The sequence below is a fragment of the Prionailurus viverrinus genome, chromosome A3 (genome assembly GCF_022837055.1).
Source record: "Prionailurus viverrinus isolate Anna chromosome A3, UM_Priviv_1.0, whole genome shotgun sequence".
NCBI classification, from domain to species: domain Eukaryota; kingdom Metazoa; phylum Chordata; class Mammalia; order Carnivora; family Felidae; genus Prionailurus; species Prionailurus viverrinus.
Window position 1 is genome coordinate 13,319,498 of NC_062563.1, and position 71,475 is coordinate 13,390,972.

Sequence of the window (71,475 nt, forward strand, 5' to 3'; positions counted from 1 at the left end):
AGGAGAGATTTTGGTTGCAAGTGACAGAAAACCCACGTCTATCTGGTTTGTCCAAAGTAAAGGAATTTGTGGCTCACGCCAAAGGCCAGCGATGGGCTGTGGGCATATCTAAAACCAGGGACTTTGACTCTCTTTTTCTCTCCATTCCAGCGTGTTTTTCTTTGACCGCACCCTTAGGGAGATGACCTCCCCGTGGGGACATTGCAGTCTGAGTTTCACAGCCTTCCAACCTCAGGTCCCTCAGCAAATGAACCTGTTCCTCCTACGAAGGCCCAGGGTTAGTTCTGATTGGCTCTGATTGCAGTCACATGCTATTCTTGAGCCAATCACCGTGGTGAGAAGGTCTGATTGGCCAAACTTGGGTCACATGGCCTGACACTAGCAAAGTCGCCGTCCCTAGAGCGAGCTCAGGCTCAAGGACCTGGTTCACATCCGTCTAGGCGATTGGCCTCCAGAGTCGGCCCAGAGCCCTTGCGCTCCTTGGCTCCTCGCGGCCTTTGGACCCCGGACGTCAATTCTCAGGATTTCTGCCCCCGCCCCCCCGCCACCGGCACGGCCACCTGCCCCCTCCCTGAGCCTCTGCATCCGGGACGCGGCTTCCGCCGAGACGCCTCCCTTTCTCCGCCTTTCCTCGGCCCCCAGTCCCTGGGAATGGCCTGCGCGCCCTCTTTTCCACCCCAACTCACTCTCCTTTGTTCGTCACGGCTCCGACTCCGGGTCTCCAGCTGTAGTGTGTGTGTGTGTGTGTGTGTGTGTGTGTGTGTGCGCGCGCGCGCGCGCACGCGCGCACACACAACTATGGAATGAATGGAAGGTTTGCAGTTAATGGACGCAACACACACAAATAACATCTTCTATGTTCTCAGCGTAGATGACATCAACCGTCTAACATTTTTTGTTGTTCATTGTCACATTTAATCCTCTTAACAACGCCACGAACAAAGTCATGGGTCTGTCTTCATACAAACAAAGAAGGAAACTGAGACACAGTGAAAAGTAAGCGACTTGGCCACAGTCACGCGGAAGTGGGGAAGTCAGGCGTTTGGGAGAATTGAACTGCTTCCTCCTGGTGAAGTCGGGGGTGGCCACGTGGCGGACTCTGGCCTGTGACGTATGTGTCACTTTGTCTTTAAGATCCAGTGTTTGTTTCTCAGGCTTCCTTCCCTCTTCTGAATTCTAGTCGGGAGAGAAACTGCCATCACACCTATCAGGGAGAATATTGTGAAACGGGCTTGCCCACTGCCCTGGATTTGAGCAAAAGGTGTTGCTTTAAGCCACAGAGATTGGGGCTAATAAATTGCGACATTAACCCACACGAACTAAGGCATTCTAGAGTTCTGGGTGTTCTTAGCGGTTAATGGCTAAGGGTTAAAACTCGATTTTACATTTACAGAAATTTGGTTGCAAATCTTTCTAAAAGGTTATACTGATGCTCATTGTTCTATTCTTTTAACTCCTCCAATTTTCTTTTCTTTTTTTTTTAAGATACAATAGGCAGCTGTGACTCCTTAGATAGAAATACTTACTGTAAGCCAATTTCCTCGTTGTTCATTTCAAAAGTATTTTGTTGTTGTTGTTGTTGTTATCAAAGGCTCTTACAGTAGTTACTCTGGGCCAGGCCCCTATCCTAAATGCTTTACAAATATCAACTCACTTAAACTTGACAATAGTCCTTTGAGTAAGGTAATATTATTATCACTTAACTTTCCCATAGTTAGGAGGTAGGTGACAGAGCCAGGGTTGACCCCAGGCAGTCTGGTTCCAGCCATGTACCTTTAACCTCTATATGTCTTATTACTGTCTATACCTCAGGGACGTTCAGCAGGGTTTGGCACAGTAAGCCTTCAGTAAACCCATTGAGGATATGGGTGAATGAATGAATGAGTGAATGAATGAATGAATGAATTCCACCTCACAAAGTCCCCTTATTTACATTATTTCATTTGAAAGCCCCAACAATCCATTGCCAAATGAGTATCCCCGTGTCAGAGAAAAGAAACAGCCTGGCAGAGTAAAGGGCTGGGTCTCCCAGCCAGGAGATGGATTGTTGCTATTCCAAGCCTCAAAACAAAGAAAGCAGAGCAAAGATATACCCTTCTTTCCTTCCAAGGGACACGCGATTCTGTCTCCTTCGTCTAAGGGGACATCAACTTGGAGTCTTGCATTTTTAATGTGCGTCCCCCTCGCTCCTATCATTGAGAAGTGTTCTGTGCTCTCTCTGCCACGTGATAGACCTCAGGGAGGCCTTGAACTGCTCTTTCCAGGGCCCCTGCCTGCCGCAGACATGGGACGTTCCTTCCAGAAGAGCGTCCTTGTCTTCGTCTGCTTGGACTACCATAACAGACTAGGAGTTTAAACAAAGGAACTTTTGTTTTCTCTCAGTTCTAGAGGCTGAAGTCCAAGATCAAGGTGCCAGCAGGGTTGGTTTACTGGTGAGACCTCCCTTCCTGGCTTGTAGATGGCCGCCTCCTCTCTGTGCCCTCACGTGGCCTCTCCTCTGTGTGTGCACCTTCCTGGTGTCTCCTCCTCTTCTTACAAGGACACGAGCCCCATCGGATTGTGGCCCCACCCTTATGGCCTCATTGAACCTTAATTATCTCCTAAAAGCCCCGTCTCAAACACAGTCTTAGAGGTTAGGATCTCAAACACAGTCTTAGAGGTTAGGAGGTGGGGGTGGGGGGAGGGTGTGGACACAGTCCAGTCCCCTACACTCCTCTTGAGCAGAGCTGCTAGGAGCCAGGGTTCAGCAGAGCCCTCAGGCCTTGACCGAGGGAGACCTTGACCCTTATGACACAGAGAGACCAGAGAGGGCATGACTTTGCGGCCTGCTTCCTGAACAGGATTTGCATCTGTCTGTGCACATGGTCTACAGTGTAGGGCAGCACAGGGAGCAGCAGGTGTAGGGGGTCTCCCTTCCTTCCTTTGTTATTCATCCCTCCCTCCCTCCTTCCATTCCTACTGCTTTTCTTTTTCCCTTCCTCCAGACTTCAGGTTCCTTCCAGCCACCGAGTTTCTATGACAAGCACCGTTTTAAGCACAAGGGTTACAATCCTAGGCAAACGGAGGCGGCCGGCTATCATCCATCAAGCCCATGTACACATGAGGGAGACAGAACATGGAAAGTAAACAAATAAATAAGATGTCAGATGGTATTACGTGCTGTGCAAGACACAACAGTGAGTGTGACTGGGCAGAGCGGGAGCCACTTTAGGAAGCATTCTGGAGTATGTGTGAGAGACCCGGGTGATGAGAAAGAGAGCCGGGCCAGAGAGAAGAGCATGCCGGGGGGAGGGAACTGCTGTGCAAAGGCCCTGAGGTAGGAGTGACTGTGGATGTGCAGCCACCGGCAAGGTGACACGTGGCCTGCACAGAGTGGGGGAGGGGACACAGGCAGGAAGGGGTGGGGCAGCACCTTGCTGGGGGTGCCCCTGCCTTGGGGGCTCAAATTGTTTTGGGGGCTCCTCCTCTGTCCTTCCTCTCTCCCTTTACGCCCTCTTTTGGGGTTTCTTTGTGCCTCTCCCATCTCTATGGTCTCCCCATCTCTCCCTGCACCTCTCCATGACTTTCTTCCTCTGTCTGCGTCTGTCCACCTCCCTCTGGGTCTCTCAGAGGCGCATATGAACACGCACAGTGGCTAGCCCCCAGGAAGTGCCTGAGACCCTCACAGAAGTGCCCCCAGCCAGGCGCTCCGTCCACCGGGCCATCCCCTCGAGCGCAGACATCAGGGAAGTTCTGAGCACAGCCAGTCTCTCTTCTCAGGGGCCCCCAGTCTACTGGGGAGATAAATGTGCAAACAAAAATTACAGAACCGTTTGACCGGAATGAGGGATTCCCAGGGGTCCCTGAGGAAGCCATGAACTCTGTTAGAGATGTCCGCACGCAGGTCGTGACATCTGACCCGGAGCGGAGTATGGTGGTAAGAGTGAGGGCTCTGGAGTGAGGTGGCCTCATCCAAAAGGGGCCCCAGAGGTGTCCCCAGTGAGTTCGCCTCTCTGTGCCTCAGTTTCCTCTGTGCACCACCTATAAAATGGGAAGATTCTAACCCTGGTCCTCACCGAGCAGGAAGAGTTGCTATGAAAGTTGTCCTGTGAACTAAATGCTTGCACCCTCCTGAAATTCCTGTGTTGAAGCCTAAGCCCTAACGTGATGGCAGTAGGAAGGGGGGCCTTTTGGGACATGACTAGGTCTTGAAGGAGGAGCCCTTGAATGGGATTAGCACCCTTATAAAGAGACCCCAGGGATGGGGCGCCTGGGTGGCTCAGTCAATTAAGCGTCCGACTTCGGCTAAGGTCATAATCTCATAGTTTGTGAGTTCGAGCCCCGTGTTGGGCTCTGTGCTGACAGCTCGGAGCCTGGAGCCCACTTCAGATTTTGTGTGTGTGTCTCTCTCTCGGCCCCTCCCCTGCTCATGCTCTGTGTCTCTGTCTCTCAATAATAAACAAATGTTTAAAAAAATGTTTTTAAAGCTTTGAACATCCCCTGGCACATAGTAAATGCTCAATAAATTTTGTTCATGGGAGAATAAATAAGTAAAAGAATAAAAATATGGTACAAAATGTCTTCATGCTACGGGATGAGATCAGACCAAGACAAAACTCAGGTATTTTCCCCTCCACAACCTCCAAAGACAGAGCCTTCCCTCTGAGAAATTCCAACCCTACCGTCCTGGGTAAACGATGAATCCCAGCCCCTGGCATCGCCGGAAGAGTTTTCTTTCATTTTCTTCAGGTTTCAGGATGCGGAGTTCGGTGTGTGGCCTCCAGAGCCTTATACCTGGGTGCGAAATACAGATGCGAGTTCTGCCACTAACTGTATAAGCTTGAGCAAAATACTTCATTTCCCTGCCTCAGTTTCCTCACTGTCAAAAGAGGATAGTCTTGCAGCGAGGATTAAAGTAAATAGCTGTAAGGTATTCAGACTGTGCCTGGAACTTTGTCCGGTGGAATGTTAATAGAATGGATTCCATATTTTTTTAATAATTTTTTTAAAATGTTTATTTTTCAGAGAGAAAAAAATACACATGTATGTGTGTGTGTGTATATATATATTTATATATACACATGTATACATGTATATTAATATACATGTATATTAAAGTGCTTTGCAGGGCACCTCAGTGGCTCAGTCAGTTCAGTGTCCAACTTGGCTCAGGTCACGATCTCACAGTTTGTGGGTTCAAGCCCCGGGCGGGGCTCTCTGCTGTCAGCCTTCGGATCCTCTGTCCCCTTTCTCTCTGCCCCTCCCCCCGCTTACTCTCTCAAAAAATAAATAATATATTAAAACTGCCATAAAACCTACCATAGGTTTTAAAAAATAAAAACAAACAAACAACAGCAACAACAAAAATAAAGTGCTTTGCCAACTGTAGAATCCTGTGCATGGTTGTGTTGTTCGTATTATTCTTGTCTGCACGAGCTGATGCAGAAGTTACGATCGTTAATTAGTGACAAAGCCAACTCGCTTTCCTCGCTGGTTTCCAGATCTCTCATATTTTGCACACAGTTACATTTGTGTGATCGGCTTTCCGCAACAGATAGCCAGCCAGACCCTTCCTTCTTTCTACCTCCCTAATAGGAAGTTCAACCTTTTCCTGGGTTCCTAACTCCCGATGGTTTCTTGGTGCTTCTCTCTGCTCCGCCCTCCCCCGCCTGCAGGTGTCCGCACAGCACGCATGCGCCTTCACGCACCAGCGCCGCCGGCAGAGACGCGGCCGGACAGTCTCGTCCTTCTTCCCCTGATGGCGCTTTGCAGAGCTCTGTGTCCACGAGGAGTGCGGCTGCAGCGCGAGAGGCGTTACCAAGCCCTCCTCCCCTCGCTCGGCCTGTCATGTATTCATTAATTCCCACAGTAGGTATTTATATACGCCAGTTAATTGCCAGGCACTGTTCCAAGTCCAAGGGCACGGGACCTGCCCTACGTAAAGGAAAAAAGAAAAAAAAAATTGTTTCTTTGCAAAACGTTTGGTCCGTATTGTGAGAAGCGTTTGTGGCTCCGAAATTTTGTTCCCAGAAGGGTCTTGGAGGCAGCAGATTTTTGTGGAAGGGGGAACGACAGAGACCTGGAGTGTTTCTACATACCTGGAGCCCCCATCCTTGGGGAAATGTAGAGAAAAGCCTCTTCCCGTCCCTTTGAAGCTCAGTGGGGCCCTAGGACCTGCCCTAGACAATTGCTGTGAATGGAAGAGACGTCATGTCGTCGCTTCACTGAAGCATTTCTGGCAGGTGCAGGAGCCCCGGGGCTCTGCCCTGAGCTGAGATGGTGACATTCGATGCTGCAAGGCCCACCCTGCGAGACGGAAGGCCCCTGGATGGCTGAGACCAGGACTGTGGACAGGCAGTTGATATTACATGAGAAAGAAAAACAAATCCGGATATTTTAAAACAACATTTTGGGGGTTATTTGTTACTGAAGCAGAACCCAGACGGTCCTGACCGATGTGCAGCTAGGGGCGAGGGGCGGGAGCTTGGGATACGGCTGGAGGCTGTTTGCGGCGTCACGCCGGCCACGTGGAGTGTGTGTCCGCGTAAATCCTGGGAAAATGTTTCCTAACCATGACCTTGCTTGACTTCGTATATATACGCTTGGCATTATATTACGTGGGACGGCATTGAGGGCACTTTGACGGATGTTATTGAGGGCTCTAAAGGGTTCCTTTCCAAGCCATTCCTGGGAACCACTATTAATTTAAAAATAATAAATAACAATAAGATAATTAAGCATTTTTCATTTTAAATGAAAGAATATTAAATATTAATAAATAAACTCAAGGATCCAAGCTTGTAAGGATTTCTTAAGGGCAAACTCTTATTGCGACTTAATTAAGAAGCTCGGCGGAGAAGCGTCGGGCTATTTAACAGAGGTTGACGAAGCCTGGTTGACTGGGGCTGCATAGAGACGCGGCTTTATTAGTCTTCCTCGCTCCTCTGAAAGCAAAGTAGCTTGTGTTCCACTTGGGGACTAATCCATTTGTCACTGCGAAATCTCTGAGGACAGGGATGTCCATTTCAAACCTAATTTGCAGTCGCCTTTTCATTGTAGTGTTTTGGGAACGGAATTCATCCGCCTCGACCCTGCTCTGTTTGGCTCCTCTATGCAAATATGAGGTGCCCGCAGTGAAATTTCCAGATCACGTTAACAATTTGTTTTCCCTGAGATCACCTCTGTTTGTCACAGGCTTGGACCCAAGCCCGTAAAGAAATGTCACTCTCGCCCTCTTCGTAATGGTTTTATGCAAACAATATCCAAGCCTTGGTCCTGTGATGATGATTTCCAGGAGACAGAAGGCTGGAGGAGAGAACAGAACAGAGGAGAGAGACGGGAGCTGGGGGAAGGGAGAGTAGGGGACCAGGGGAGGAAGAGGGAAGTGACAGGGAGGCGGGGTCTTGGAGGGAAAGGATGGGGAACCGAAGGAAGGTGTGGGGCGCCCACGAGCCAACAAAACTATATCTCATCCTCCATTCTATGGCGGCATGGTGGTAGAGATGTTTCTGCTCTGGGAACCTCCTCGCGTGGTCGTGAGGGACGAATGGCAGTGTGAGAAATACTGCAGAAGGAGTCCGGTGCTCTCCCCCCAATTTTTGCTATTCCTGTGTGAGCAGAGAGAGGGAAGCCAGGCCAGCAAGTCAGGGAACAGACCATTTTTTTAATCAAAGCCAGCTTTCTCCCGGGGGCACATTGCCCAAAAGTACACGGACACAGACTCTCAAACTACACAGGTTAGTGTTCCCTCTGTTGACCTACCTGAGAACACTCCCATTGGTCTCCTTTCCCGTCTCTCCTTCACAGTTGCCCTTTTCCCAGCTTAGAAGACAAGGTAGGGGCGCCTGGGTGGCTCAGTCGGTTGAGGGTCCGACTTCGGCTCAGGTCATGGTCTCATGGTGTATGGGTTCGAGCCCCGTGTCGGGCTCTGTGTTGACAGCTCAGAGCCTGGAGCTTGCTTTGGATTCTGTGTCTCCCTCTCTCTCTGCCCCTCCCCCTCTCACTCTCTCTCTCTCTCTCTCTCTGTCTCTCAAATATAAATGTAAAAAAAAATTTTTTTTAAAAGAAGAGGGAGGATCTTCACCCATCCCAATCCTTCCACAGTGCCTTGCCTGGAGATGTGCAAACCTCCCCCACATGTAACAAGGGGGCAGCTTGCAATACCGGGGTCTGGGTGCCCTTTAATTAAGACCCCCGATTCCCTTTTAATTAAAGTGCCCTTTAATTAAGACCCCCTGATTCCCTCCATCCACCTCACAGGCCGTGCAGTGCCAATAAAGTGGTGTTTGATGTTTAATAATTATTTACCCAAATTTACTATACATTTATGTTGCTTGGATCAGTTGGGCATTACAAATAATTCCGACAATAACTCAACCCAGGGGACATTTTAAACATGCTTAATTTAGAAGTAAACTAAGTGACAGGATAAAAATACACTGAAATAGGAGAGAAGCATCAGGGAGAAGTGGAAGAGGTCTTTCAAGGAGAAAAGGGAATGAGACATATTGCTAATGGTTCAGAAAACTCAGCACGTTTTTGGAAAGGATTTAAAAGGACACTTAAAAGGAGAATGTAACCGTTTTATTGCAAAATATCAACATTTACACTACTCTGTCGTTTACACAACTTTGTCATGTCTGTCCTTTGCATTTGGCTCTCTAATTTTTTCCCAGAAGAGCGGCTTGCTGAGAACAGAACTCCTTTAACCTCTCTTCGCAAGTTTTCCTTCCTCCCGTGATGAGGCACTGCCTTCTCCTAGGGCTAACCTTTCACAAAGAATCTACATTTGGGTTAATTCGTGAAAATGTTACAGAGCGGACGAGAGGGCAGCCGGGGTCTGTGTGGCATCGAGGACCCAAGCGGTGGGCGGGCTGGCCTCGCGCAGCGGCTGAGAGGCCTGGATCCACCTGCCTGCTCGGGCAGCAGCACGAGAGAGGGATTCAGGCCTCACCGGCTACACATCGGCGCCCGTCATAAGGTGTGGTGGTTTTGAGGGCCAGTCAGGGTCGCGGTGTGCGGACCAGCTGACCCCGAGGTGGGAATGCGCCCTTGGCGCGAAGGAACCGTTCCCTCTTGTCAGCCGCTGCCCTGTGGGTCTTGTTTGCCACTGTAGCGGAACCTCACCCGTCCTGGTATCGCCCAGAGTCACCCGCAAAGAGCTGGAGCTTCCCGTGTTAACTCTGGGAGGCAGTTACTCTGTATCCAGCTAATCCTTGCAACTGCGTCTTCCTCTCCAAAACCTGCAGGCTTCTAGCAAGTCAGACTTGCGCTGCTGCCTTTGGGGAATAAATTTTACAAACGCAAAACGTGAAAACATTCTCTCCCCTGCTTTGCCTTCAGGAAGGACCCAGGAATCCGCTGCCGTGATGGTTGATTTTAGGTGTCAACTTGACTGGGTCACGGAGTGTCCTGATATCTAATTAAATGTTATTTCTGGGTGTGTCTCTGGAGGGAGTTTCTACATGAGATTAGCATTTGAATTGGTGGACCCAGGAAGACAGATTGTTTCCTAACGTGGGTGGGCATCACCTGGCCTGATTGGAACCAAAAAGGTAGGAAGCAGGGAGAATCTGCTTTGTCTGATGATGGTCTGAGTGGGAACATGGGTTTTCTCCTGCCCTTGTGCTGGAACTTGCCCCATGAGCTCCCCTGGTTCTTTTGGCTTTCGGACTCAGACTGGACCTACACCTCTGGCTTTCCTGGGTCTCCAGCTTGGAGATCATGGGACTTCTCAGCCTCCATAACCATGTGAGTCAATACCTTACAATAAACTACACACACACACACACACACACACACAATCTCCCATCAGTTCTATTTGTCTGGAGAGCTCTGACTGATACAACACCCCCCTTGTGTCCCCCCCCCCCACACACACACACCCGGGTTTTGCTACTTCTCATAGATCTTTCAGCGCTGTGTCTGGGATCACTTCTTTATTCCTGCCTTCTATGACCTTTGTGACATTTCTTGAAAATCCCATTTCCTGCTCTGACCCAGGGTCGGAGGCTCTCATCAATAAGCAGGCCTGGTGTCCATCAAAGCTCTCTATTAAATAAGAATGTAAACATGAAGGTCTTTCCAACAGAAACACCATGTGCAGCTAATGGAAACCAGAGAAAGTGATTCATTAGCCCAGAAAACTCGGGGAAACTGATTAGTGAGTCAAAAGGACATGACCTGCTATTCCACGAGAGCGCACACAGACACAGACACCATCCCGTGTCAGCCAGTTCACTTGACGAATGGCCAGCCCCGAAGGCCGGGGGGAACCTTTGCCCCTTGAAGTCAACCATGCAGCTCATTTGCACATAAAAAAAAAAAAAAATCTCTATTTTAGACCATGATTTTCTGGCTCAATGGTGGTAAAATAACTAAAATTCTCACTTTGTGCCTAGAAAGGTTATCTTCCCACCAGCATATAAATGTTTCCCCATCTATCTGGGGTCTTGGCCGATCGGGGATCCACCATTTTGAAGAAGTTGAGGGAAACCAGACCACCCCATCCCAGCATCAAAGACCTGAATGATGTCGGTGCCACCTGGGTGACGCTTTAACTATGCATCATCATCCTCCAAAGGTTCTGGCTTTGAGCGCTTCTCGTTTTCTCCACTGTTGGACTAATCAAAGCCATCCCAAGCTATTTGCATGCTGTCTTAAAGGGCACCTTCTGGAGGAATGAAGGGGGACAACTGATAACTTGATGACTCTTCTCGCAGAACCAGCTGAATCTAGACACTGAGAGTCACCAGCTTTCCTGCATAATATCCGAGACCCTCCACAAACCATCCCCTTCCTCCCTGGACTGCCATGTGTCTGCGATCCTATCTGATTCTTCTAGACTGAGACACTAAATGCTCCTTTTTAAATGCAAATGTCGTAAAGCTCAACGATTTTATAAGGACTCTTGGTTGCATACGAAACCTGGGTTCAATAGCTTTGAATTAAAGGAATTTATGACATCAGATACCTACGAAGGGCAAGGAGTCGTTAGTCTCGGGCACAGTTGGATCCAGAGGTTCAGATGACGTCACCAGGTCCTGCCTAGTGTCTCCTGATCTCTGAGCTCCTCCCTCCTCTCTCAGGTCCACTTTTAGACTCTCCTGTCATTGCCGCAAGAGGGACAAAAGTGTACAGCATTCCCAGAAGCCACTGCAGCAGTCTCGTTGCATCTCATTGGCCCTGACGGTGTCACATGCCCGTCCCTGAGCCAATCACAGTTGCCGGGAAAGGAAAGCCACGATGATCTCACGCCACCGGACCCGGAAGGCTGGTTAAGCCATTTAGGTGAGAGTAAGGTGGTGGGAGAGCGGTTCCCAGGGAGCTGGTCACCAAGGGGTAGGGCAGTGGATTCTGAGTAGCCAAAAAAAATTAATATACATTCCAAAAAAAAAATCTTACTCGTTAAAGAGATTTATAAACTGAACTGGGATGGACAGAAACTTTTACTCACCTCCTGTCCAAAGGGGAACCCCATGAACGTATTTGCTGAGTTGACTTCTCGCGTTAGATACCTGTGAGCTTGGAAAGAGAAATCCCCTAGTGCTGAGACACAGAGCAGCAAAGACTGTGAAAAGGAATAAAAGGTGGAGCCCTAACCAAGGCAGCAAGGCGCCTGGGAATGGTGACAACCACCGAGAAGGAGGGAGATGTCTGGACAGGCATCGTCACCATAAATTACGGCATAAACAGTAAGGACAGTCGCCGCTGGGAAGGCGCTTTCTCTGTGCCACTATTCTGATCACGCTGCAGATTTTAGCACCTTCACATCTCCCAACAGTTTTATGAGGGTCTACTGTCTTCATTTCCATGTCACAGGTAAGAAAACTGAGACACAGAGGGCTTACGTCACTTGCCCATAGTCACAGCTACTGGTGGTGACACGGAGGTTTGAAACCGGGCAGTCCGCACCAAACTCACACACTCAGCAACACAGGCAGTGAAGAATCACCCAGAACCAGAGAACCAGGACGGGGCTGCTGGAAGACGGCGCTGAAGCTCATTAGATCCAATGGGGAAACTGAGGCCTCCATACGTTGGCGCTCTGCCACCCTCGGGTGTTAGTGAGAACTCCTCTCTTCAGTAGTGAGTGACAGACGATGCAAACTGAGCTTGTTTCAGCAAGAAGAGAGTTTTGTTGGCTCCCCAAACAAAACATCTAAGGGCCGTGCTGGCTTCAGGCATGACTAGATTCTGGACTCAATACGAGGCTCAGTTTCTCCCGGGCCGTGGTGCCGTCATCGGCCGTGTTTGCCTCCTTCCGGGGCTCTGGGTGGCAAGGGCCCTGCGGTCCCTCCAGCCTCTTCCTCCAGGTTCAACCCAGAAGAAAAGAGCCAGGAGCTTCCAGGTTAAGTCCTGAGAATCATTCTGGTTGGTCATATGCTCACCCTTGATGAACCACTGTTGCCAGGGGACCCGACACAGTGACTGGCTTAGCTCTGGGTGGTGGGTCTCTTCCCTGACTCCCAGATCAGATAGATCGAAGGCTCCAGGGGAGGACTTCCAAAGGCAAGTGGGGGGGGGTGCGCGGGGGGGGGAGGGGAGGCGTAAGAAAGTTCTGTTTCCAAAATAAAGAAATAGAGATGCCGGAGTTTAAAAACAACTACTCACAAAGCCCAGGTTCCTATGTGTGAAAAGTTCGGTTTTTTTTTTTCCCTGATATTACTTGGCAGCAATAAAAATATATATAACCCCCAGTGACCTCTTCCGGAGTGTCGTCTACGTCGTTCAGACTCATCTGTTTGTGTTTGGAAAATGGATTTGAAATCACTGACCTATTGTTGATGGGGTCTCTTGATTCAGCAGTGACTGGTGAGTTCGCGGATTGGCACGCGTTTATGAGATACTTTGTCTGCCTTAAAAGATGAAACTATTCCTTCTCCCCAATTCCTGGGGCATGCCGGAGCACGGAACCATCCTTCAGTGGAAACCGAGTGCTGTACAAGCCCTCTGCAGAGGAAGGAATTGAGACCTACCTTAGATGGACATTTCTTTCCCGGGTAGAATACACACCTAAGGGAGCTTTCACAGCGAGCTCATTTTGATGAACTGTGGTCCCTGGTGAGAATTCAATTCACCCTCCAAGGGTGAAGAGTACGTCTTCCCTGCCAACACAGCGCCCAGCCCAGCACTGGCGCTGGCTGAATGTGAGTTGGTGGCTGGGAATGAATTTTCCTACTTCGGATTGGCTGCTTCACAAAGGGCCCGTGCGCCAAACCCTCTTCAAGGTCGAAGGGTTCAAGGCAGGGGCTGTGAACAAGGTGGGAGTCTTCCATTCACGGAAGACTTGCCCACTTGCCACTCTTGGCATATTTCCTGGGTGGCTGTATTAGTCAGGGAACTTTGGTTGAAGCCCACAGACACTGGGTCCAGTGAGCTTAAGCACACACACACAAAAAAAGAAGTTCCTGGAAGGATATGGGTTACCTCAAAAAAGGAAGAGGCAGCCTTAGAAAGGGCAAGAACTGGGGTGCCTGGGTGGCTGTGTCGGGTAAGCGTCCCACTCTTGATTTCGGCTCAGGTCACGATCTCACGGTTTTTGAGCCTGAGCCCCGCGGTGGGCTCCTCACTGACAGTGCAGAGCCCGCTTGGATCGTCTCTCTCCCTCCCTGCCCCTCCCCTGCTCATGCTTGCTCTCTCAAAATAAATAAATAAACAGGCAAAGACAAACTGAATCATCTCTGAAGTGCCACAAAGAGGAGGGAGGCCATCTTGATCAGAGTCCCACCGAGGCTGCACCTGATGGGGAAGGGTAATTCTCCAAAAGGAAATCCAGATGCTTTTCACAAGCGGGGGTGGCTCGAGAGGGCAAACAGTCGTGCCTCCCTTTGCTCTGGATCCCCTCTGTTCTACATCTTCCCTCGACTTGCCCGGAAACGCAAGCCCCTCCCTCTCCCAGGTAAATACCCGAGCGACGGTCTGGGGAAAAGGCCCAGGGACGAGTAGCCCAGAATGTTCATTGCAGCTCTGTGCTCGCGAAACACATAGAGTCCACTTGAATATCCATTGACCAAAGCCAACAGCATGGGGACGGGGGTCCAAATAAACTAGGAAAGTAGATATCGACAAGAATCAAGCTCGAAGACATTATATGAAATAAAACCAAGCAGACTGTAGAAGAATACATACAATAATACCATTTGGGCCAAGTAGTATGTGTAACATTTGGGGGTATAAATGGATTCATTAGAAGTATAATATGCACGAGCACGATAAGAAAACAACGTTAGGGAAGTGGCTACTTCTTGGGGAGAGGGAGGGAAATCCACGGGAAGGGACGCGCAGGAAGTTTCAAATGAACTTCAGAAGTCAGATTTCTGATCACGGAGCGGTGAGTACCCAGATGCTTGTTACCTAACACTTTTCTGTACGTATAAAATGCTTCTTAAAAAAAAAAATTGGGGCGCCTGGGTGGCTCGGTCAGTTAAGCGTCAGACTTTGGCTCAAGTCATGATCTCACGGTTCGTGAGTTCGAGCCCGGCGTCGGGCTCTGTGCTGACAGCTCAGGGCCTGGAGTCTGCTTCAGATTCTGTGTCCCCCTCTCTCTCTGCCCCTTCCCCACTCATGCTCTCTCTCTCTGTCTCTCTCTCTCTCTCTCTCAAAAATAAATAGACATTAAAAAAAAATTTGTCTTAGAAGTCAAGTTGCGAGTGTACAACCCATGGCCAGAGCACATCTGCTTTGCCCCGAAACGATTTCTGTCCCAAGTCTGCACATCTTCCTTAGATAACGTCAGGCTGTGAGCGCCCTCGCTCATTCCACCCGGGAGCCGCCTCCCCCCCTGCTCCCCGCCTCTCAGGATCCCCTGGGTGTTTTTGCCGTGCTGTTGGGCAGAGAGGATGCCCTCCTCCCCGCAGCTCTCCATCCCGTTGTCATGCGTCTGTTGACCATCGGTCAGGAGTCAGGAAGGGGCTGCGGGCACAGCCGTCTCCCCACAGGGACCTGGACTTTGTCCGGCTGCATCCGCGCTGGGATCTTCCAGGGGCCCCCGTGTCTGCGCAGGAGGACGAGGGGGGGCCCTGACGCTCACAGAGACAGGCGCAGCTGGGACCCGGTGTCCCTGCCCTGACTCCACCTCCGAGCCTGGGGTGGCAGAACCTGAGTCCGCCTCACCTCCTGGAGGCTGACGGGCCCACCATCAGCGATTCCTTCCTTTTGGGCTTTCTCCCAGGTGGGATGGCTGAGCCCTATGTGCCTGCACGGTAGCAGGGGCTTCTGGACAGCCACGCGGGGCTATCTCTGGGGGTGCCGCAGGGTGCAGAATCGGGGATCTGGGAGGGAGGAGAAAGGCTTGTACTAGAAACCACAGGAGCTCCCACCCTCCCTGCTTTCCCTGGGGGCATCCCCAGGTCTACACTGGAAGGAGAAGGGAGCAGAGGGAGAATCGCTCTGTCTCAAAGTCAATAGTGAATGTCACCTCCTATCACTGGGCATTCTTGGTTGTGTTGAGGCTGGCCTACCAGATAAAAGATTCTAAAGAATTTAAGTATAGGATGGCTGTTAATAACCAGAAGCTCCTGGACTACTTAACAGAACACAGACAACCACCCTCAGGCAGAAGCAGAAGGATCAATTACAACGTCGGAAAAGGTTTATACAGCCTCTGAGTCAACAAGAAAAACCCCAGTGAAAATCAAAGTGTCGGGGTACGTGCAGAACATTGCCTCGGAGCTCTGCTCTGTATTTCTGGATGAATCTGAAGCAGGAAAATCTATCCACTGAGATGTGCTTGCGTGTCGGTAACCAAATATCTGAGTAACACAAACGTAGAGAATCTTGTTTATTGTCCCCGGTAGCGGAAACGATGATTGATTTAGCTTCACCACATTTGTCTTTCTGCCTTGTCTTCCTCATCTCCTTGGCCTGGTTCGTAAGTGTATCTCCTCATGATCGCAGAATGGCTGCCTGGGTTCTAGCATCTTGTCCTCAACCAGTTCTTTTCAAAGTCAGGAAATAGACTTTCTTTCCCTCAACCAGTTCTTTTCAAAAGCAGGAAATAGAGTTTCTTTCTGTGCATCCATTTTATTAAAGATGCAAATCTTTCTAGAAGATTCTCCAGACCCCAGAATACATTTACTCTCCTGTTGCATTAGTCAGACTTGGGTCCCGTGGCCATTCTTGGTAGCCATGGAGACTGGTCTATCTGTGCTCTACAGTGAGGTGGAGTGGGGTGGTGTGTGTGTGTGGGGGGGGGGGGGGATGGCATCCTCCTCCTGATAGGGAAACTGAGGCTAGAACTGGGCAGGTGACCCTTAGCTCCTGCCCCTGAAAGGCAGCTAAAGCCTGTGTAGTTAGCTGTCTCTTCATGGGGGCTGTGTGGATATTTGGACAGGACGATTCTTTGCTGTGAAGGCTTGTCTCTTCCATTACAAGTAATACAGTTGCATCCTGATCCCACACACGAAATGCCAGAAAGGACATCAGCCATCAGTTATTGTGACACTCCAGAACCCCTCTAGAAACTTCCAAATGCTCTCTAATGCTCTCGACCCTCGGTCTGTCCAAGGATTCTTAAAATGTGTGAACTGTGTCTGCAAGATTCAAAGACAACGGTGGGGGTGGGCAGGGGGGCAGGGCTCACCCCCCAGAGCAGCTCTGCTTCTGGTCTGTTTTGCAAATTGAGTTTCTATGACAGGTTTTCTTTGACGAAAATATTTACACCTAGAAATAGTTGCAAAAGACTACATGAGTGAAGACTGGAGCCACGTGAATTCGAAACTGCCTTTTTCAGGGGTGCCTTGGTGGCTCAGTCGGTTGGACTCAGGTCGTGATCTCACGTTGTGAGTTTGAGCCCCGCGTCGGGCTCTGTGCTGATGGCTCAGAACCCGGAGCCTGATTCGGATTCTGTGTCTCCCTCGCTCTCTGCCCCTTCCCAGCTCACACTCTGTCTCTCTCTCTCTCTCTCTCAAAAATAAAAATAAGACATAAAAAGAAAACAATAATAAAAAATTAAGAAACTGCCTTTTTCAGAATAAGAGTCGGTCAACATGGTTATTTTACTCAGCAAATATTCTGACCAGATTTTTGACGGTTGATGGAATGAATTGTGCCTTTCCTTTTATTTCCACTTTAGGGGGGCTCTGTCTCCTGGATTCATCCCCCATTCACGCCAGAGATGGGACATAGAAACTTGCGTGTGCTGACTTCAAAGTCATAGAAAACTAAAACACTTCAGGCCAAGAAATCCTGGCTGTCTGGCCAAATTGTTCCGTTTTGTTTTGGGTGGTTTTTTTTTTTTTCCACCTTCTAATTCATGAATTTATGGAATGCTGCAGAGAGTCAGAGAGTTTATAGGTTGTACTCTGGTTTTCTTCCTTTAGACAAGGAAAACTAAAACTTCGCTGCAGTTGAGCACCTCCTAATCCCCAACAGAAATCTGACATTTTCATTTTGCTTCTTCACCCTCTCTAATCTTCACGTAGCCTGAGGTGGGGGTGGGGTCCGTGCAGCAGAGCGTGACAATAATCCCACCCGGCAATAACCAAGGCATGCCTGAGGGTTTCGGTGGAGACTGAGATGTCCCAAGCCCTTCCCCTTTCCAAGGTGATGAAAAGTTGGTCTGGGCAGGGCACCAAGTGCTACTTATCAGATTCCAAGTGGCTTTGTCTCTGGCACCTGGCCCTGCCGGTGGCATCTGTCGAGGGTCGGTTCCATCAAGCGGGCGGGAGGGGTGACCGGGCTCCAGGCTTGGGGGATTCAGGGTCCCCGGCACGGTTCCTGACTGGGGCGGCTGTTTGATTCTGACAAAGATGGGGGCACCATGGAGACGAGGAAACAGACAAAATGACTCATCTTGGCTCAGAGCCCAGAATATGTATGCTAATGCCTTCATGCAGACAAAAATAAGATTATGGAGATATTGGGTGCAAAAAATGCCCAACCTCAAATAATCGTTCCCTTTAATCCATCAACACGGAGACCCAATAATTTTGCTGAGATCCAGAGTCAAAGAGAAAATCATCACATGAGTACAGTTTGTTAAGTCAATTTTTCCCTCCGCACACCCCACGCGCCTCTTGACAGACATTGCCAGACCCACCAAAATCCCCAGCTCCCTACTTCATCCAGGCCCCCAGGAGGATCAGTCTCTCGCACCCCTCATAGGCACTCATGGACAGGTGACCACTCCTGGCCAAAGAAACCCGAGAGAAAGTGACAGGTGCTGTGTCCGAACAGAAGCATGTAAGAGCTGGGTTGTGATTTCTCTGCTTCCTTCCCATGCTGCGGTGTCCACGGGGACATGTATTGGATGGTGTAGCCTCCATCCGACTGGGTTACTGAGTGCCCATGATGAGCAGAGCCCCCCCCCCCAATAGCTCACATTAGACACATGGTGTGAGCGAGAAAACTTTCGTTGTGTTAAGCTACGGAGAGTTCAGCACTGTCCCTGCAACATACCCTCACCCATCCTGATTAGTGCATCTAGTATCTTCCCCCACAATATCTTACAGATGGATACATTAAAAGCCCATGAATCCCTCTAAACTTAGGTTCAAACGATGATTGGTGTTCAAGTCTCCTCCAGGCAGGACAAAAAAAAAAAAAAAAAAAAAAAACCACAGAAGTGTTATAGACGAGAGAGCCGCTGACTTCCCCAATATTGAATCTGACGCACAGGAAAGATACATTTAGAAGCGCTGACATCAGGGAAGGACACTTTTAATGGCTGTGTCAAAAGAGATCTAAATTTAGAAACAGAAACGGTCTAGTGACAGGTAGGAACGAACCATCGAGACTTGGATGCTTGGTACCATTTGGGGGTTATTTGAGCTACATGATTGTCACCCACGTTGTGAGTGTACTTCATCTTAAACCCATTAAGAAGTGGGAGGAGAGGGGCGCCTGGGTGGCGCAGTCGGTTAAGCGTCCGACTTCAGCCAGGTCGCGATCTCGCGGTCCGGGAGTTCGAGCCCCGCGTCGGGCTCTGGGCTGATGGCTCAGAGCCTGGAGCCTGTTTCCGATTCTGTGTCTCCCTCTCTCTCTGCCCCTCGCCCGTTCATGCTCTGTCTCTCTCTGTCCCAAAAATAAATAAACGTTGAAAAAAAAACAAAAAGAAGTGGGAGGAGAAAACATAGAGAAAATATGTTCTACATGAAGGCTGGTCCACATGTTTTAAGCACAAGTGTAGAAATAAGAGCCTGCATTACTTTTGTTCTCAAAACAAATGAGCTATAATAAGAGATGCAAGAACGTTGGTAAACTGCAAGGATAAAATACCAAAACTGACTTTATTTTATTAAAAAAAAAAAAAAAACTTGGCTCAGTGCAGAAGACAAGTGTTCATCGCGGCCCCTCCCTCAAACACATTCACTCACGCTATTTTTAGTAACAAAATATTCCCCGTAGATTTTCCAGGAGACCACCCCCTACCCTGCGGTGACAAGCCAAGAAAAAAATGGAAACATATGTCCACACACACACACACATGTGTGCATCGGTGTTCACAGCATCATTCATATTAGCCAAGATGTGGAAACAATCCCAATAACCCCCAGTTGGCGGGCGGATTAAAGAAACAAAACAAAACTGTGGCGTATCTGTAGTGCGGAATACTATTCAGCAACAAAAAAGGAAAAGAAACTGTGGACGCGCACCATCACTTGGGTGAATCTCACAGACGTGACGCTAAAGGAAGAAAAGCCAGCCTTAAAAAGCCGCGTGCTGTAGAATGCCATTTATAGGGCGTTCTTTAATACTTTTTTTTTAAACTTTTTTTTTTCAACGTTTTTTATTTATTTTTGGGACAGAGAGAAACAGAGCATGAACTGGGGAGGGGCAGAGAGAGAGGGAGACACAGCATCTGAAACAGGCTCCAGGCTCCGAGCCATCAGCCCAGAGCCCGACGCGGGGCTCGAACTCACGGACCGCGAGATCGTGACCTGGCTGAAGTCGGACGCCTAACCGACTGCGCCACCCAGGCGCCCCAATACTTTTTTTTTTAATGTTGATTTTTGAGAGAGAGGGAGACAGATCGTGAGCAGGGGAGGGGCAGAGAGAGAGAGAGACCCAGAATGCGAAGCAGGCTCCAGGCTCTGAGCTGTCAGCACAGAGCCCGACTCGGGGCCCGAACCCATGAACTGTGAGATCATGACCTGAGCCGAAGTCGGACGCTTAACCGACGGAGCCACCCAGGGGCCCCTAGGATGTTCTTGGAATGGGAACTGCAGAGTTTGGAGGGCAGATCAGTGGTTGCCAGCACTGGGGAGAAGAGGGGTTGGCTACAAGGGGCCACACCAAGAAGATTTTAAGGGTGACGAATCTGTGTTGTATCCTGATTATCATGGTGGAGGATATGCAAACCTATGCCTCCTGATGGGGCAGCAGGTGTATTTCTTCTTTTGCCAAGTGGGTCCTTCCTTGAACTGAAGTGACAGATAGTCCTGCTGCTTTTCCATTTGCATGCAAAACGTCAAATTATAATGCGTTTTCATTTCGCCATAATAACAAATCCTTCTTTGAAGTCAGTAACAAGAAAGCTCATCTCAGGAGTAATTTCCTGATCATCAAGTTTTTGAATATATATGTATTTTTAATTTGCTAACCCCTGCTGGCATGCCAGGTGGCTGGTGTGCTGATCCCTAGAGATTTCACTGTTATTTTTCCAAGATTGATACGAGTCAAACTCCAGATAACCTTCAATTGTTTGCATTTGTTAAGAAGCGTCAGAGAATCCGGAAATCAAAGAGCTGGATGGAACTTCAAGAATAATTAAAGCTGAGGGGCGCCTGGGTGGTGCAGTCGGTTAAGCGTCCGACTTCAGCCAGGTCACGATCTCGCGGTCCGTGAGTTCGAGCCCCGCGTCGGGCTCTGGGCTGATGGCTCAGAGCCTGGAGCCTGTTTCAGATTCTGTGTCTCCCTCTCTCTCTGCCCCTCCCCTGTTCATGCTCTGTCTCTCTCTCTGTCCCAAAAATAAAAATAAACGTTGAAAAAAAAATTAAAAAAAAAAAAAGAATAATTAAAGCTGAGATAGTACTTACAGAAGAGGGTAAAAGTTTACAGGCGTGGTCAGCAATGTAGTCTGCTGGCACCACAAAGCTTTACTCAGTCCTATGACAAAGTATAGATGTTCTAGAATCATCCAGGAGGGTGAGCCTCCTGTCCCTCCACCCCGCTGTCTCCGATCCGGGCATCTCTGCGCAATTATTCAGAGTTTGGGTCGGGCACGGGTCTGAATTGCAAACAATGGAATCCACTCCGGCTATCGTAGGGGGGGCCAAACTTCCCTCTGCCCTCTTAGATTCTGTGGTTGGACCTAAGAATTAAGCTGACATAAGACAGATCGACAAGAGAAATCCCACACATTTTATTTAATATTTTTATGCACGCATGGGAGTCTTCAAAAGGAAAACTAAAGACCCTAAGACGCCACTAGGCCCTGAAGCTTATACACCTTTTTTAAACAAAGAACAGTAAATTATAGGGATGTGACAAGACAAAGTGGCTTGGACTAGGGGCAATAAACTGGGGGACAGTGACTAGGAAATGTATGGGGAAACTCATGGAAGATAAGGGTTATGTTAGTAGGCTTGTTTGGACAGATCCATTTTGGCCTGGACTCCCAGACTCTGGGATAAGATAAGAATGTTCTCTTCCCCGTGCAGGGAAGACATCTTTCTCATGGGAGATGGCGAGTCAGAGAGCCCTTCCCACGTCTGTGGTTTCTCAAATGCCTTCGGCTCAAAATAATCAGTATGTCAAAGTGGCATATTTAGAGGGCATATTTTGAATTTTTTTTTTACATTTATTTATTGTTGAGAGACAGCATGAGCAGAGGAGGGGCAGAGAGAGAGGGAGACACAGAATCAGAAGCAAGCTCCAGGCTCCGAGCTGTCAGCACAGAACCCAATGCGGGGCTCGAACCCACGAACCGTGAGATCATGACCTGAGCCGAAGTCAGACACTTAACTGACGGAGCCACCCAGGCGCCCCAAGAGGGCATATTTTGAACCCCTTTGCTTGTTCAGGCCAGAAAGGACATTTTATCTAGTGGCCCCCGGGGTCTCCACAAAGCAAAAGGATCAGACTCAGAGGTCGTAACCAGGAACAAGGCAGGTTCGTTGCCCCTGGCACTCACGTCCCTGACACCGAGCACGGGGTACCAGGGGACAACCTTCTGCCTCTCCCGGGTAGCTTCTGAAAGCCCTGTATCTCTTGGCCCGCCTCCCCAGAATGCACTCTGCCCCCTGCCACCCTTCACTCACTTCTCTCCCCAGTCTTCTTTGTCCCCAGCTGATCAGTGGGATCGACATCACATGCCTCTCTCTCCAGCTGCGAGGGAGACTGGGAAGGTGAGATTCTGGCTTCTCTTTTGAGGATGTACAGACACATTAGGGGGAAAACTCCCCTGAATGTAGAAAGGCTTTCCAAAGTTTCTAGACGACCGCAGATCATGACAAATGTCCCCTCCCCAGGTATTCTCTCAATGTAGCTCCCCCAGCGCTGCTCTTGACCACAGTTATATCACTTTCAAAAATTGGCAAAGGGGTTATGACAAATGCAGCGCTAAATTCCCAGCTCCCTGGTGGAGAAATCGGGAGACTGGAGCTAATGTTTGGCAAAGGAAAGCCACGGTATAAATTCCAGATGTGATTCCAGGAAAAGGTGTTTTTGGCATGGACGTGCTATTTTCGTGTAATGAAAGCCATTCAGTTTCAGAAGAGAAAGACTCTAGTTTCCCAGGGGGGAGAGAGAGAGAGAAAGAGAGAGAGAGAGAAATGTGTGTGTGTCAAAGGATAATCCTCAAAATGTTAAAAACATAATTTTGATGAACCCCGCGGTGACCGTTTGCCAAATCTATTTAACTCATGGACGATGCCATTAATAGGGTGGCCCGGCTGACTCGCAACAGGACGTGAGAACGAGGGCTCTGTCTGGTGGGTGAAAAAGGAAGACGGTAGAATACAATGCCAAGTTAGATACAACCATTTCAGCATTTCCCTGGGCAGTAGAACTATGACTTTGGGGTCATCTTTAGTAGCATCAGAAAAGTAAGTATCGCATGTTACCATTTTTCTGTATGTTGACCTCTACCTTTCCAGCGTGGCAAAACGTCCGAGCTGTAGCCAGTAACCACAGGAGGTCAAGGTCTTATCTCGTTTCCTTAGCGTCAGATGTCCCTGACGTGGGCTCGCGACACTGCTCTCCACCCTGACCCTAAAAGATCTCACAGTCATCTTTGGGCCTTATTCCCAAGTGTGGGATATTTATTCTTAACATCCGAAGTCTTCTCCCAGCCCTCAAAGATAAATATGTTGGTCTGACTGGAGCTCTCTCCCCTTGAAGATTTCCATCCCAGTCATTCACCTGCTCAACAAACATGTACTGGGCTCCACTCTGTGTCAAGAACTCAGCTGGCCACTGAGGCAACAGAAGTAAAAGAGACACGATTCCCACTCCAAGAAGTAAAAGCGTGCCATCAGCTCTAACGAGGTAGGTTAATTGAGGCGATGGATATGACCACAAAGTCCTCTGGGATGAAGCGGAGGGGGAAGCGGTTCTGCCTTAAGTGCGGTTAGTGAGTTAGGCACAGTCAACATTTTCTGAAGACCCACTAAGTTCCAGGCACATCCAAGGCTGGAAGAATCCCTAGGTGGGCAACACAGAAATTGGCTGGGGTGAGTTTCTGCTGCTGTGGGTGGGCCAGCCTCAGTTCCCCTCTCTTCTGCCCTGGGACCCCAATTTTCCCTAAAGGATCCCATGCCCACTCTGTTGCCGTCTGGACGGAGCAGACGATCATGTTCCTCTGGCTGGGGGCGTGTGGGGGGGTGCAGTGGACAGGCTCTAACTTCTCTCCTGGGAAACCTTCTCTTAGGATGAGTGACACAAGAAGAAAGGATGATTGGGTCATCACCCCAAAACACAAGCCCGGAAGAGATTGCCCCGGGGTTCCTACTCCCTGGCCCCCAGAACTGACCCAGTTCTTGTCCTTCAGAGCCTGGTCCCCCAGCCCTTCCCGTTGTTTCCAAAGTCACCCCCACATCCTTCCATAGATTCTTGATAAGACTGGCCAAAGCCAGCTTCTGTTGCTTGCAACCAAAAGACCCTGGCCGATGGATGCAATGTTCACGGGATGTGCCAAGGATGATGGGTGGAGGGTTTGCAGCAGATCCAAGGTTGGCAACGTCTCTTCCTGCTCCCTCTCCCCAGTGCGTTCACTATCCTTACCCTGGGATGGGGTCACGGCATGGCTCTTTGAAGAGATGGCTAGGAGAATTCACCTTCTGGGCCACAAAGTCACATTTTCCGACCCCTCCTGGGTGCCGGGCACGATGCTAGGAACAGAGTGATGTAATCCCCACCCTTGAAGAGCTTCTAGTCAGCGATTCTGCTAAACTCCCAGGAGGGAGTTGTTAGCTCAGTTGAGAAAATCCTCCAATGTGTGCATTTCACAGGGGCAGGTCCCTGTGAAGGCGATTGGGAGACCAGCTTCCTGTGAGTTCTTTCATGCCCAGCACACTGATTTCACCGGAAGAGGGAGTGTCCTCTTGTAAACAGGGCTTGTAAACATCATTGGAGTTCCTGTAAACATGGCCTGGCCAAGTCCCAGTGCTTGAGATATTGGGAGGGTCTGTACCACCAGCGTATGAGAGACCCACACGGGCCATGGGGCAGTGGTTTAAAGTATGTCTTTCTAACGTCTTAGGATGATTCTCTTGGGGAAGGTCATTGTGTTTATCTTTATTTCGAGCCTGCTTCACAGAGCATTTGTGGCAATAAAGTATATCATATTTAATACAGGAGGCTGTGTCAAGAAAATTTGCCATTTTCCTTCTCAGTATTTATTCATTCAACAGCTATTTAAGGAGCTTCTCCTATAAGCAAGTACTATTCTAGATGCTCAAAGTATAACATTGAACACAAAGGACAGAAATCCCTGATGGCCTCAAAAGGGCCCAAATTCCGTTGGGGGGAGATGAGAACAACAACTTGATTTTCATTTGGAAGATTCTACCCTCCAGTCAATACCCAGTCGATATGGTATGCAGGGAAAGACACCCCAGACTCGGGAGGTGGGACTTATGATCGGGGTTAAACCTAACAGCTCTAGCGTTGCCTTGGCAACAGGAATTCATTATGGGGTGGGCACGTGACCCAAGCCGATCCAATCAAAGTTCATCTCAGGCTTTGGTGGAAGCTACTAGAAAACGGGTCGACCATAGCCCGTTGTTTGAAAATGGTCCCCAGGGCCACTCTAACCCCATCTGGTCCTGAGAGTTAAGCCAAGGCCCGTACGTCCTGGTAACCAGTGAATCTGAGGTCTGAAGGTAGCTGTGCCCAACAAGTGTTTAAGACGACCATATGACGTACTGTCCACGGGACACACGTGAGGGCAAAAGGGGCACTCTTTGACAACTACTCCAGAACAACAGGTCTAAATGGGGACTATACTGGGCAAACTGGACCTGCGCCCCCACCCCCCAACTTGTGACTGATTTTTTCATCATCCGAGACAAGAAATTACCTCTTGAGAAAGGCACTCCATATCCTCGCAAGGAGTTCCTTCTGCTTTAATTTAGCCAGAGGGCAGTTCTGAGGCATAATGATCAGTGGGATTGGGAGGGGCTGCTGGGAACGGTGAAGGGGGCCGACAGACACACGCCGGATGTCCCCGAACACACCCGGACATCTGCCCGCCCCCAGTACCCAGCGCCTGACACGCAGGGTTCCCGGAGGAGCAAGGCACTGGGACACGCCCTCCTCCGGGCTCTCACTGTCGTAGGAAGAGACACAAATACCTAAAACCACAATTGCGCGCAAGACCGAGGGGAGGGGGGAGGGGGGAGGGGGGAGGGGGCGGGGCAGGGCTGCAGGTAAAGCCCTCCTGCTCCCCTGCCCCTTTGAAGGGTGCTCACATTTTCGGGGCTTGCCTCTGTTCAGTCACACCCAGAGATGATGAATGGCTGAGCCAGCCGACTTGACCTCTTCCCTTCCTCCGGCATTTTCCGGAAAATTCCAGCACTTCAGGTAAAAATGGCAGGCCATCTGTGGCTTCATATTTGAGCTACTTCCTGTCTGTTAGAGTTTCAGCCCCAGAGCCCTAGAGATGGAAACCCCTCATCTTCGGGGCAAGAAGATAATGGGGACTGAACAGAGAGAACTTCAGCCTCCCGCTCCCCCTGCCCCCTGCAGCCTTCTCTGAGGGAGGGGAGGGCCCTGGCAGTGTTCACTCTTTTTTTTTTTTAATTTTTTGTAATGTTTATTTATTTTTGAGAGACAGAGTGAGAGCAGGGGAAGGGCAGAGAGAGAGGGAGACACAGAATCCGAAGCAGGCTCCGGGCTCCGAGCTGTCAGCCCAGAGCCTGACATGAGGCTTGAACTCATGAGCCATGCGATCAAGACCTGGGCCGAAGTCGGACGCTTTAAGCGACTGAGCCACCCAGGTGCCCCGGCAGTGGTCACTCTTGATAGGACATGTTCATGATGTGGAGTGGATCACCAGGGCGCTTCCTTACCAACCTGTATCTGAAATTAACACAGCAGCAGCCTTTTGCAAAGAGAACGACATCAGGTAGCAAAGGCACCCTTTCCTCTGCCAGGAAACGTCTCGTGGTCCTGGGAGGAAGCCCTGGGCGCCAGAGTCCAGAGGGGTGGTGTTGGGCTTAGTAGACTGTCTTTTGGGTTTGGGAAAACAGAGAATACGGTGCCGAAGGTCCTGGCCGTATTGGGTGGCCGCACACCCCGTGGTCAGCACCCCAAGCTGGCCTCTCGTCCTAACAAGCTGCGAGCAACAGCAGAGATATGATTCCCCTTGTCTTGCTGAGCAGCACAAGCCATGTGTCAAGTTCATGAGTGGATCTGATGAAGCGGCAGACAGCTCCCCAGCTAGCGGCCGTGTTTCCTTGCCGTGGGATGATTCTGGATCTCGTAGCGATAACATCAACAAGAGAAAGGCACGTAGCGAACAGCTAATTTCTGGAAGAACATCTGTTTCTGCTCAGCTTTCGCACCTTTATTGTTCCGTGTGACATTGCAGTATTTTCTGCTGCACGACAGGCCTGACTCGGCTCATCCGTCTTCCATACGATTCAAGTTAAAACCGGTGACGCGAGCCAATTCCTGGCCTATCGGTACCTCTTCCACCAATTGTCGTCACCGATTGGCTCCTGTTACAATTTTTTTCGGAAACCGATAGCTGGAAACAAAAAAACACCAAAAAAAACAAAAACCCAACCTGATAAAGTTGGAGGCGATATCACTTGCTTTTTCTGTATTGTTTCCTTAAGAGATGAAAATGGCAGTTTGGGAACCTAATGACACACGCGTCACCTGCATAGATCATATGTTGCTACTTTTATGAAGAAATCACAAAGCCGGAGAAAGCACCTACCTTTACCTCCACAAGCACAAAACGACTCTTTTGGAAACCTGTAGACGTCTTAATAAACTCGATAAGCTGTCGTGGCTCAAAACTCTAGTTTCTCAGACCAAACGAGCTTGGAGTCAACCCAGGAAACGCCCATTTTTTTCATTCCATCTATTGTACAAAAACATCCAATGCGCTCCGCACCCGCGGCAGCCTAGCTTCAACCGCTTCTGTCACCCCCTCGCTACTGCCTTGGTCAAAGCCACCATGGAAACTGTCTCCTCCCTCACTGAGCTCCCAGGGTCTGCCCCTGCCCCCCGACCCAGCCCTCCCCACTGTCTGCTCTTAACACAATGGTTGGGATGATCCTCTTAATTACAAGTCAACTCTGTCAAAGGAAGTCTTCTAAGATGGCCCCCAAATTCCCGCCTCCCTGGTACATAATCCCTTCCCCTAGAGTATGGACAGAAACCGGCAATATGATGGGATATTGCAAAGTCACCCTTATGATAGGTGACGAATCCATTGGCTCTGAATTAATAAAACGGGGGACGATCTGGGTGGGCCTGACCTAATCAGGTGAGCCCCTCAAAGGAGCTAGGATCTTCTGAAGGAGCTGTGAGCTATGATGGAAGCGGGCACGTGACGAGGACCTGAGGAAGTGACAGTGGTGTTCAGCTAACAGCAAGAAAACAGGGATCCCGGTCCCTCAGCCACAAGGAAATTAATTCCATCAACAATCTGAGGGAATTGGGAAGCAGACCTTTCCTAGTGCACACTCTAGATGTGGTTGCAACCGGCCGACACCTCGACGTCATCTTTGTGACACCCTGAGCAGAGGGTCCGGCTAAAACATGTCGGAGTCCCAGCCCACAGAAACTGAGAAAATGAATTTGTGTTGTTTTAAGCCACTAAATTCATGGTCATTTGCTATATGGTACAAATCACACAATACTAGAAAATTAGTATACTCTCCTCTGTTCAAAATCCTCCAAAGTCCTCCTCACTCACATAAAATCCAAATCCTCACAATGGCCTAAGAGGCCCAGTGTGGTCTGCTCTGTCCACTCCTCTGGCCTTTTCTGTACACCTGTCTCCCTCCTTCCCTCTGCTGTGGCCACACTGGTCACGCTCTGCTGCTCAAACTTGCCAGACATGCTCCTGCCCCAGGCCCTTTGCACTTGCTGTTGCCACTGCCTGGAATACACTCTCTCTCCAGATATTGGCCTGTCTCTCTCCCTCTTGGCTTTCAGGTCTCTGTTCCATGTCAGCGTCCTCTGAGGACCCCAAACCCACCATTCCCTGCCACACTTTCTTTCCTAGAACCAGCCTGATTTGTTCCAGATAATGTCATCTTTTTATCGATTGCCCTTGACCAGAAGGGGAGCTCCCTAATGTCAAGACTTCTACCGATCTTCCGCTTTAGACATCGAGCCTAGAACAGTGCCTGGAACATAACAGACACATCACCACTACATCTTGAATGAATGAATGATTCGGGGTTTAATTGGGAAACCCGGCAACACAGAGCATTCACGGGAGCCTCAAATGCCAAGTGAAATGGGCCACATGAACTTGAAATTGTCCATAGAAAGAAAAAGCCGAAACCACACAGTGGCAACCTTTTTCTCTAGTCCCTCCCAACCTTCATGTTTTTTGAAGAAACCAAATAAACACGGTTTCATCGGCCTTGGCATTTTTTGTATAAGTGTTTCTTTACCTGCTCGGCAGCCCCCGGAGCCCCGGGGCCCCCCAGACACCCGTCTGGTCATGGAGTCGTCTGCACTTTGAAGAAAATGGGACCAACGTGACAGGTCGCTGCCTTTGTGGGTCAAGGCCAAGATACACAGCAGCAAATGTCAGCCAGAGACGGGGCCCCTGGAATAGGGGGCCGCTGCGCCTGAACATTCTGCATAATTGGAAGGCGAGGTTAACAGCAATAAGGAAAGTGAACACGGACGTCCAACGGTTTATGAAGCAGATGCTGGAAAGTAAACAGAGCGGAGGGCGTCCAACTAGCTCAGCCGGAGCCTGTTATTTATTTTTTTAGAGTGACGGAATAACACGGGGGCGGGGGAGCGGGAGGGCCGCGTGTTTGGGGAAAGTCACGGCCGTGGAGTCGGGCCCAGGACTCGGGCTGAAGTCCAGCTGCCTCCACCCCAGCTGTGTGGCCCTTGGCGGGGGCCCCAGCTGACCTCTTCCCAGGGTGAAGGAGGGGGACGTCGCTGATGGGAAGCTTTTCTGCTTTAGGGGCCATCGGAGGGTCAACAACACACAGGAGACAAGACGACTTGGGGGTTTTCTTGACAAACCGTACATGGCACGTCCGCTGCTACTAGCCCGCTCCTGGGAAGTATCTCACCGAAGTCACTTATCAACCCCATGGGGTAAGTACTGTTACTCTCCAGCTCTCCGGACAAAGGGACCCAAGCACGCTGAGGGGGCTCTCTTGTCCAAGGTCACACAGTGAAGCAAGCCAAACCAAGATTCAAACCCAAGCTACCTGTCTCCAGAGTTGTGATCTCCGCGGCCCCCATGTCACACTGGGGTGTCTGCTTCTACCCAAGTTTACTCTGTCCCCTGGGCGTTGGCTTATTGTATCAGTGGTGCTCAAATCTGGGACATTAATGATGGCCGCGCCTTGAGCCTGGAATCTCGGGGTCTGAAAGAAAGATCGATGCCATGGCGGCCTGGCAGGGCCCCCGAGACCAGGCCCCACCCCAAGAGCCAGGCGGGAGGGAACCACCTGCAAAGGGCCCAGGGTCAAGCAAGACAGCCACCATCGCTCAGTAGAGTCCCTAGCTAGGGGTGGTTGTCCCAGCCTGAGTCACACGGTGCCACATGACAGCTGACACGGGACAGTGGAAAAGGAATTCTCTGCAGGTCCCGAGATGCGGGCTCTTTCCAAGAACCCAAATGCAGTGGCAGAAGCAGGTGGGCCCAGGGACAAAGCACTTATTGCTTTTAAAACGGGAAGAAAGGGGACGATAACATTTGCATTCGTTGTCTCCCCAGAGTTAATGAAGTTGTAGAAACTCTTACCGGTAAGCTTTTCTTCAAAGGATCCCAGAGCTTAAGTGTCAAGAGTGTGAATCTTTCCTCGTTTCTAAATCAGCCTCTTCTTTGTTTAACTTTTAACACTTGGCTGAGTTTATTTTTATCTGTTCAGAATATTTCAAAATTAAAAGAACGCTTTTATTTTTTTTAACTTTTAAACGTTTTATTTATTTTTGAGAGAGAGAGAGAGAGAGAGAGAGAGTGGCGGGGAGGGGGAGAAAGAGAGGGGGACAGAGGATGCAAAGCAGGCTCCACACAGACAGCACAGAGCCCAATGCGGGGCTCAACTCATGAACCATGAGATCATGACCTGAGCCGAAGTCAGATGCTTAACCAACTGCCCAAAAGAACATTTCTGAAATGATGGCTGGGGCATTATCCCTCTAACTGAGTGTCACCCACCCTGATGTTTATGCTTTCTATTCATGAACTTTGACCCTTCTCTTGGCATCCTCCCCATACTTGGCGGGGGGGGGGGGGGGGGCAGTTCAGAAATCAGTCCTTTGGGAAGCCACTTCTAACCCAGAGGTGGCTTGCTCTGCTGCCCTCGGGGCTGGGCAGGTCCTGGGAAGAGAGAAGCCAGGTGGGCTAGGGGCTCGGGGCTGGGCACAGGGAGCTGGTTTCCGCTCCAGCCCATTGGATATTTGAGGATATTCAAGAACCAAGGAGGCGTGTCAGCTCATGGTAAACCCCATTCTGTATGAAATAAGAAAAAACTGGTGGGCGGGGAGGGAGTTACCATGCTGAAACTGTGTCCCCTCCCTGTCTCCAAGCACCACGGGCATCTGAGGCATCTGTGTCCATAGGGACTTTCCCTCCAGGATCAGAGGGGGACTCCCAGGTACACAGCCAGGTTCAACCCGTCCTCGGCGAGGCCCACTGGGGCTCTCGGGAACTCACCTTTGCCCAGCTGGCAGACTGTTAGAGCCTCAGCTGTGCGGACACAGGAAGCTCACAGAATGTTCCCAGCCCCGGGCAGCGGCTCCTTGGGGAAATGCACCCACATTTGGGGAATGGAGTTGGGCAGTAGCTGAGTTTACAGACAAGGTGGTTGGTACCGAGTAAGTCAATGTCCTCGACCTGGAACTTTCTTCTAGTTGTACATTTATGGCTTCCTTGTAGATATTTTAATAATTATTATCAATAATGTTAGTAATGCAATTGGATGATTAAGGATGGCTATCATCTTGTTATTGTTAATATTTAGATGCCAATGTATTAATTAATAATAAAATAATTTCTGGAGTGCTTTATGGAAAACTATGCAAAATGCTTTCATATATGACATCAGCTTAATCCTTGAAAGAGGGGAGGGAAGAGTGGTGGGCATGGTGGAGAATTTGTACCACCCTATCTTATTTCATAGGTGAAAAAAATAAACTGGGGCACAGAGAAGGCAAGTGACTTGCCCCAGGGCACAGAGCAAGTAAGTGGCTGGACTGAGTCTTGGCAGTCCTGCCCTAGGTTGGGGCTGGGGGTGCTGGGCAAAGCCCTGGGATGGGAGTCAGGGTCTCTGCATTATCCTCTCGCTATGGAAAAATCAAGTTAAAATTAATTCTTATGTAAATAAGAAATACTTAAAGGTGGTCTCCTTTTTAAAAAAATGAAAACCTTGTAAGTAGCACCCACTAGTGATTCCCTCCCAGTCCTGGGCTTGATCCCCCTTGAGAGGCGGTCACCATGCTGATATCAGTGTCCCGGCTTCCAGAACTGGTTCCCAAGTACCACAGACATGACCCTCCACAGGGACGAGATGGTATTTTACTAGGCACGTGTTTACATGGACGTCGTTCACATCACATGCGGTTCTGCATCTTGCGTTTTCTCTCCCTCAGGTACACGCATTGCAGGCCTGTCCACCCTGCTTCGCATAGGTCCCTCACCCCCACGTCGGCTGAGTGGCACCCACGGTGCAGGGAAACCTCAGTTCACACCGCCTTCCCCAAGGGACGCACACCCATTTCGTGCCCTTCTCTGCCCTGTTCCACATGCGGTCACGGTCACCTGATTGACTTTGACCAATGAAATGTGAGCACGAGTCCCACATCTCACTTCAAGGCAGACACTAAGAACCCCCCTGATTTGCCACGCTCACTGGGGTCCCTGAGGGGGGACAACATAAAGCAGAGCTCCTGCCTACCCGAGAGGGATGGGGAGTATGAGTGAGAATCAACCTTCACTGGTTAAGCCCTGGGGCTTGGGAGCTGTTTGCTGTTGGGGAAGCATCTTGTCTGTCTTTGATGCAGATTCTCCTGTGGTCAACTGAGTAACAGCCCCCCAAAGCCGTCCACATCCTAATCCCCAGAATCTGTGAATATGCTACCTTACATGGTAAAGGGACTTTGTACATGTGATCAGCTTAAAGGTCTTGAGACCGGAAGACTAACCTGGACTACTCAGGTGGGCCCAGGGTCATCGCGAGGGTCCTTAGAAGAGGGCGGGAGACTCAGAGCCAGGAGGAGGTGATGTGACCTCAGAAACGGAGAGAGATGGGAGGATGCCGCGCTGCTGGGCACGAACACGGCGGATGGGCCATGAGCCAAGGAGCCCAAGTGGCTTCCGGAAGCCAGAAAAGGGAGGGAAACAGATTCTCCCCTCAAGCAGCCCTCCCAACCCATCTTACACTCCTGACCTGCACAGAGGAGAATAAGTTTGTGTTTTAAGTCACCACGTTCGCGGTAAGTTGTTAGGGCAGTAATAGGAAAATGGCGTGTGTCCTGATGTTTTCCGTAAAGCAAGCAGCGCCTCTATGGACATCTTCACATCTCTCTGGTATATGTGGTGTTTCTCAAATGCAGATTTTTAAACAAAGGATGCATTCCACAAAATTGGGCTGTCACTTTGAAGAGTAAAGGTGAACCCTTTGCTACATAAAATTTCATCTAAAACGCCCAAAATGCCTGCGGTTAAATACACAATACCACTTATTAAACCATCACTCCACGTTTAATACAAAGCTCCGATAATTGCCATCCACTCTCCCCGTGACACTGCTGTGGAATGAGACAGTCGCAGTGAGTGGCTGGCCTGGGGACGGGGACTTCTCAGACCCGGCCTGAAGGAACTCACAGACACCAGACGTCTCCCCGAGAAGAGAGGAACTCAGAGGGTCTTTCCTCCGTATTTGCCCCGACCACACACATCTCTGTCGCCCTTACATCTGCGGCGACAGGAGATGGCAGGACAGGCACCTCGCCTGTCTCCTGGTCTCTGAGCCCCAATGTCACTTTGCAGTTTGCTCCCCTGTATTTAACCCAGGAGGGGGTTAGGGGAAGTCACAGACCACCGGTGCAATGAACGGTCCCCATCCTCGCCAACCTTTGTCCAGCCTGATTGCACGTCCCCTGCATTTACGGCGAAACCTCCTTCCCTTTCATTTTTCTCCCCAAGAACCCTGAGGTGCGGCAGGCCTGGGGACTGGGCAGGATTCTTAATGGCCGATTTGATTGCTCGGGCCCTGGCTGTTCTCTCATTTTGGTCACAAAGGTTACGTAGCTCCAGAAACAATCAATGGCTCGCTAACATATGCAGCGTGTTTTCTTCCCCTTTCAGACCACAAGCCATTTTATAGACAGATTACCAAGTCATTTTAAAGCCACGAGCATTCGGATTGCTTGTGTAGCTGGGCCCATGCTGGAACACACCAATTTCAAGCCTTCGTGCAACTCTGATTCTTCAAAAGCTGCTAATAGGTACATAGGGAGAATAAAGCAACGTGGATGTCTTCCATTTAGGGCAGCAGAAATAGAACTTCTGGTAGAAGATGGGCAATGTCATTAGCCTTCTTGCTGGCACCTACCTCTACAGAGGCCCTGTGGAGTCACAGGCTGGAAGTGAGGTCTTTAAAGAATATCTGTGGCTTTAATGGGCACTCAAGTTGGCCAACGGTGACCCTGAATGCTCACCTAAAAGGCAGAGGGAGATTTGGCACAGGTGTGAGGTGGTGAGAACAAGGGAAATGCAGAGGAAGAGGAAAAGAGCTCATTAACAAATCCTTTTTCCCGTTCACCGTTCACTCCAGAGGGGAACAGAGCAGAGAGAAAGTGGGGAAGCTCACCGGAAACTCACTCTCAGAAACTGACAGTATATTCCGAACAGGATGAGGACACGTTCATGCAGCTTCCCTGTATGAACCTCCTGTGCTGAGTTTTCAGCACGCGTCCCCCCACCCCACCTTCTGGTTCCACACCCCAATAAACAGACACTCTCCCGTTGTCCATTCACGGCGTTCAGGATCAGCTCCGCGGCAGGTGTACGGGTGGAGCATGTGACCCAGCCCAGCCAATCAGCTGGCAAAGCCCCCAGACCCGGAAGCGGTCCAGGATGAGCACGTGACACGATCCCGTTTCTGGGGCAGGCGCGATTGGGAGAGATGCTCCCGGGGGCAGGTGCCGCTGGAGGTCAACCCCGCGGCTCCCACAGCCCTTATTCCCGCCAGCACAGCACAGCCCCCCAGTCTCTAGAGGGGGTCAGTTAGTGTTACTGAATCACTCCCAGAACTAACTACCTTTGGTTTTGTTATGTGTGGAGAGGTGGGGTGGGGAGGGGGGGTTAGTATTTAAACTACTCTCTAGACTGAGGTATCATTATTCTAGTCAATTCTTTTTTTTTTTTTTTTTTAAGTGGACCAGAAATATGGATGGTTTGGGAGCTGCCGGGCTCTTACCGTCCCGGAGATCCCCGGAATGACACCATCATGAACAGAGCTCAAGTTAACAGGGTCCTGATGACACTGTTGGAGCCCCTGACTCCATCGGTACCTGGAGACTGACCTCTGAGGTTTTCAGTTATATGAGTCAATACATTTTACTCTTGCTCAAATCAGTTCAAATTGAGTGTCTCTTGCAATTTACTACATTAAACTTTAAAACCTCTGCATAGCGAAGGATGCCATTAAATATTTAAAAATATATGCCCAAAGATGTTCTCTATGGGTAATATTTATAACAGCAAAAGTACATGAATGAGTACACAAATAAATGGGAAATATCCACATATCTACAACACGATGGTAAGTGGCCCATCCATAGTATATATGACTATGTCATCAGTTAAAGAAGAGAAGCCAGTATGTACTCACAGACCATTACATCCAAGGCATCTATTTTGCAAAGAATAAGTAAAGAGTAATTATATGTATGCATATCTTACATACGTTTACATGCCCACACGCATAGAGGCATGTGCATATAAAATAAGCTAGAAAAAATCATATTGAAATAAGAATAGAGTCTAGCAGGGGGAGGGGGTGGAATCGTGGAAGAGGGGGATATCTTTACCCTACACACTTACAAACTACCTCCATTTTAATAAAATCTTTTTATATTACTTGTGAAATTAAAACCTGAAGAGAAAAAAAAACCCTAAAATATCCGTATTGCTCTAAACGGGTAAATTGGGCCGTTGGGCATGCCACGTGGAAGCTGAAAAGTCCTACCGGGCTTTCCGTCGTTCTGTCCTCAGTCTCCACGACAGGAGCATGGAACCAGCCAAGAGCACTGCTCCGGCCAGCCTTCGGGAGCCCTCCCTCTTGTCCTCAGGCCTGGGCCTAGTCCTACAAAGGTGGGACCCCTGGAGCGGGGCTCTGGGGCCCCAACTGGACTGAGCTGTGGGTAAGCAATGCTGAGGAGCTTCAGGTCAGCTCCATCCAGCCTGGACCGTCTCCTCCGAGGCTGCCTCTAAGGGAACCAAGTCTACCTTCGTTCCACCTGTCAGGTGACCAAGGGCGGGGAGCCTCCCTCCTGTTGTGTCTCCCTCACACTTGGGAGACAAGAAGCTGGCGGTAACCAGCTTCCTGTGTATGAAGCTACCATTCAAAACAGTATAATTATTCTGTCAAAACACCAAACAAGCCAGGAGTAGTCGTAACACACGCACTGTTCTAGAATAGCGATGTTTGCAGTGACCACAATAGGGATTTCCTCACGCACTTGGTCACTGTTCAAGGAAAAGAATGTTCTGCTCTGGCTGTTCTGTGTTGGAGAGGCCAGGGCCTCTCGTGTTCTGGTCAACAAGCTGTCTCTCTTTGGCATCGACCTGGCGTCCCATTCCAAGGCAAGCAGGAAATGAGGAGGAAAGAACGAGGTCCTCCAGGGCTTTGAGGATCCTTGTGGGTTGGCCAGCTGGAGCTGTTCTAACAAAGCACCATAGGTGGGGTGGCTTACGAACATCAGAAATGTATTCCCACGGTTCTGGAGGCTGGAAGTCTGACATGGTGGTGCCAGCAGAGGCCGGTTCTGGTGCCTCTTCAGACTGCAGACTTCCTGGATCCTCACGTGGCAGGAAGGAGAGAAGACGAGGAAGGTCTCTTGTGACTCTTACAAGGGCACGAATCCCACTCATGGGGCCTCTACCCTCGTGGTCCAATCTCCAAAGGCCCCAACTCCTAACACCACCATGCTGGGTAGGGTTTCAACATACGAGCTGGGGGGACACAGACATTCAGTCCATAACTCCCTGTCATGTCCCTGGCTTTCACTCTAAGGGAGATCAAAAGCCTCGGGCCACCTTTGAGCTGAGGGGTGGCTGATGTGACTCACCTGCCAGATTGGGGTTGGGAAGACAGAGAGGGAGGGAGGAGGGGTGACTCTGGTCCAGAGGCTTCTGGACGGAGCTGCCGGAGGGAGGCAGACAGAGACACCCTGAGAAGGTGGCCAGGCGGTCACTCAGACCTGCGATCCCACAGCTGTTGTTTCTTTCGCCATGACCTTCCTCGTCTGTACCTTAATCATCTCTTCACATGCCTCTTTCCCAGCCCCGGGTTCTCAAAGACAGGGCCTGTGCCCTCTGTCACCATGTGGCCGGTGTCACAGCCAGGGCCTAGAAAATAGAGCAATCAGTCAGTGTTTGTGGAAGAAATAAATAGAGGGTACAGAGAGGTTGAGGAGACATATGGTGAAAGCAGTCAACCGTAAAATTCTCAGTCAAAAATAAGAAAGGAGGAGAAAAGCAAAGAGAATCTAGCTTGATTCAGAGAGTTGTTTTGTTTGTTTTTTTTTTTTTAACATATTTTGCTGTTATCTTGGCTGCTTAGACAGGGGCTCGGCGACTTGGCATCATCCATGAAAGCTAAGAGGTGAGTCCCTCGGATCCGGCAAGGACAGTCTTCGGAATCAAACTCGGGGAAAACACACACGTACGCACGCACCAAGACGCTCCCGGCAGGCTCGTCCGTAAGAGGGAAAATTCGGGAAGACCCCAAATGTCTACCAGGCAAGTGGATGAAGAGCTGTGACAGTGACGTTGCCAAGGGATGCCATCCAGCAAACAAAAGAAAGCTCCAACCGCACATGGTCACGTGAGAACGAAAAACATATCCTCGAGGAAGAAAGGCAATGAGGAACACGACACAGCATGCTTTTATTTGTATGTAAAGTCTACACCAAAAAATACCTATGCTCTTCACTTAATTATAACTTTTATCAAGGTCATAGAGGATTACTGGATTATAGGGCTGACGGTGCGAACCTGCCTGCCCCACCCCTCGCCACGGACTTGTGCTCCAGGAAACAACCATTTTCAGCAATTCTAGTGTTGCTATGAGTATCTACCGCCGTGTGTCTAGATAATAGGCTCGCGTAGCTGCTTGTTCATTCACCCTCCCGCGTCATCCTGACAGTCAGAGCGAGACTTAGTGGCACGGAAGAAACACACGGTGTCCGTTGTCCAGCAAAAGAACACGCACAGATGAGCTGTGTGATGTGAAGTTCAATTGGCCATTTTATAAGTTTGTGTTTTGCTGTGTTTCGTTTCTCTAAAATGAGTATTGCCTTGGCTTTCTTCCGCTCCCTGCGTTTTCTCCATTGCTGTCGCTAATCCATCCCTACGGTCCGAGCCTTGCCTATAACCCACCCGTCAGGAGGCTCACACCGCCAGGTAAGGAGACCGGTTGGTTGATGGTTTTCTTGGGCTGCTCTCGAGATCTGCTTCCTGCCGTTCCCCTGGTGCTCTGATTCGTCCTGGAGACTCTGCCCCTCCCCCGCCTCCGAAGGATCTCCCACCTCCTTGTCTGGGACCCAGGGTGGCGTTCCTGACCCACCCCTTGCTGGTGCAGCATGTCCTCTGCCCGTGGCTTCCCGAGAAAGGGCACGGAGGAGATGAGTCTCTGCCATCTTGCAGGTGAACGTGCTCATTCTGACCTTGCCCTTGATCTGTGACGTGGCCGTGGTTCACGCTCTACGCTCGGAGTAAATTTCCCAAGAGGTTTGAAGCCGCTGCTCTCTTCCAGCCCCAGGGTTGCTTCCTGAGTCCTGGTCCTGAATTTGAGAGCAAGTCCTCTCTGGAGGCTTCTAGGACTTTCTCTTCTTCCCAGATTTGTGTGAATTCATGACGATGTCTCTGAGTGCTGGGTCTTTTCAAATGAATTGTTCTGAGCGCTCTGTGGGCCCAGAAAGCACATCCATCTGGTAGTTGTATAATTAAAAGTTAATTGTAGAATTCCAAAACTGACACAAGGGCAAAGTCACCCGCATCCTCATCTTCTTCGCCCCTGGTAGCGCTGAGCAGATCAGCGTGGCCCCAGTCACTGCCACCACCACCTCCCTGGGTCCGTCCTAGGACATCGGCCGTGGTGCCAGGGACTCTGGAGCCGCCCCTCCAGCCACGTCAGCTCGCCGGGAGATGCTCGCAGCCCCGGACGTGTGCCCTGGGCAGCCGGAGGCAGCACAGGCCTGCGCCCCCCACCCGCATGGCCTCTGCCTCAGGGGACCCCTTTCAGGTCCAGCTTTGTGGATCCGGAAGCTCAGTCACAGAAAGAGCTTCCCGGCACCTCAGGGCCGGCGTGAGCCCTCCTCCTCTGGGATCAAATCCCTATGTCACCTTCACTTGCTGAGGCCTGGGACCCCTGGGGACACCAGAGCCAGTGAACCTGCCAGCTGCTCTTGGCCTTGAAACACAGCCCCTCCCCCTCGGTGTTCTGTCTCCAGCAGGGCTTGGCGGGGGTGGGTGGGGGGGACAGGCATCCTGAACCAGATGGAGCCATGTGTCCCCGCACAGCATCAGCCTCCTTCTCCAGCCCGGATTTAACTTTCTTTGCTTGAGCTGAGCTCCATCAATAAGCACACAAGTACGTGGGGGGATCCCTGCCCACCCGGGCTCCCACTCACAGCTATTGTCAAGACCCGACTGGTTGAGATGACGGGAGATCTCTGACCCTGGGTCGTTTGCATGAGGGCAGAGGACCCTCACTGAAGACGCTTCTGCGATTTCCTGCATTCATTTGTGTGCCTGTATTATTCCCTCGTTGATCTCTAAGCTCCACGAAAAGTAACTGTGTGCTTTCGGTTTATCCTCATTCCTGCCCCTCTCGTTCCCTCGAAGACAGGTCTGTGCTTAGTAGAAAGGCAGCTTCTCAAATCCCGCCCCTGGACATTGAACTTGGGCCCGGGGAGTCCCACATTTCCGCGAGCTCCTCGAGTGAGTCACAAGCACATCTACCTTTGAAACATGCACTGTAGGTGAGACGCAGACTCCTTTTTCTCTACAGATACAAAAACAAGACCAGCCTGTTTACAGTTAATGTGATTATTCCTATGATTTAAGTCTATGCGCTTACTCCTTGTTTCCTTTATTTTTTGTTTTATTTTTTAACTTTTTTTTTTTTTTAAGAGACAGAGAATGAGCAGGGAAGGGGCAGAGAGAGAAGGAGACACAGAAACTGTGCTGTCAGCACAGAGCCCAACTCGGGGCCTGAACTCACGAGCTGTGAGATCATGACCTGAGCTGAGGTCAGACGCTCAACCGACTGAGCCACCCAGGGACCCCTTACTGTCTGTCTTCTATCTGTATCATCTTTTTCTCTCCTTTCCTTCCCTGTTTTGTATTGTCACGTATCTTTATTATTTTATTTTGTAACCTTCAACTAGATTGTCGTGACGTCTTCATTATTGTTTTAAGGCACGTACTAGGGACTAGGGCATATACACCCTCCACTGGTTAGAGTCTGCCCTGAATTAGAACCTTACCCCTTCCTGAATGACAAAGACCCTGAGGACACTGTCCTACCACTTAGCATCCTTCTGGATGTTTCTCTTATCACAGTTGAGTTTCATTCCTCGTGGACTGTAAACCCAGCAGGACACTATTATTACGACTGTTTTGTGAACTCGTTAAACAACTTCCTATTGCTCCTCTTTCTTCCATGTGTTTCTGAATTTTCATTTGGAATCATTTTGCCTCTGCCTGGGCAATCCCCTCCGTGTCTATTTGAGTGCCAACCCGCTGGCAGAAAATTTCTCCAATTTTTGCTTCTCTGAAAATGCGCCTATCTCACCTTCACTTCCAAAGTGTATTTCCAATCGGTATAAAATCACGACTGGGCAGGGTTTCCCCACCACCACCACCACCCCCCCCCCCCCATCTGCGCCATATTCCAGTATCTTCTGGCTCCGTCGTTCTTATGGAGAAGACCACTGTTTACCATTGTTTCTCCTTTGAAGGAGACGAGTGGTTTTTCTCCGGCTGTGTTCAAGATTTCCTCTACGTCTTCCTGGTTGGCGGTTTCGCCATGATGTAATCAAGCGTATGTTTCCCCGTTTTCGTCATGATAGGAGTTCTTGAATTTGCAACCCGCTGTATGTCGTCGGCCTTGGGAAAATCCTCAAAATCTCTTGACGTAGCGTTCCTGCGGCATTTTCCCTCTCTTTCTTTGTTTCTTAGAATTTCAATTACACATATTTTAGAACTTCTCACAATATTCCGTATTTTCAACGTTTTTATTCCCTGCTGAGTGTGGATATTTTTTTAAAAAAAAAACACCTTTTTTTCTTTTTTTGTCGAAATTGTTGATATACCAACCTCTTGTGTTGTTTTTTTATTTCACTTGTTTTATTTTTCAGTTTCAGACTATTCATCTGACTCTGTATAAATTGCCTTTCTCTGATTAAATGTTCCCCCTGTTAATATTTCTAGGTTAACATATGGATAATAATTATTTCAAAGTTCTTGCCTGGTACATTCCAGCACTGAGGCATCCATGAGTCTTTTCCTGTCTTCTGTTTTTTCACTGTTTGATTTTGGTCATTGGTTCCTGCTCCTGTTGGGTTTGGTCACTTTTTGTGAAACCTGGATATCTTATTTGAGAAATTTAGTGTCGCTTAATGCTGTTGTCTTCTCCTAGAGAGTACGTTCTTCCAGCAGCCACAGTGGTTGGGGCAGATTTCTTGATCAAATCTGGACCTGGACTTAAGATCATTTAAGTCACATTGGCAGTCTTCACACAGCCTGGTTTATTTTGGCTTGAACTTACTCCCAGAGAAAGTCATTCTAGGGTCTCACCTGTAAGACTTGCACATTTTTCAGGACTCCTGTGCTTTGAGTCTTGAACGCTAATATTTATTGTTAGGGCCACGTGATATTGGTGAACACGCAGGTACGTTTCTCAGCTTTTCTGCAACCCCCCTTTCAGCTTGGTGTCTGGGCATCATGTTCTGTAAGCTTAGGAATCAACAAATACCTTCCTGAAAGTGCTGCCGAAGGTCAGACTCACTGCTGGGGGGAGGCTGCTTTCTCCGGTGTCTTGGGCCCCCAAGTGCTCGATTGCTCCGTAGCCTCGAATGCCAACTCCTATGTCAACAGATCTATGAACTTAGCAGAGAGCTCTGAATTGGCGCTTTCGGCTCTCAGGATCCCTCTGCACTTACAAACTGGCAGCTAGTGCAAAGACTGGACGGGGTGAAGAATGTGGGGCTCACTGCATGTACCTCACTTCTCTCTGGAATCATGGACGTCACGTCCTGGCAGCCTGGGTTGCTCTCTGATGCCTTTAAGTCCCTTTCTTCCTTACTTCCTTTCTTTCGGTTTACTAATCTTTGCTAGGTGTTCCCCTTGGTCTGATATACGGTATTCCATCATTCCTAAATAGAGAGGGGTCCCTTCCTGCATACTAAATTAGACATAGATGCCTAGAAAGCTAGGATTGAAGAGCTAGATATCTGCATATCTCTTAATTAGATAAATAAATTACTTTTGTTGCTACTTTCTCATGAAACCAAAAATTCCAACCACAGGAAAGACTAAGAGAGCATCCAGCTCAAAGGTTACAAACCCAAATGCCTACCGGTACCAGGCAATTAAGTCAAAATGTGAAGCAACCCAAGCATCATTAAAAGGGAAAATTCAATAAGTGAATGATACGCGGTCATAGTGATGAGGAGACTCTGGGACTGGGGGGTTTGACAGCCCAGAGGAAGAATGTTCCATGCTAAGGGGATGTTGGTACTGGCTGCTTATAGCAAGGAGGAAATGTGGACTGAGTTTTGAAAGAGCTCAATTATTTTAACATATAGACTATGTTTTATACAAAAATGCATGCTATGAAAATTCCGACAATTAATTATTTATTAACAACGTGCTTCCGAAAATGAAAATAATAATAAAAACAAGTTTGGCACAGAGGCATCATGTTGAGAGCATTGGCTCTGGAAGTCAGACCACCTGGGTTCCCATCCTGCCTGTCCTCCTGCCAAGCAGGCGACCCAGGGAAAGTCGCCTAACCCATCTTGGCCAGCGTTTCCCCGTCAGTGAAGTGGGAAGAGGTGTATCTATGTCATGGGTGGGAAAATGAGACAAGGGAACAGACGCGAAACGCGCAGCAGCGGAGATCTCAAGCCTGGGGAAACGCTCATCAAACAAACACGACCGTGCCCAGGACGGACTCCCTCTGGAAGCTGATTTCAGCCCACAGGCCACCATGTCTCAGCATCTGCCCCGGTCCAGCCTCCTCACTCTCCACGCGGGGCACGTGTGAGTCACAGAAAGGGGAAGGGAGCTGCCCGGGCAAACGGACAGCCCCTCAGTCCTTAACCTGGGTCCAGGACTGGAGTTTCCTTTTGATGCATTTTATCAATTAAATCCGCGTGCCCTGCAAGGCGAGCAGCTAATTCCCGCGGGAGGCGGAGCGGTCGAAGCTCCCTCCAACTACAGATAACTCCCTAATTGCCACGACTGCCCCAGTTCGCTGCAATCATTAGCAGAGGCCCTTGTGCTCCGGCTGAGAGAGGAGAGGGAGGTCCAGACATATCATTGCTCATCTAAATTTTTAATAATGCTCCAATCTTCGGATCACCGGGGTAATCAAACCCAAATTAGCCTGACACTCAGAGCCACGGAATAACAAGGAGAGTGAAAGGGATAATGTTTCTTTAATGAAAATTTCATCAGTGCAGAGTTCTCATGGAATATTCAGGGTCTTGGCCCAGAGCCAGCATCAGAGCTGACTGCTGTGACACTGACCTTTGTCCCTCAGAGGGAGACACAAGTGCAGGGTCTGGCTGGCCTCCCCTGCTCCGTGACGACGCAGGTGGTCTTCCTCCAGCTCCCATGAAGGAAGCTCTTGAGCCTGGGGCGAGGGGGCTCAGGCCCCGTCCTCTCCGGAAGGTTCCGCTGGGCGGCTCAGCACCAGCCTGGTCTCCCTGCATCTCGGCCCCTCCCTGCCCTGCGGGCTCCTCCTGAGACGCCCCTCCCCCGACTCACTAGGTGCCCCGTTTCTCCAGCTGCTCAGACCAAGTCCTTGGGGTCGTCATGACTTGTTCCGTTCGCTCTCTCTCACTGCCTCTGTCCACCCGTCAGCAGAAGCCCAATGTGACCTTCAGATGTGAGGCGGGAGCCGGGCCCTGGGGACCCTGCCCCGAACCTGCCCGCCCCTCCTCCTCGTGCTCCTCAGGGGCCCCGCAGGCCGTCCGAGGGTCCGGGGGACACACACTCAGGGGCTCAGATCCGCCCTCGCTGGGCCAGGCCAGCTCTAGGTCCCGAGATGCACAGAGGATGAGAGTCTGAGTCCTCGTCCTCGTGGCCGAGCTGGAGGCAAGGGGCAGGGGCCCCCTCGGAGCCGCCAGAGGCACCAGCCCCGCCAACCCCGTGGCTCCGGACTTCTGTCCCCCCAAACTGGGAGAAGACCGTTCTCTGTGGTTTGGAGCCCCCGGTTTGTGGCGACTTGTCAAGGCAGCCCTAGGAAGCGGATACAGAAGCCAGTAGAAGCTTCTAGGAGGGAGCACATGGTCTGATGTGCATTCTGGCCGAGCCGGGCAGTCCTGAGGGACTGGAGGGACGGGCCTCACTCCGTTCTTGCCGAAGAGCCTCACATGTGGGGTTCGCCTGCCCCTCAGGCCATTCGACCTGCTCGCACTCGGGGAGCCTTTCTGGGCCCCCGTCCCCCCCCCCCCCCCAGCTCCGTCTCCTCAGAACCCACTGCTTCTCGTCATGTGTCCTCTGGTCTATTTGTGCCGCCTGTCCCTACTGTCCTCGGCCGTGTGTCAGGGGAGGAGAAGTCCCGAGAGCCTCCCCTCAGCCGGTGCACACAGCACAGCGGGCTACGCGGGTCCCTCTAACCGAGCAACAGCCCCGGGGCCTCAGATGGGAAGCAAATCACTTGTCCTCCTGAGACTCGGTTCACGAAATTGCAAAGGGAATGGGTTTGAGTAAGCGATTTCCAAGGGCTCCTTCTGACTCGAATGTTCCAGGATTCCAATTTCAGAATTCTTAAGATTCCATTCTATTGTTCTTCCCAGTCCTTCAGTGACTCAACGAATGCAGATCAAGAACCAACTCTGTCCTCAGAGCAGGAATCCAACAGCAGACAGACAGAGGGGGTTCCGGCTCCCACGCGGTTGCCATTCCTGTGGGTCAAAAGGCGATGAATAATCAATCTCAGATGGAGACAGCTGTGCAGGAAATAGGGACAGGATGTAGGGTGCAGACGGCTTCCATGGGCAGGTGGTCACAGCTACTATCTGAGGAGGTGACACTTGAGCAGAGACTAGAAGGGCATGAAGCAGCAGGTCTGGGGAAGTGGGGGTGGCATGTGCAAAGGCCCTGAGGCAGGGAGACTTGGGGTTTGTAGGGGGAGCCAGGAGGCCGGTTCCCTGAGAGGGAAGGAGGGGAGGCAATCGGAGATGATTCTGCGGAACCCACAGGAGTCGTGATGGGCTCTGCAGGTGCAACAGGAAGTGGGGTCCCCTTCCTCCACCGACACATCTACTCAGGGGGACGTGTCTCCTGTGGATCTCACAGGCTCACTCTCACTCTGGGAGCGTGTGGAGCATCGATCTGGGCGTGGGGCCAGGAGGCCACCAGGAGGAGCCGTCCGGCTGCAGTGGTGACCCAAGCGAGGACATGGGTGACGGCAGGGGACAGAGGGGCAGACAGACTGGAGACTACTTTGAGTTTTGTGGACTGGACACGGGCCGGAAGAAGAGGGAGGCCCACAGGATGACACGTGGGCAGGTCCCTGGTCTGAGTGACAGGTGCTTGGCGGCCCCACCGACCGAGGAAGGGAACCTGGGTCCTGTGCAGCGTTGTCGAAAACTCTCGGATCTGGAAGCCAGAGTGGCTCTTCCTCCGGAGCAGCTGGGGCGCCTCCCTCAGGCCCGAGGGGGCCGGGAGGCGGTAGGCACCTCGCCAGCCCAGGACCAACCCCAATCTGGACATGGGGCAGCATGGAGCCTTGCCGGGAGGGGGGTGCTGCCCGGCGCAGAGCCAGGCCCCAGACTCACAGAGGAAACTGAGGAGCCGGCGATCACCTGCCACGATCCTCCCGGACCCCCCACCACGGGCAGGGGAGGGGCGTCCTTAGGCGGCGGGTGTGCCCAGAACACCCCACGCCGGCCCTGTGGACGCACCACCCCTGGAAACGGGGAGACAACTCGACCGCAGGAAAATGTCAAGGTTTCAGCCTCTCGGCATCATCAAGGACACACTCTCCCCTCGTCCGGCTGCTCTGCTTCTCAGAAGACTCGTGCCTTCGCAGTTTGAGCAAAGGCAGAAAGAGGAACAAAGAGGGGGTGAGAAGGAGGGACAGAGAGAACGGGGACAAAGGAGACAGAGGCCTCTCGGCTCCCGGATGAGAAACGAGAGTCCAGGTCTGTTCAGAGGGGCTGTGGACAGGCCACCAGACGGTCCCCGGCTTCGCTTGTTTACGTTTTTGAGACGTTGGAGCCGCTTGATGGTGGATGCTGGGCCCACATCCCCCTAAGGACCCAGCTCTCGTCTATGTTTCGTCCTTGGGGACACGAGTAACTTCCTCAAGTTGGCACCAGAAACCCCCCTCTCGCGTTAAGAACTCCCCGCATGGTAACAGCCGAGACCCGGGGCCCCACTGTGTGCAGGACTCAAATCCTCTGCGCATCAGCCCAGCAGGCCCTCCCAGAGCTCGGGGAAGGAAGGACAGCTCTCGACCCCTCTCCCAGCGGGGAAGGAGTGTGCAGGGACGGCGACGACTTTGCGGGGACTGTGGCCTGGGGAGCAGGGGTGGGGGCCCGGCCCCTGCCCGTCCACCAGCCCCTCCTCCTTCCAGGAGGCCCCCCTGAGGAGCTGGTGTCCCACATTCTGGGCAAACGGACGTTCGCTCCTGGCTGACCTTGGCCTTAGGGGACCTACCTGGATGTAGACAGAGGGTTCACGGGAGGCAGGGGCTGCCTTTCCTTCATGAGTCCAACTTCTGGGCGGAGCCAGAGCAGGGACCTGGCCCGGCGGAGCTCCGCCTTGGCCCGCAGCTGAGCCCCGGGCGCCGACCCTGCAGGTGCCGCGGCCACAGGCCCCCCCCCGCCAGCCTCCCACTTGCAACCTCACAGCCAGAGAGAAGCAGAGGACGGGCGCTGCCCGCGGCGGGGCCTCCCGTGTCGCAGCCACGAGGCCTCCTCAGGAAGCCTCCCGACGGCATCCGGGAGCCCGTGTGTCACAATCGCGGGCCTCCCTGCTGTGGGGAAATCGTACATTTCCCCTGGCGGAAAATAATGAAAACCGAGCAGGTGCATGTGGACCCGTGCCGGGCGGCTTCTTCCCTGTCACACGTATTCAGTCGCACAAAGGAGTGTTCGTTATTCACATAAGCAAAGTTCCAGCCTGAGTGAAGAAGTGATTTTACATTCTTTGCGAAGCCTGCCTTATCTTTCTCTCAAGACGATCCTGGTCCTTGGGACGTGTGGCTTGGGAAGATATGAATGTTTGAAGGTCTTTTTCTCCCCTAAGATACACACGTTGTGATAGGTAGTGCAAAGGTTCATTTGTGTGCCTCTGGATAAAAGCAGATTTCATACACTAATAGCAGATGTATCAACTGATGGAAAATACTTAGGGGCCACTGGGGAAGCAGGTCCCTTTTAAACATATTTTTGTGTCGTGAGGCAATAAGGAAAGGCATGAATGTAACTCTAAGACAGAACGAAAATCACTGGTTTTTTTTAAAAGAAATATGTAAATAGTAAGTAAGAGAATGCATAACAGAATGTGTTTCTGGATTCCGAATCTTGCCAAACCAAAATAATTTTTAAGAAACATTTAAAATAGCATCGGTAACCTTGAACGTATCATGTTAAAATGTCTCTTGTAGACAATGGGGCCACCCAGGAACTAAAGCCAGTATTTGAGAAGGAATAAAAAGCTAAGCTAGAGTCAACGTTTTGAGCTCACAATGAGAAGAAAAAGAGTGGGCCCGGAAAAAGAAGTCCAGTTCAAGTAGCATTCATTTGAAATTTCCAAAAAATTGGAAAACTTTATTTCAATTATGTATCTTTTTCTGCCAGACATTAACAATCATGCACACTGTGTTTCTCTGTCTTTCAGGGAAGGATAAACGGTAAAGGAGGCAATGAATTTCAGGCAATAAATTTTGTTTATTTCATTCAGTAAATTTTTTTAGAGTGCCTACTAGATGCTGGGCACTTTTCTGGGAGCCAAAGATAAAGCGTTGAGCAAAGTGACACACATTATTACCCTTGTGGAGTCTAATTAGGGGAAGACAGGAGTAACCCAAATAAAGATTATTGGAGGGCATTAGGTGCCGTGGGGATAAATAAAACCAGAAGGAGAGATACATGCCAAGGGGGTGCAGTTTAACAAGGACGGGCAGGAAAAACCTGCCCGAGAAGGCTACATTTGTGCAAAGATCTGATGGAGTGGAAGGTCTAGTTGTGAACTATCTGGAGAAAATATCCATGCAGAGCATAATGGAAATATAAACAGTGCCAGCTTGGGATGAGTGTCAGTGAGTAATCATTCCCCTCCCAGTGAATCTGCAGACAGTGAGAATGCACACTTTCAATGTTCCTGAGAAGGTCTCCAGCGGGATGGAGCCCCCTTACCCACCCGTGTGTCCCAGTTACCTATTGCTATATAGCAAATGACCCCAAAACTTAGCGACATAAAGCAAAGACCAGTCTGTTACATTCATTGGTACCGTGGGTCAGGAACTCAGGTAGGACACAACCACATAGTGTCTGAAGGGCTCCCTCTAGGAAGAGGTATGGTGCCGGGGGTGACTCAAATCCCTGGGGGACCGAATCATCTGGAGACTTCTTCGTTTCCATGTTTGATGTCTTCCTGGAAAGGCTCAAAGATTAATCTCAGCTGGGACTATCCACCAGAGGGTCTAAACATGGAGTCCCCATGTGGCTTGGGCTTCCTTGCAACATGGCAGCCTCCAGGGAGGCATACTGCTTGCGTGGGGGCTCAGCATCCCAAGAGCAAATGTTCTAGAAACAAGGTGGAAGATGAATGGCCTTTTCTGATCCAGCATTGGGGGTTCACACAGCATAGCTTCCACCAGCTAGAAGAGTCCCAGGCCAGGAGAGGGGGCATAGATTCCAGCTCTTGATTGGAAGAGTGTCAAAAATGTACAACCATATTCTCAAACCACCGTGCATACTAACTAACTCAAGTTACATCCACAGATTGTCTTCTCTTCCTTCTCTGTTCTACTCTCCCCAGCGCCCTGACTTCTGTTCCTAGAATCACTTCCCCAGTCGACCTGACTCAAGCCCTTGCCTCCAGCTCTGCTCAAGGGACACCCAAGAGAAGACGTTGTTCATAGCTTTAACCTCAAAAAAAAAAAAAAATGGGGGATGCTCCAGGCGGAGAAGACGTGATTGGGTTTAGACAGAAATGAATTCTAAATGGAGCCTACTTCCGTTGAAATGTGCGATGGTCTCTGGGACCAAAGGAAACTCACCCAAGGATATACTGTGACATAATTACCCACGCTGCTTTCTTTCATACAACTTCTCGGGCCTTCCAGTTTTCTCTTTCCCTTCGTGGCTGTCTGCTTTCCCGAGACAGCACGATACATGGTGGGGGAGGGGATTCACAACAACCTTCGAGGTCTCTGCTTTATGAAGAGAAAGAATGGTGTGCGCATGAGCATTAACAGAGGTGAAAAACTCCCCCTCTTTTGATTTCGCTCCACCCACCCTACGACAGCATGGCAGGATTTGGGTTGACTCAAATAGGATCCCCATTTAGAAACCAAAAGTCCTCTGGGAAATTTTTTTTTTTTTTCTCTGCAGGTGAGTCACTTTTCTCTCACCCACGTTGAACCTATAAAATTCAGAATAGGTCAAACGTAGCAGCAATTCATTTCAAAGTATCCCACCATTAACAACGGGTATTTCCAGGCCTCACGTCCCTGCCCTTTCTTGAAACTAGCCTGCAGTATTTTCGTAGCAAAGAGAGGTTAGCCTGCTTTCAATCTCCACGGGTTCAGAAATTGTTTCCAAGAAACCCGCCGGTTGATTGGTGACCAGTACGTGTTTGTTTCTGGTTTTGTTTTCATTTGAAGTCGGCTTGCCCAAAGCATTTTCTGGCATCTTCCAGCTCAGCCTGATAGTTGTTGATGCAGACTGTGGCTGAAATCACGACGACAGAGGGTAATGGTGATGCTGATGGAGGCGGTGGCGGGTCCCCCCACACTGGGGAAGACTCGGGGAGACAGAAGATATTAGCTGCAGATGGCTTTACTAATGCAAAGTATTCCTTTTACGCTTTAATTCCCTGGTGTGCCTGCTTCTAGCTTCCACCTCACTGAGGTCTTCACAGATCATTGCTTGAGAACCGAATTTGAGACACTGAACCATCCAGAGACACAGGAACCCTTCTGATACCTACCAACCCAACATGAAGGCCACATTACTGGGCCAGGGTCTCCTTGAGTGAGTGGTGCTTCGTATCGTGGAGGTCTCTAGGGGAAGCACTGCCTCAGGCCAAAAGGAATCATTAGGGATTCCCAAGTTGAGTCAATTGTGGAACTTTTGGGGGAAAAAAGTCCCTGCCTAAAGATTCACCATGTAGGTGAATCCCCTTCATTAAAAATGAGCCCTTTTTGGGGGCGCCTGGGTGGCTCAGCGGGTTGAGCGTCCGACTTTGGCTCAGGTCACGATCTCGCAGTTTGTGAGTTCGAGCCCTGCGTCGGGCTCTGTGCTGACAGCTTGCTCAGAGCCCGGAGCCTGCTTCGGATTCTATCTCCCTCTCTCTCTGCCCCCCCCCCCACCGCCCCGCTCACACTCTGTCTCTGTCTCTCTCAAAAATAAAGAACCATTAAAAAAAATAATAAAAAAAATAAAAATGAGCCCTTTTTTTCTGCTCTCAGAGGGGACCAACCCCTGGGAGCCCATGGCATCACAAACTGACATCAGCCTTCACAAAACCTCCTCACAGTGGGCTCCCAAGGTAGAGACTTGCTTTTGCCCTGTGCGGGAAGGGCCACGGGACCTCTGGGACTACAGGGCTTTCATGTAAAACAGAGTGGTCAAGTTCACAAGCCATCGCCATGAGCCAGGCCATCAGCTGAAGCAAGAACGAGATGGGTGTAGAAATAAATGTATCGATCAGCCTCCACCTGCTCACTTCTTTTATTGGAGACTATGATGTAGGGGCTGTGGTTTTTAAAGTCAGTGCAGAATAGAATCATGTCAGCTGGTATCGAATGGATCCCCAAAATAACCTTGCTGGAAACGGATCATTTGATAAAATATTCTTAAAGAGTTTCAAGATTCATAATGAGGTTTTTTTTTTTTCATAACAAACTTGGCAGAGTTTTTCTCCAGTTTCCAGTTTTCCAAGTGTGATTATTTTATTCCAAATTACTTTTAAGTTTGCAAAATGAGCTCGATGCTTACCTTCCCCCTGTGCTGAATTGTCTCTTTTACATTTTGCAGTTAATTTTAAGCCTGAGATTGATGACTTCTTTAGTGCTGAGTCACTAGGACAAGAATGGCTAACTTTTCAATTACATGTGGGCAAAATGGGAAGTCCGGAACTAATATAGGGGCAACATTCAGCATTTTCCTTAAAAGACTAGAAATGGCAAGCGGTGTTGACCAAGAGCATCTCTGAAGATCCCCAGGGAGGGTCTTCCTCTCGTAGGTTTTTCCTGGCAATAGGAAAAGAAAGTTTGGGTATCTTTTTAATTAACTATGTTTATCTCTCCAGGTAGACCAAATATTCTGTGAATTCAGTGTCTCATTCTTAACATCTTAGCACCATCCGTTATTCCTTGAACCTGAGAGCAAGAAGTCCTAAGTAAATTCTTGCTGACAACTTGATTAATAACTCTAAGAATCAGGAGGTGACAGATCTTGGTGGGAGCTGGGAGCGCTAAAAAAAGAAGGAAGAGCCTTGCTTTCATGAAAAATAGCCATTCTGGGCTGGGTTGCGTCCCCCTTGACCTTGGACCTCCAGCCTCCAGAACCATGAGAAAATAAATGTCTGATATTTAAAGCCGCTAGTACGTGGCTCTTTGTCACGGCAGCCAGAGCAGAAGAATACAGAGTTATCTTGCCGCTAACTGGGGATCCAGACTCTGAAAGTTGACTTTGCTTATAGGCATGCAGCTCATGAGTAAAATATGACGTGATGTTACATCAAAGTCAAGGATGAGAGACATTTGAACTTGAACGCTCAATTTGCACCGGGTCAAAGTTGCCGTGAAATGCATTGTCCCCAAAGAGTTCCAAATGATTGATAATCTCCAAGAGTGAAAAACCAAGTGACCTTCTTTATACTAATATTTGAAATACCCTTACTCTCCTCCCACCAAGACACAAAAGGCATCTAGATCATATCTCAAACAGTGATCTGAGCAGAAATCTTAAGCCCCGAGGGATCCTGTGCGGCCTGCAAATCTGTGAGGCAGTTCATCCACAGGCACCGGGCCCTGTCCGCCTCTTCCCTCCTGCTGGATAAACCTGCAACAAGAGTCTGCGAGCCGACGAAAAACACGATGCGTGACAAGTAGGCGATGGGACAGCCCACAGCGAGCGCCTGCTGAGCGAGGCGCCGCCTCTACACCCCTGCACCACTGCTTTCCCCTCCCCACCTCCCTGCCCACCGCCCCCAGAGCACCTCCAGGCTCCCCCTCAGATCCCCGCCTGCCTCCCCAGCTCCCTGCAGTGCTCTGCAGGGCAGGGGTGAGGGCTGCGGGCTCGGCCTCCCACTCGGGGACCGTGGGGACCTCACCGCCCTCTGTGGTCTCAGTCTCCTCCTCTGTAAAATGGGTGTCCTGCTGGGCACTGGGGGCTTAACTGGGGTGCTCGGCGCTCTGTCCTGGGACCGCACCAGGATCAGCTCAGCCCACCCGAGCTCCCGTCACTTCCTCCAGGGCAGGCTCCCCAGCCCGGCTTTGCTCCCACAGCTCAGGCCTCCTTTCCTGCCCCCACGGCCCACGTGCTACAGGCTCCTTACTATCAGCGGACGTGCACACACACCTAGACCCACACACCCTTAGACACACACACACATCTAGACACACACGCATCCGTGGAGCTTGTAGCCGCCACCATGGACAGTGCGGGTCCAGCTGCCTCCCTCCCCCACTGTCACACTGTGCTCTCCCTCCGGGGGGTCTCAGCCTCCCCATGACTTCAGGAGCGACGTACAGGCAGGTGACCCCTTCACCACACGCAGCCCAGACTGGACAGCTTTAGACCTGTGTGTCCACGTGAACGTCCCACGGTCACCCCCAGACGTGGCCTCTCTGGATGTCCCCCCTCACCGGCCGGTGACGCCATCCACCGGGTCCTTGCCGGGTCCTGGGCATCTCTCCTGTCCCCTCCCCTCCCTCGAATCCCAAACCTAATTCCCGCTGCGTCGGCTCCTGGGTATCTCTGGACCCTGCCCCGCCCCCCCCCCCCCCCCCCCCCGCTGCCATCACCCTCCCAGCTCGGGGGACCGCCTCTCTCACCGCGTGACAGCCTCGCCCCTCTCACGGATCGCCCTGGGCACACGCTCCGCCCACTCCACACCACCAACGCGGCCACCACGTCCCACCCCTGCTGAGCATCACGAGGCCTCCAGGCTGCTCCTAAGGACCCTGGGTGCTCCCGGCGTGGCCCCGGGCCCTGCGCCGTCCGCCCCCGCGCCCTCCCCTCCACCGCCTGCCCTCTGCCCTCAGCGTCCTCGGACGTCGCTTCGCCGCCACGCGCCGCTTTCCTTCCCGAGCTGGCTGCACCCTGGTGCCTGCGGGCCTTTGCACGCCGCGCCCCTGCTGGAACCGCCTTTCGTCGCTCTGTCCGGCAGGCAGGGTCCTCGCTGTCCCACCGGCCCCGGCGCCGCGGTCCCGCTCCCCGGAAGCCTCTCCTGGGCGGGGGTCTCCTCCTTCCTGCCGTCCAGACTCACAGACCTCCCCCGAGGCGGCACTGCTGCCCCCTGTCGTCGTTCCCGAAAGCAGAGGACGGTGGCCGCCTGGCCCACTGCCCAGGGCAGCGCCCAGCACGTGCTGGGGGTGGGGGTGGGGCTCAGCACGTGTCTGCTGAACGAGCTAAGGTGTTATTTCCCACATCTCAGCTCCCCAGCTCGATCGTGAGCCTCCGAGAAGAGAGCCGGGACGCCCACTCTCTGGGTCCCCACGTCCCCCGCTCGCGGGTCACGCACGTTTGGCGGGCGATCGGCCAGCTCGGGCCCGCGGTCTCCGCGTTGACTGTTACCTGCTGCTTGTGCAGACCAAGGGCAGCGTCGGACACGGGACAGAAGAGCGACGCACGCGGGGCGCCGGGGCGGCCGGCTGAGCGGACGCGAGCGCAGCCCGGTGTCCTGTCCACGTCAGAAGTGATTTAACGAGTGGGGGGCGTCTGGGCAGATGTCACAACCTGTGCGATTCTTTTTCACGTCAACGCTCCAGACGGGGGGAGGGGCTGTCCTTCTGCAGCGGGCCCTGCCAGGGAAGAGCGACCAGAGAGAAAAATGCTCGCTGCCTCTCTCCAGCTCCTCGAGTCTTGACCGGATCGTTCGGAGATAATTGTCTGTGCGGCGGGGAGGCGCAGGAGAGGCCCCGACGTCAGCCGAGCCCTAGGCCTGCTCGAAAAATATGGGCGCTTGGGTCTCGAGGCGACGGTATTGATTTGTCCTCTGGCTGACGTGCGGGATGTGGAGACATGACTCCCTGGGGATTAACACGAGGCGCCCTGAGTGCCTGGCGGGGCTCTGACTGCTCCACAGACCTGCTGAATCTGGGCCTGGGGTCTTCCTCCTCCCGCCAGGGGTCCTCCCACAGATGGGGCAAGGATTAGGCCTGTGGCCAACCAGGCACGGGGGTAGGCGATGATCGCAGACGTCCTGGTGGCCGATACGTCCCCGTGGCTGACCGTCTGCCTGGCCTGGAGGAAAGGGTCAGCCTTCCTGGGTCAGCACCTGCCGCTCGGCCCCCACTCACCCCTCCTGCACTGCTTGGGGTCGGCCCAAGGCCTGTCCTTTCTCTGTGGCTCAGTCTTCCCACCGGCCAGATGGGAAGATTAATATCACCCCCTGCATTATCTCAGAGCAGATGGAAATGTGAGATCCCAGCAGGGGGATCCATGGGGGAGAGCCATGAGGAAGGTGCAAAGGGCCAGCGCCTAGGGCCCAGGCTGCATCCTGTAGAGATATGAGGTGAGATTGCTTTGATTCATTTCAAAATTAAGCTCATTAATCATAGTAAATTGCTGAAGGATCAACGGTTGTTTCTGTCTGTCCACCCTCCAGCCACCATTTGTTCCCCATGTCGTTCCATTTTTCCCCTGGGGAAGCGTCTCTCTCCCCATTCCCAAACATCGTGGCAATTCCCAGGGCTGACCCCCCTCCAGTGGGCACGTGGTCCAGGTCTGGCCCTGTAGAGCATGATATTTCCAGACTGTAGCAATTGGCTCAGGACAGAATGCACCCCAGCCTGGTCTGATGACCGCCCTGCCTCAGAACAGTCGCAAAGAAGAGCCTCTTTCTAGTAGGGCCGTGACATTGGCAAGAAATAAGCCTGGTGCTCCACTGACTAATAGCACATAGCAAATTATTCCCAAATGGAAGGGCTTCAGATAACCATTTCATGGCCTCATGGACCCTGTGATCAGGAATTCAGACAAACCAGAGCAGGATGATAGCATCTGATGCCTCAGCTAGGAAGTATCGACAGCTGAAGATGTCTCTACAGCTAGGGGCCAGAATCATCCAGAAGTATCTTCATTCAGTCTCCACCTCATGCCTGCTGAGGTGGCTGTGCTCCGGGACCTCAGTTGAAGCTGTCACCCTCAGCACCTGCACATGGCATCTCCACAGCGCTGGGCTTCCTCACGCACGGCAGTCACAACACAGCAGAATTCGAAGGCAAGTGTCCCCGAGAACGAAGCCAAAGCTGCCATGACCTAGTCTCTGAAGTCACAGGACTGCCCAGGCTCAAGGACAGAGGACACAGAGCCACCTCTCGGTGGCTGGAATGTCAAGGTCACAGTACAGATGAGCATGGGAAATAGGAAGACTGTTGTAGCCATCTGCAGACTTGATTCTAATAATATGCCAGCACCTGTATCCACCCATGCCTGAAGCCAGATACTTTTAAGAAGTAGACTTCAATTACTTGCAATTAAAAGAATCTTGATGGCAGAGGGGCACCTGAGTGGCTCAGGAGGTTAAGCATCTCACTTCGGCTCGGGTCACGATCTCATGGTTCGTGGGTTCGAGCCCCGTGTTGGGCTCTCTGCTGACAGCTTGGAGCCTGGAGCCTGCTCCGGATTCTGTTTCCTTCTCTCTCTGCCCCTTCCCTGCTCATGCTCATGCTCTGTCTCTGTCTCTCTCACTCTAAAAAATAAATAAACATTAAAAAAAAAAAAAAGAATCTGGATGGCAGAAAGGCTGTACAGGGCAATAGTTACAAGCATGCATTTTGGAGCCAGAAGACGTGACTAAATTTTGGTGCTTCCTCTTCAAGCTACTTAGCCTTGGGGACAAATTCTCACTGGGCTGGCTTTGGCTGCTTGATTAACCGAAATGATCAAAATACACATGGGGGTAGGCAAATATTTCTTAGTCTACCCATAAAAGGAAAGATTGATAAACCAAACTTCAGTGTAATTCATACCTTCCATTCATCAAAAACACCATTAACAAAGTGAAAGGGAGTGAAAAGGCAGATCTCAGATCAGAAGAAGACATTTGTGATAATTACACCTGACAATGGACAGTATGTAAAATATAGAGAAAGTTCCTACAAATCAGTAAAGAGAAGACAACCGATTAAGTAATCAATTAAGGATCTGAACGGGTTTTAAGAAAATAGGAGACCCAAATGTCCAATAAACAAACATATAAAACTAAGCTTCAGATCATGATTATAAGGGAAGCATGAATTAAAGCCATAAAAGTCCACCACACATCCACCAAATGGCTAAAATTCTTTTTTTTTTAAGTTTATTTATTTATTTTGAGACAGAGGGTCAGGGAGAGAAGGAGACAGAGAATCCCCGGCAGGCTCCACGCTGTCAACACCGAGCCCAACACAGGGCTCAATCCCACGAACCCGTGAGATCATGACCTGAGCCGAAATTAAGAGTCAGACGCTTAGCTGATGGAACCACCCAGGTGACCCATGGCTAAAATTCTTTTTTTCTTTTAAGTTTATTTATTTATTTTGAGAGAGAGAGAGAGAGAGAGAGAGAGAGAGAACACGAGTAGGGGAGGGGCAGAGAGAGAACGAGAGCGAGAATCCCAAGCAGGCTCCACGCTGTCAACACAGAGCCCAGCGTGGGGCTTGAACTCACGAACCGTGAGACCATGATCTGAGTCGACATCAAGAATTGGATGCTTAACCGACTGAGCCACCCAGCTGCCCCACGGCTAAAATTCTTAAAGACAGACACTCAGTGTTGGCAAAGATGGGGAGCAGCTAGAACTCTCATATGCTGTCGGTGGGAGTGGAAATTGCTACAACCACTTTGGAAAATGTCTGGCAACATTTCCCAAGCTGAAACTTTCACCTCCTCACTATGACCCATTCCTCTTACCCTGGAAATCTACCCCAGAGAAAGGACCACACACGACCACCAAGGGACACATACGCGCGTGTTCAAAGCAGTTGTATTCCAAAACAGAAAAAAAAGAACTTTAAAATGCCCATTAGGCAGTAGAATGGAGTCTATTCATAGGCACAACGGAATGCTATGTTTCATAAAAAGAAGGAACTGACGCTACGAGGCACAGCACGGACATGTTTACAGATATAATGAGGAGCAAAGAAACAAACAAACAAAAAAAAACAGACACAGAAGGCAAAATATGGTATGATCTCTTTTACACGAAATTCAAGAAAAATAAAACTAATTTCAGTGATAATCTAAATCAGAATGGTAGTTAATTCTGGATGGGTGTTAAGTCAGAAGGCGTTTGCGGGGGTGGGGGGCACCTGTTTGTTGGAAATGGTCTGTATCTTTACTTGGAAGTTGGCACATGGGTGTGTGTATATATGAAAAACATGTGCCACGTTTACACTTGAGAATAGTTCGTAGCAAAGGATGTAGGTGATAGGTCAATCAAAAGGAAGAAACTTGCAGTGGGGGGGGGGGAATTGGAGCTGCTCTAAAGATCTGGGATGAAGGCTGCTGGGCAGGTGAAAACCACAGAGACCCCTGACCCACACCCCTTCCCAACCAGGCACCACAGCTCCTGATGAGGTCAACACCGTCACCCTCATTTTCCACGTGAGAAAGGAGTTCAAAACTTACATCCACACAAAAACCTGCGGGTGGATGTTTACAGCAGCTTTATTTATAAATGGCCGAACTTGGAAGCAACCAAGGTGTCCTTCGGTAGGTGAGTGGATAAATAAATTGTGATACATCGAGACAGTGGAATCTTATTCAGTGCTAAAAAGATGAGTTATTGGGCCATGAAAACACATGGAGGAAACTTAAATGCGTATTACTAAGTGGAAGAAGCCAATCTGAAAAGGCTGCATACTATACGATTCCGATTATGTGACATTCTGGAAAAGGCAAAACTCTGAAGACAGTAGAAAGATCAGTGGTTGCCAGGGACTGGAGAGGGAGGGACGAATGGACAGAGCACAGAGGATCTTTAGGGCAGTGAAGATACTCTGTGTGATGGCAGGCTGACCCGTTTGCCCAAACCTATGGAATTTGCAACACCAGGAGCGAACCCTGACCTACACTGTGGGCTTTGGGTGATCATCACGAGTCAATGCGGGCTCATCAATTGTAACCAAGGGACCACTCCCCTGGGGGGTGTTGATGGTGGGGAAGGCTGTGCACGTGGGAAGATACATCTGAACCTTCTGCTCCATTTTGCTGTGAAACAAAACTAGTTTAAACACGAAGACTATTGCTTTAAAAAAAAAAGTCCTATCTTTATTCTCATTGGACCAACTCGGTCACATGGCCAATTCTGAACCAATTCCGGTAGCCAAGGGGAATGTCAAGCATTCATTGGCTCCGTCCTGTGTTACTGATCACCTCCCAACCGATCACAGTGGGGAGGGGAATGTGATCCCTTTGCGGACCCGTCTTCGAGTTACTAAAGGTTTTCAACCCTGAAGTATTTATTCGTTTCTCAGCAGGTTTGGGCGCTAATAGAACTCAGGGAGGACATAGAAACAGAGGACTGGCCCCCGGGATCTTCACGTTAACGTTGGAGGCAAAATGCAAACATATACACGCGCGTATACAGAGGCACATGCACACGTGCACGCACGTACATCCCTGTACATGCGCGCACACGCGCACACCTAGATGGGGGGCTTCTGGGTGCGGCTCCTTCACTTCCTGGAGGCCCCGGCCCCACTTTCTACCCACAACACCTGGTAGCGACTCCACCTGTGGCCCAGCCTGGCTGTGGATTGAGTCCACTTGCACAAACTAAAATGTCTTCCGAAAGGTGGGGTTTTTCAACTTTTGGCCAAAATCCGGAGGCCGACGTGGTGCCCAGTGAAAAAGCCACCTGTGAAAGAAGCTTCTCTGTCACGACAGGGGCCCAGAAGGTCCCCAGACAGATGGGAGGGGAGGAAGCCCTGCGGCTGAGAGCTTTGCCCGCCCCACCGAGGCCCAGCCCCTTCCTCGGTCTCACCAGCGACGCCATGCCCAGCTATGGAGTCACTTCCAGGCCCTTCCCCGAGGGGCCTCAAGGCTAACCGTGGGGCCTTTCACCCTTGGAGCCTGAAGAAAGTGTGGTGTGCCTTCTCCACTCTGCCCTCCCAGGTTTGTTTTTGTTTCTGTTGTATCGTTGGATACACAGAGGCATGGAACGGAAAAGACAGCACCTTTAAAAGTTTCGGGCCCGCAGGTCTCTCAAGTCTCCTTGTCTCTAAATTCCAGACTTCCCTTTACAACGAAAATGACGAAGCTCAGCAATCAACAGCTTTCCAAACCCCGGTTTAGCACACCTTGCCGAGCCAGCCACCCATGACCTTGAGGATGGCTTCAGAGTGCGGCCAACACCTGGTGCAGAACAAGACCGGGACAAACGCTTGTCCGTGCAGACCGATCTCTCTGGAACAGAAGCGAGCCTGCTGAAAGGGAGTTTCTCGGTGATGTGGGGGCACGACTTTCAGTCCCACATTCAAAAAATTTGTTTGTGGGAAGGGCCTGGGTGGCTCGGTCGGCTAAGCCTCTGAGTCTTTTTTTTTTTTTTTTTAATTTTTTTAAGTTTATTTATTTTGAGAGAGAGAGAGAGGGCACAAGCCAGGGAGGGGCAGAGAGAAGGAGAGAGAATCCCAAGCAGGGTCTGTGCCCCCGATGTGGGGCTTGAACTCACATCCTCGAACTCGTGACCTGAGCTGAGATCAAGAGTCAGAGGCTTAACCGACTGCACCACCCAAGCACCCCAAGCCTCCGACTCTTGATTTCAGCTCAGGTCGTGATCTCACGGTTCGTGAGTTCGAGCCCCGCATCGGGCTCTGCACACACACTGCTGACAGTGGGGTGCCTGCCCGGGATTCCGTCATCCTCCTCTCACTGCCCCTCCCCCCTTGCTCTCTGTATCTCTTTCCAAATAAATAAAAATGAGCTTAAAAAAAAAGAGGGGCGCCTGGGTGGCTCAGTCAGTTGAGCGTCCGACCTTGGCTCAGGTCATTATCTCCCGTTGGTGAGTTTGAGCCCTGCATCGGGCCCTGTGCTGACAGCTCGGAGCCTGGGGCCTGTTTCAGATTCTGTGCCTCCCTCTCTGTCTCCCCATGCCCCACTCACTCACTCTCCCTCTCTCTACAAAAATAAACTTAAAAAATTTTTTAAAAAAACCAAACAACTTGGGCTTTTGTCGCCCCCCTGAAGTGATCAGCAGACGATGTATTATCAGTGCTCTCACTCATCACCTGGAAGTGATGCAGGTGCATTTGCTCTCCCAGTGGGAGAACCAGCCCCTGGCAAAGAAACTCTGCTCCAGGGACTGAACAGTCCCAAACTGGGCTCCGAGACTCAACGCAGGCTGTAGTGGGAACCGTGCCCACAGAGCACCAGAGAGCATGCCTGCAACTCTCCCGGCCCTAAACTCTCCTCCTCGAGGGAGCAGTGACTCTTCTAGCATTTTCGCCTCACAAGTGCAGAGCCAAGGGCTGGTTCCCCCCCAAGCGGATCTGGATGGGGTCTGTGCCACTTGGGAGGCGGGCGATCGAGCAGAGCCATGCCCTTGTCCAGGATAGATCTACTTCCTGGCTTCCCTTCTCCCTGCCTCCCCAACAGATTTCCCATCTAGATTGGTCGCAGCCCTTCGCGGGATCTGGTGAAATACCCAAGGATCTCACCCTGATGAATCCCAAAGGGTCACTTAGAAGCTGGAGAGTGTGGAAGTCAAGGGGACTATTGTCTCATCTCTGAGGGCTGAAGACAATCTTCCTCCTTGTCCCACAACACATTTGTAGCGAACAGATAGAGTTACCAATTGTCAGAAAATAAGCAGCCCTCTTGGGACGGGCACTCAGCCCTTGCCGAGCTCAGCACCATTCATCATCGAGCATCTTGTCTCGCGGGGACGTCACATCCACGCTGGCTTCTCAGCTTACGGCTCCTCGGTTATCTCCCTGAAACAAATGCCCTTAAATTGATTCTGCAGAATCCCATTCTGGAACTTGCCATCACTTCTAATGAATATAAATTTCCATAAGAATTTTTTAAATTGCTCCCCGGCATTACGGATTCACAGCATCCGTGTTATAAATTTCACAGGTTTCCAAACCTGAGTATATCAAAACTGAAAAGACCGGAGCTTAAAATTACAAGAACTGAATCATTGTGTTCTCGGATGCTTAGGGAAAAGCATTTAATTGGAGTAATCAACATACAGTAATAAAATAATTTTTATAGTCATTCATGATATTCACTTGTGAGGACACTCAGTTGAAAACCTATTGATTGACCAAACATTAAACTTTCTGACGACTATTTTTGAACAACTACTCTGTGCAAAACACGGTTAGGTGTGACGAGGTGTCCAAAGCAAAGTGATACAATTCCCTCAAACTCAGCAAACGAGGACAAGTCCCGGCCACGCCCCAAGGATTCTGCTAGACTCTGAGACCCAGTGGTGAACAACACACAGATCTGGTCACGGCCGGGATGAGGGGCCAGAGTAGGGCATCCGCCAGGCGGCTCTGAGTAGAGGCTTTGTGCTAAATAGGACCCGAGACAGCCTGGGACACAGGCCGAGGTGGGCAACGCCTTCGCTTCCCGCAAGTTCTGCGCTGCATGGAGCCCCGGCCCCGGGATCCGGGCCCCTCGGGACAGAGCGGGCTGTGCCCCGACTCGCTCTGAATGCGTGCAGGACACTGAAACTCCCTGTGCCTCAGTTTCCCAATCTCTGAGAACGGGCACTACTTGTACCCATTGATTGCAAGTGAGACAGCCGTGGAAGGAGCTGCCGTGGGCTGTGCCCGGGCCACCGTGGCTGTCCCCACTGCAGGGTGGCGGGAGGGTGGGGTTTCCTCCGGCCGCGCTGGTAACTCCGTCGTACTCGCAGCCGGCAAGGGCATCCTGGGTGCAAAAGGGCCCCCCCGGGAGGGGACCTGCGGGCGTGGTGCCAGGCTGGGAGCCTCCCAGGCCGGCAGCAGTCCCAAAGCCAACAACCCGCAACGCGTGGCTGCAGTGTCCTCTCTTCCCTGGGCCGCGGCCACGCAGCGTGGGGGAGGCTCGAAGGGCAGAGTCGGGGTCAGAGCGGTGGCCCCGCTGGCCGGACCCAGTCTGCTCCAGAAGGCACTAAGCAGATACGAAAGTTGAATACAGGTTAACGTGGAACTGAGAGCCGCAGCCGGAAATCGTAGAGACTCGGGCTCAGACAAGGCAGGGGCTCAACCCGGGACGGTTTTGCACACGCACCCCAGACAGGTGCGCCTGGAGACATTTGTGGTTGTGACAGGCGGGGCGGGTGCTCTTGGGATCTGCTGGGTACAGACCCGGGATGCCGCTCAACGCCGATTAGTTAATATCTGGGTCTCCTGCCCAGGGGTTCTGATTTGCTGAGTCTGCCATCCAACGTGGGCGGCAGGAACGTTCAGAGCTCCCGGGGGGTTACGAAGTGCAGCCCAGGAGGAGAGCCACGGCCAGACCCAGGCCTAGAAGAAGAAACGCAACTCACACCGTCGCGGCAAGCCAGCCCCCTGCGGGCTCCAGCGCCTCCCCACTGCAGACGCGGGGACCTCGCGGCCACACTCTGCCCCCAGCACCTCCCCTCGGAATCGGGAACATGACCTCTCTCTGATCTTCAGGAATCTTCTCCCGCCTTGCCCGCTCTCCACCCTCCCCGTCCCCTCTAAACTCTCCAGGGGGCTGAGTCCTTCCTAAACGGGAAGGGCAGCTGCCTGTGCCCTGGGACGGTGCCTGTGACAAGATAGCCACACCTGGTGACCTCCTGGGGACAGGTCGACAGGACCATGGGCAGAGAGACACATGCACCTGAGGCCTCCAGTGTGACCCTGCCTCCGGGAAGCACGTGACACCAGGCCAGCACACAGCAAATGGGACCTTCCGTGACAAGTCTGGGGGTGCTGAGGAAGTCGGAGAAGAGCAGGCGGGAGGACAGTGCCACCCAGCCCAGACAGTCGCCTCCCGTCCTAGAAGGCCCTGAAGGAGATTCCCAGAGCAAGCACATGCCCGGGCCCCCACGTGACCATTTTCCTGGAAAGCTCCTCCTGACGGTGACCCTCAGCCCTCTGGCATTTCAAGATGGTGACCACTGGGTCATGGCCACCTCCCTTCTGCTCCACTCGGCGCCCTGCCCTGGCCTGTGGGGCCCTGCGGTATGTGGCAGACGGGTCGGCCGGCTCCTCCAACCTCCTCCTCTCCTTCACACGGCTCCAGCTGCCCCGGCCTCCTGGCTGCTCCTCACCAAGGACCACCAAGGGCTCTCCTGCCTCAGGGCCTTTGCACCTGCTCCTCCCTCTGCTTGGTGTGCTCTTCCCAGGACTGGCTCTCCTCTCACGCATAGGACCCTCCCCGCCCTCATAGGGGACCTCCTCCATCAGCTCTGCTGTCCCTTCTAGCAATAATCACCTCCCTACACATCATACAATGATTGGTTCAATGACCACTGCCTGTCCTGAGTCGAGAAGGTAGCCTCTGTGAGAGCGGGGACGTTGCTTTGTTCCCCGCCCTGTCCTGGCATTCGGAGCAGTGCCCGCAGGCGATGCCCAGGAAACACCTGTCAGTGAATGACTCAGAAGCGGGGCCGTCTCCCTCTCACCTCATGAGTCTGTCTCTCTTATGCCGATTTTGAGCGGTTTTCAGACATCATGCCCTGTCTTTATTGATTCCTAGATCATAGAGCCTCAGAGCACGTTGCGCAACGAACACCACTTTGCAAACAGGAAACCGGAAGGTGGCTTCACCTTGTGTCCAGACGGGCAGGAAGGCTCTCCAACCCCTGAGAAGGGCCCCCCGTCCTGGTGGTGCCTGGGCTCCGGCTCCACGCGGGGGCCCCGCAGTGCCTGTCATTCGGGGATTCTGCCCCTTCCCGGCTCTCAGCAAGCCAACAGCTCCCTCCCGGCTTCCGTGTCCATCCGTCTAAGCAGCAGAAAAATTAAAAACAAGTGAAACGCACTTAAGAGAATGCCTCCAGGAGTTAGCGGGCGCCCTGCTGAAGAGAATGGGTTCCTTTTGGGGTCTCTGTGATGATCAATTATTTATTGAGCCCTGATTATGTTCCTGGCGCCACGAAGACAGAAAGGAGACAGGGTCCCTGCCCTGGGGGCTCCCAGGGAAGAAGGGAGAGTTTGTGGAGCTAAAAAAATGTTCCAGCTGAAAAGACAGCGACGCGTCATGGCTAGAGGCTGCTCTATGCCTTTATTAGATCTTTACTTTTAATGATGTTCATTTAGTTTTCTGATCTGAGAGGTAAAGGAAAGTTTATAGGAACATAATATATTGCTACAAAAGAGAGAAAAAGTAAAATCCAACTCTGGTATTTTACCGCACGTATAAAAAGTCTCCTTAGTGTGTAAAGTAAGGATTTAATCTGAATATGTACTCTTCAGATTCTGCCTGGATTTGTCCCTCACGTTATATCACACGCAATTCTCTGTTCCGTGACATCAGAGGCATAAATGTTAACAGCTAGAAACATTCCATCACGCAGACGGCAATGATTCCCCTCCTGCACGAGCGTAAGGTTGTTTTCTCTATTTTGTGCTAGTTTGTTGGAATAATGTAAAAAAACCTTGCCATAAACATCCTTACTCGGGAGTCTTGGATAGCTTTTGTGATAATTTAAGTGCCTAATGGGGAAGCGGAACTTCTTTGTTCCTAAGCCCAAGTGGGAAGTAAATCCCAAGGTTTCCCAGGGTTCCGTGTGCAGGGCCGAGGGTGAGTGTGAAGCGTGTGCAAGCCCCCCGGGGCCACACGTGGGCACCGAGAGCCGTCACCCCGGGAGGGCCCCCCCCCGGTACCTCCTCCCAGCTGGTGGGTGGGGGCACCTGCCGGATCCCACCTTCCAGCCTGAGGAAGCAGAAGTAAAGGGCATGACCGCGGGAAATGTAAACAATCCAGTGCAAATTCGCTTTTTAAAATATAGCAGCTCATATGTTCTTTTCTTGTTTTTAAAAAATGTTTATTTACTTAGAAAGAGAACATGGGAAAAGCAAGGTGGGGGTGGAGAGAGAGAAAGAGAGAGAATCCCAAGCAGGTTCCATGCTGTCAGCTCAGACCCCACTCGGGGCTTGATCCCACGAACCGTGAGATCATGACCTGAGCCCAAATCGAGAGGTGGACGCTTAACCGACTGAGACACCCGGGTGCCCCGCTTTTCTTATTTTTTAGCTCCATATAACAAAGTGTGTCTTCTCCGGGGAGGTCCGTGAGGCTCTGAGCTCCTTCCAAGAACAGACACTCCACGGAGGGAGACACCAGCCTCTGGTGCTTCCGTCTCCTCCCGAGTGACGAGACACAGGGCCTCCTTGGGGTTGCCTGGGAGGGAGCCACGTCACCAGGGATGTTTCTCTCTCTGGCTCTCCTGTAGCAGACAGAAGAATGGTGGAAAATTGGACACCTCCGGCTTAAAACTCGCATCTCACTGGAGCTGACTGTTCTAAGAGACCAGCTCCTATAGTCCTAAGTTCATCTGATTTAATATAAAAGCTCAAACTTTCAGCCTGAAAGCTTAATACAGAACTGTACTTCTGCAGACTTATCCTTGAACGATGGTTCGCAGGTGTCTTTTCCTATCAGAACGAGCCGCTCTGGCCCCGGGTCTGCATCGAAGGGGGCAAATGCACTGTCACAGCCACATCTTCTTCCAGAAGAAAAGACTCCATGTGGCTTCACAGTCTTTAGGCCCCTTGTGACAGATCCTGAGGAGGTGACACATCTTGATTGCATGTAATAGAAAGACAACTCAACCTAGATTTAAGAAAAACATTTTCAAATTAACGCATTGGTTCATTAGCAGAGAACTCCGGGGGTAGTGTGGGGTTCAGGCACGGGTGCCTCCAGGACCCCACTCTCTCCATTATTGGCTCTGACTTCAGGGGTCTGGGCTCCTTTCTTGAAAGTCTCCCACTGCGGCAAGAAGCTGCTGGCGGGTCCGGGGTGGCACCTTCACACCTCCAAATCCACAACAAAGAGCGTTTCACCCCTGCTGCAGAGCTGAGAGAGGAGCTCCTACCTTTCCTGTGAGTCTTTATCCCCCCACAGCCTGTACTTACATTTAAAACGAGGCGCTGCTACAATGGCTGCATAATTGCCCAGGGACTCGGGGTGCAGACTAGTGTTTTTAGATACAGATGATTCTAGTAGCTCTGTGAACCGTCGCTTCATTCTACTGAGCGTCCACGGAGCTATAGAGCCGCGGATTTTCCCAGCCGTGTTTCCAACAACTGTCAACGACTCTTACGACAACTGTCTTCAGCCCCTGTGCATTCGCCTGCTTCCCTGCTCCCGCTCAGATCAGCTGGTGCTGTTTCCTCTCTCTCAGGCTCAGTCCAGTTCCCTCCCCGAGGAATCTGTCGTTGAACAAATGTGCAGAACGAGGCGGCGGGGCGTTTAGGATGCTTTCAAGATACAAGTGAAGAGACGCCTGCAGGGCCACCTTCCCGTGTGACGGGCACTGTCCTCGCGGCTCAGATGGCTGCCCTCGCTCCCCAGACGCTCGCGGGGGACCTGAAGCCCAGTGGGCGGCCTCGGGCCACAGGGGAGCCCGGTGGTTTCCCTGCTCCCTCCCTGCCGGCCCCTCACACAAGGTCCACACAGAGGTGCAGCTTAGGTCCAGAAAGGTCAGAGCCCAAGGTCACCCGAAACAACAGGAAGTTTGGCGCCCCTGTGGAATCCCAGGGGGACAATGAGAAAGGAAGGTAGGAGGCGCCCTCTTGACAGCACAGAGGCCGCAGGTGTGCAGCGAGTGAACCATACGGCACCTGCTGGGTGAGCCAGAGCCGCCAGGACTCTGGAGGACGAGGGACAGCCACGACACGGCGGCATCTCCACAGCAACCCAGGCTCTCGCCCCCGGACTCGGACTTCATGGTGACAACCGTTTGTTATCAGGGTGACGCCAAGGCGAGACCCAGGGGGATTTTAGCCCCTGTCCATTCCCATCACACCCCCAAATTCACCCCCAATAAGCAGAGAGAACCTCTGGGAAAGAGCAACAGAGAAGCCCCCTAAAGCCCCTTCTGGTCCAACTGCCTGAAGCTTCTTCCTCTACGGAAAGTCTGTAGCTGTGTGCCCTCCGGCTGGCTGCAGAACCTCTCTGAGCTCCATCTCCTCTGTCCAGGGAGGATAACGGTGGTGATGCTCTCCGGAGCTGGCAGCGTAAACCGTGAGATGGTGTGACAGAGCAGCCCAGCCCGACAGCACCTCTGGGGAAGCACTTGGGGGGGAGACGTTCTTGTCAATTCTCTCTCGACTCCTAAAGTGGAAAAACAGAGCTGTGCCCCCCCTCCTGCTTCCAAGAGGAGCAGCGATAGTGATGTTGACAGTCATCCAGTCATAAACTCTACACAAGGACAGTCATCAGGAGGGGACACGGGTGGATCCTCTCCAGCGAAGGTGTCAGGATGAACGAGGAAACAGAGTGATGTATAATCCGAATTGGAGACTGACCTCCTCTGCTAGTTTCCTGTCACCGGGAAGAGGCCAACTCCAACCTGCCGCGTGCTTAGTGAAGCAGCTCGGAAAAGTAGAAAGTGAGCTGACATCATGTGGTCCAAGCAGATGTTCTTGGCATCAGTGGGACTTGGTGAGCCCCGGAATGTCTGATTAAAGAAAAGAAAGAACACTAACAAAGCCTGGGCACAACGGCACCGCCCCCACTGGACGCAGACAACACAACCCTGGTGCCTGCCCCTTGGGAACATTGGCGACATGACACGGTGGTCGGGGACACGGTGTCAGACATGAAGACGCTCCGAGGGGTAGCGGGAAGTGTGGTGTGCCGGTGGAAGACGGGCTCCCACCTGTGCTGAGAGCAAGGACACCCAGACCCTACCGAGCACCGCAGGGCATCCGCTGAACCTCGTAGCGGTCAGCCGCTGTCACCACTAAGCTGCGTAACAAACCGCCCAAACTCAGCTGCAAAGACTAGCAAGCATCTGTTTCTCATTCTCAAGTCTACAGGGCTGTTGGGTCCATCACATCTAGGCTGAGCCCGGCTTCTTTTCTGGGCTTCAAGCTGAGGGGTGAGTCCAGGGCTGCTGCAGCACATGTCTCCCATCTTCCCGGGACCAGTGAAGACCAGAGCACGTTCCTAACCCTAACCATGGCGAGAGCACAAGAGGGCAAGACCAGCTGTGCAAGCACGTTTCAACCCTCTGCCCACATCGCATCAGCCGAAGCAAATCACATGACCAAATTCCGTGTCGATGACACAGGACACTTCCCACCTAGAGGGACAGCCCCCAAAGTCGTCTGATAAGGGGCATGAATCAAGGAAGGAAGATGGGAGAATAAAGAGCAGTGATGTGCAACAATATAGGCTCCCAGGGGCGCCTGGGTGGCTCGGTCGGTTAAGCGTCTGACTTCGGCTCAGGTCACGGACGCGTGGCTTGTGAGTTCGAGCCCCATGTCGCGCTCTTTGCTGACAGCTCGGAGCCCGGAGCCTGCTTTGAATTCTCCGTCTCCCTCTCTCTCTGTTCCTCCCTGGCTCGCACTATGTCTCTCTCTAAAATAAATGATCGTTAAAAAAAAATTAAAAAGTATCATCAACAACAACAACATAGGCTCCCAAGGGCGTCAAGCCCCATCCTGGGCATATTTCCAAAGACACAGAATCCTGCACCGTGGGTTTTGGAGCAGCATTTCTGTTCTCCCTGCACAGATCTCCACATCTGTAACACAGGGGTAAAGATGTCACACCAAATTGTCGCACATTCGTTTGTTTCAAGTTGAACAAGCAAATGCCGGAGAAGCGTTGAGTAGGGCCGGGCACAGTGTGGACAGAAGCTACCCTGAGCTCTTAGCAGTCCTGTCGACGCTCAGGTGGTACAAACCCCCTTGAATGTCTCATTGGAGTGTCATCCCCTGGCAATTGACATGTGCTTTTCCTTGACAGTCAGGAACACTGTCAGGGGTAGAATATCCTGTCTGAGGAGCGCAGAGAACAGGTTAGGGCACTGGAGTCCCAGCCCCGCCCCCCCTCACCCCCACCCCATGGCTGTGTGATCTCCAGCATCACCAGCCTCCCTTCCCCATCTGCAGAATGGGTATCCTCAGCCTCGTGTCTGGGATGGTCAGGACTCAATGGGCTGATGTCTCAAAGCGCTCAGCACAGCCTGGCCCCGGGGGGGAGGGGGGGGGCCAGGAGGGGCCGGTAGAGAGAGCACTGAGGCAGGAGTCAGGAGCTTGGCCTCGGCTCTGCCACCCGCTACCTGGGGGTCCTGGAAAGTCCCTGTGCGTCCTGAGCCTCGCCGGTCCCGTAGGCCCAGGAGGGGACTGCACCAGTCAGGCCGCGGATGCCCTTGCAGCTTCTGGCGTCCTTGACCCACGGTCTGCACACACTGCACCAGACCCCGGGCCTGGCAGGCTCCCACAGAGCCCAGGGGCGCCCTGTTAGCTCGGGGCGGGGATGCATTTCTGCTACAAAGACTGCGTTTCACAGACAAGATTTCCAAGGGTTTTCTTTTCGCAGAGCCCTTCTCTCTCGGCGCCTGCGGGCGATTATTTACACGCGTCCGCCTGCGGGGGCCTCGCAGAGAACAAATAGGGGATCATCCTCTGCAGGCAAAGCCTTGTTCCTCGGTGCTCCCGCCTGGCCTGGGGCAGGCCTCCCCTGAGCGATGTCCCCCGACAGACCCCACACCCTGGAGGGAGACAGGAGCCAGCCAGGAGCTGGGCCAGCTCTTCCCGGGCCCACGATGGGCTCCTGGCCACCCCAGCTTCCTGTCCCCCCAGCAAAGCCGGTTTCCATAAAGCACCTGTTCCCATAAAGCAGATCCCACCAGCCCACAGTGTAAAAACCACAAATGATAAACACCACTTAACTGATCACACAAATAAGAGTGAAGTGTGTCACCACATCTAACTTGAACAAGTCTTTGCTGGGACGTGTGGATGGTCGCGAATCCCACGCCTCCCCTGCTCCGCGTTCAGAACCCTGAGGACAGGTTTGGGGACCGCAGGGGCAGTCGATGAACCTCACCGTTACTCCTGAGGCTGCAGGGAGCAACTCGACCTTGGGCCGCAAGCCCACCTCCTAATGCCACCTCCAGGAAGCAGTCTGTCTGCAAAACCAGACAGACAGGACCGGAAAGCTCCCCGCCAACTCCGTGGGCCTGGCTTGGAGCTCTGATCCACGACTACAGAGGAGGACACTTGTCTCCCAACCCCAAACCCCGGAGCTGAGACGGAAGGGAGGTCAGGCCTCCGCGGTCCCCCAGCCCGCTTGCCACGCACCCACCAGCCAGCCCATCGTCACCCGCACACCACGCGCCCAGCGGTCAGCGCGGACTTGGTGGCCGGAAGCCACGAGCGTCTGGGCGAGTGAGGGCCCAGCTGTGACGCGGCTCCTGACGAGGCCCCAGCGAACCCAGACCCTGTAACTCGCTCCTCCCCCGGGCTCGGGCGGCCCAGAGTCATTGCAGGAACAACGGCATTCAAGTACGCGAAGCTCACGCCCCGCCTCGCCCCTCGATGCCTCCCTCCAGGACACATGACACTGGGGTGACCCAAATTCTGAAAGGGCCCTCGAACTCCACTCTGAGAGAGAATGACAAAGCAATGCCAACGACTCAGACGACCCCCGGAACCCGTCTTGACTCAGAGCGGCCCCTGCCCACCCTGTTTCCGGTTCCGGTTCTCTCTGGCCGCGGGGAGGAGTCAGGGTTCTCCCCTCCCCGCCCCCCCTCCCCCCCCACACACAGGGTGAGCGGAAAGGGTCCCGAAGGCGGATTCCCACCCAACTCGGTGGCCCCAGGGGAACCGTTTCCAGGGCTGAGCAGCGAGGTGGGGTTGAGTGGGATGACGGGCGGTTCTTGGGAGGGAAACTCGAACAGACATCGTGGGTCCTCGGTAACCGTCCTTGGGACGTACTCGCGTCACGTCTGATCCTCTCGCCCAGACCGACCCGCTGCTCCAGCCGTGAGATGGAGGGAACCGGCCTCGGGCTGGCGTCACGGGCGCAGACTCGGCGACCCTGACCCGGGGAGCGACGACTGCAGGGTTGCTGGCTGTTCCATCAGGTCGCTGCCCGCAGGACAGGCCTGCTCGG

General features: G+C 51.6%; 1 long non-coding RNA gene across 1 annotated transcript; it reads right to left on the reverse strand.

The window, feature by feature from the left end:
• Window positions 1–36,249: 36,249 nt before the first annotated feature.
• Window positions 36,250–54,107, reverse strand: LOC125162459 (uncharacterized). Its single transcript, XR_007151045.1, has 3 exons — window positions 54,028–54,107; window positions 36,880–37,159; window positions 36,250–36,603 (listed from the first exon to the last, which is right to left on the reverse strand). It is a non-coding gene; the product is annotated as an uncharacterized LOC125162459 (long non-coding RNA).
• Window positions 54,108–71,475: the final 17,368 nt, after the last annotated feature.